The 72,089-nt window shown below is 36.4% G+C and overlaps 5 protein-coding genes and 1 long non-coding RNA gene across 8 annotated transcripts; 3 read left to right on the forward strand and 3 right to left on the reverse strand.

The window, feature by feature from the left end:
- Positions 1-2,285: 2,285 nt before the first annotated feature.
- LOC131610494 (uncharacterized) lies at positions 2,286-17,784 on the forward strand. Its single transcript, XM_058882453.1, has 21 exons — positions 2,286-2,853; positions 2,928-3,012; positions 3,896-3,935; positions 4,021-4,263; positions 6,143-6,242; positions 6,309-6,383; positions 6,756-6,854; positions 7,161-7,277; positions 7,371-7,486; positions 7,605-7,704; positions 8,061-8,419; positions 8,922-9,246; positions 9,846-10,060; positions 12,039-12,257; positions 13,242-13,428; positions 14,071-14,318; positions 15,247-15,339; positions 15,426-15,527; positions 15,622-16,000; positions 16,470-16,607; positions 16,682-17,784. Exons 1-21 carry the CDS (start codon positions 2,722-2,724, stop codon positions 17,306-17,308), a joined length of 3,999 nt encoding a protein of 1,332 aa, XP_058738436.1. The 5' UTR covers positions 2,286-2,721; the 3' UTR covers positions 17,309-17,784.
- Positions 17,785-19,288: 1,504 nt separating this feature from the next.
- Positions 19,289-19,826, forward strand: LOC131614983 (pre-rRNA-processing protein ESF2-like). Its single transcript, XM_058886506.1, has 2 exons — positions 19,289-19,298; positions 19,351-19,826. Exons 1-2 carry the CDS (start codon positions 19,289-19,291, stop codon positions 19,824-19,826), a joined length of 486 nt encoding a protein of 161 aa, XP_058742489.1.
- Positions 19,827-19,884: 58 nt separating this feature from the next.
- Positions 19,885-20,933, forward strand: LOC131614984 (uncharacterized). The gene is made up of 4 exons (XM_058886507.1): positions 19,885-20,303; positions 20,420-20,639; positions 20,731-20,846; positions 20,921-20,933. The coding sequence occupies exons 1-4, from the start codon at positions 19,885-19,887 to the stop codon at positions 20,931-20,933; spliced, it is 768 nt and encodes a 255-aa protein (XP_058742490.1).
- Positions 20,934-25,716: 4,783 nt separating this feature from the next.
- Positions 25,717-28,285, reverse strand: LOC131612754 (uncharacterized). 2 transcript variants are annotated; one of them, XR_009287472.1, is made up of 3 exons: positions 28,262-28,285; positions 27,818-27,923; positions 25,717-26,074 (listed from the first exon to the last, which is right to left on the reverse strand). It is a non-coding gene; the product is annotated as an uncharacterized LOC131612754 (long non-coding RNA). The 2 variants fall into 2 exon arrangements; XR_009287471.1 differs by lacking the exon at positions 28,262-28,285 and adding an exon at positions 28,227-28,250.
- Positions 28,286-43,915: 15,630 nt separating this feature from the next.
- On the reverse strand, positions 43,916-45,933 carry LOC131612755 (pentatricopeptide repeat-containing protein At5g08305-like). Its single transcript, XM_058884505.1, has one exon. The coding sequence runs from the start codon at positions 45,695-45,697 to the stop codon at positions 44,414-44,416; it is 1,284 nt and encodes a 427-aa protein (XP_058740488.1). The 5' UTR covers positions 45,698-45,933; the 3' UTR covers positions 43,916-44,413.
- A 9,404-nt stretch (positions 45,934-55,337) lies between these two features.
- On the reverse strand, positions 55,338-60,839 carry LOC131610495 (DEAD-box ATP-dependent RNA helicase 3, chloroplastic-like). 2 transcript variants are annotated; one of them, XM_058882456.1, is made up of 11 exons: positions 60,332-60,839; positions 60,109-60,254; positions 59,486-59,891; positions 59,111-59,209; positions 58,397-58,621; positions 57,442-57,819; positions 56,743-56,886; positions 56,517-56,612; positions 56,175-56,349; positions 55,988-56,132; positions 55,338-55,866 (listed from the first exon to the last, which is right to left on the reverse strand). In XM_058882456.1, the coding sequence occupies exons 1-11, from the start codon at positions 60,749-60,751 to the stop codon at positions 55,782-55,784; spliced, it is 2,319 nt and encodes a 772-aa protein (XP_058738439.1). In that variant the 5' UTR covers positions 60,752-60,839; the 3' UTR covers positions 55,338-55,781. The 2 variants fall into 2 exon arrangements, with proteins under 2 accessions (XP_058738439.1, XP_058738438.1); XM_058882455.1 differs by having other exon boundaries at positions 55,988-56,349.
- Positions 60,840-72,089: the final 11,250 nt, after the last annotated feature.

The following is a 72,089-nucleotide window of genomic DNA, read 5'->3' on the forward strand; positions in this document are numbered from 1 at the left end:
ACTCACTCAAGTCAAACTTATTAAATTATTTGACCAATTTAAAATTATCACAAAACAAAATTAATAATAAAAATATTTTCTTATATTTGTCAATTAAAGATGAGATTAAATTATTTAAAACTTTTGAAATATATTCAAAATTTACAACATTTTCTTGGTCCTTCAACAAAATTTAACACATTTTGAAAGCCCAAGTAACACTGTCTTCTTTTTCACTTTCCAAAAATGTAAACCCAATCGAAAAAGTTTTTTCATAGAAGTAACACCTATAATTTCCAATAGTGGAAGTTTGTACTTGTTGGTTTTATATGTTAAATCAATAATGGGTACAATGAGAAATGTGTTGAATAACTTTAAAGAATCAAGATGACTCCAAAATATATCTCAAACATTTTCTCCATCCTCGCACATTCTGTACATAGATACATAATAATTTTCATCCAAAAGCTTCAATAATTATTGCATTTCAGTTATGTCACTTCTTATCGCCTTACTGTTTCGGGCATGAACATTTTATATGTGCTTGATATTTGAGATATTTTGAGGACTTTTCCGTTTCAAAGTTGCAAGTATATTTTTGGGTTGTACCATGTTCAATGCTATGAAAGAAACAATTTCCTTTTCTTTAACCTTAAGGTGACATATAATGGAATGATTGGCTAACTTGCGACATATGTCATGAGTATGTATTACCACAAATTACATTAAATCTCCATGCATTAGTCACCATAAGTTATCCATGCAATTTAAAAGGACACACATTTCCTTCAACAAGTGGCATTCCGTTTCAACTTTTGGATATGATTTGTGTACTTACCATTTCTTTTGCATATTAGTGTCACAAATGCATGTCTTTTATTTGAACCATTATTTGACCTTTTGATTATAACCTCGAACCCTAATTTGGCAGTCTTTGTACGGATCTACTAGAGCATATGACCACAAACAACACACTACTGGTCATTTGTACCATTTTGACATTCAAATACACAATAGGTTTAAGGACAACATTAGGATGCACCATTTATAAGGCCAATCATAGTAGAAAATATTAAAAAGTTGATCAAATTTAACTATGAACTAATCCGGAAATACAATTTTGTATAACATTCAAGAAAAAATCATAAATGTATTTTCGGATGCAACATTCTTTTTCCAGACACAAAACCAGATTAATGTAGGTAACGAGAAAGGAAATACATGTACATTACCTTAAATTCCAACTTTTTTTGCTCATTTTAATGTGAAAAAACAAACAAATGTTGTTTTGAAGTAGAAAAGTTGATTGAGCGTGAAAGAAGGTTTTAGTAGGGTTTAAAGGAGAAATGATGTTTTTTATCACGATCAATCTAAACATGCAAGATGATGTTTTATTAAATTTCTCGCTTGATATTTTCGAAAATCCACTTTCAAAATAGTCACCAAATTAAAAAATACATGCAAGATGGTTTTTTTTTTCTTTCAAATTTCCGTTTGACAAATCTGGAACGACATTTTTATATTTGTTATTGAGTTGATAAAATAACAAAATATTTGAAAAGGTTTGTCTGAAGATATAGTTCTAGATTAGTTTTTAGAAAAATAAGGTGTCTCACTTAAATATGTACTCCCGAATTTGGATTTGGGAGGGTTATAAAATCCAATTCCTCAATAGAAATATTTAGGGTTAAATATGTTTTGGTCCCTATAAATATTTTAACTTTCATTTTTAGTCTTTATTAAAAAAATAATATATTTTAATCCCTACAAAAATTTCATACATGCAGTTTTAGTCCTTACTATTTTCTAAAATTTTAAAAATGTTTAATTACTCTTAAACTTTCAAATTTTTGAATAACTTTTTTGCGATACGTTTAAAATACAATAAAATAATTCTTTATCAAATTTTAGAATTTTTTAAAATAAAAGAATTAAATATGAGTTTTTAAAATTTTAAATAATAATAATAAAAATAATGAAAACTTCGACTTAGAAATCAAATTTTGAGTTTTTTTTCAAAATTTTTTTTTATAACGTTTTAAACATGTCTTCAAAATATTCATTCAAAAATATACATTGATTTAACAAAATGGACTAAAATTACATGCATAACAATTTTGTAGAGACTAAAGTTTACTTTTTTAATAAAAACTTAAAATGAGATATTTATAGGTATAAAAAATACATTTAACCCAAATATTTAAAATGGGAGGTGTGTTAGAAAACAAAGGGTGCAAATAGTAACTCCACTTGTTTCATCATCTTCACTACACCCAAAAAAAAATTCGAAACAAAAAAAAAAACTGAAAAGAAAATGCAAGAAAAGAAGAAGAAAATGAAGGAAACATAATACAGAACAAAATCAAGGAAAAGCTTGAAGGCATCAAGCAAAAGCAGGGATCACCGTGTTGCTTCTCTACACAACCACAATTACTGAAATTACAATTCAAGCCTCCAAAGCTAACCACTCAGTCACCAGTTAGAAACCTTCTCATACATCACACGAAAATTTTCTGTTATTTCCGTTTCGTTTATCAGAAACCAAGATACAACTAAGGAGCATCGTTCTTGAAGACGGAACAAATTCATAACTCCGTGCCGTTGACGCACATTTCAAAATCTTCACGGAGTTTGAATTTTCACCAGATTTGAACAGAATCTGAAAACGCGATTCCGATCTCAACAACTTCTGGAAACAATTTTCTCCACAATCGCTTTTCTTAGCTACGCAAATAGAAGGAAATGCTGCGACTAAAAGCGTTTCGTCCTTCCACCGATAAAATCGTTAAGATCCAATTACATCCGACGCATCCATGGATGGTAACTGCCGATGATTCAGATCGAGTATCTGTTTGGAACTGGGAGCACCGTCAGGTAAAGTTGAATTTTCATTTTTCGTTTCATTTTTCCTTTTTCTGTTGTTGTGTGTTGATTGAAACGTTTTTCAGGTGATATATGAGTTGAAAGCTGGCGGAGTCGATGAACGACGGTTAGTTGGTGCAAAATTGGAGAAATTGGCTGAGGGAGAAACAGGTTTTACTCTACTGCTGTAACTTTTTCAAAAAATTTGAATGTAAATGAATGAATTCTCGAAAAGTAGCGTTCGTAATTGTTATAGACTTCAGGCATTTGCTGTCATTGGATTGATTTGGAAATATAAATCTCATTTTATGCAAACATTACAATGATACTAGTTTTCAGTAACATTCCTCCACAGGAATTTGTTTTCATTTTTAGCATTCTTATTGTAATTGTCATTTGTCAATGTTATTTTGAGGAATTGACTAGACACGATAAGATTTCTGATTAGAAATGACAATATGAAAGAAAGTGTTAGGGTAACACCTATTGTAGAATAGATTTGGGAAAATAGGCTTAGGTGGTTTGGGCATGTAGAGAGAAGACCGGTAGATTATGTGTAAAGAGAGTAAATCAGATGAAGAGAAAGATCTAGAAAACTATAAGAGAAGTTATTAAGAAAGATCTCGAGATTAACGATTTGGATAGAAGTATGGTCTTGAATAGAACATTATGGCAGAAGTTGATCCATGTAGCCGATCCCACTTAGTGGGATAAGGCTTGGTTGTTGTTGTTGTATTTTGAGGAATTGACTAGTTATCACTTATCTATGTTTGCCAATTTGTTTTATTGCTACCGGTGAGAAAACCCTCAAATCAGGTTAATTTCTTTGTGAGCTTGAATAGTATGATAACTTATTATCATAGGGCTTACTATTGTTCCTGTTTGGTTATGCTCTGACATTATTAGGATCAAGTAAACTATAACAAATGAGTTCCTTTTTATGCACCCAGAAAACAACAATTTCTTAAGCATGTTTTGCGACCTTTTAATATTTCTGCGTTGTTCTAGTTTCAGAACTTTGTAACTATATATTTTGTTTTGTTTTGTTTGGTAGAGTCTAAAGGGAAACCAACAGAAGCTATTCGTGGAGGAAGGTAGTATACCTTGCTTTGTGTTTTTATATCATTTTTTGACTTCCATGGTTCGTTTGCTTATAATGACTTTTTACCCGCCTTAAAGTGTTAAGCAGGTGAATTTTTATGATGACGACGTGCGCTTTTGGCAACTTTGGCATAATCGCTCTGCAGCGGCAGAGGCACCAACAGCTGTCCATACTTCAACTTTCAGTTCTCCCGCCCCATCAACAAAAGGGAGGCATTTTCTTGTTATATGTTGTTTAAACAAAGCTATATTTTTGGACTTGGTGACGATGCGTGGCCGCGATGTACCAAAGCAAGAGCTTGATAACAAGTCCCTACACTGGTAAGTTTTTATTATGCTATTGTTAAAATTGCTACACACTATCTATTAAGGTAAGACATGTTAACCATCCTATGGCTGTTTTCTTTTTGTTTTGTATTGATCCTTTTCCAAATCATCCTTTTTCCACTTTCTATTATGACTGTGTAGCTGTCATTTATATAATTTTGATGTTTTTCAACTCAAGCAATGCTTTTAAAGGGTGCTATGAAGCACCCACCATGTGACGTTCAGAAAAGGGTCGGACCCATTGTGAATCTATTACTTATCAGTCATACCTTGCAATTGCAAGAGATTAATTTCAGACTCGAACATGTGATCTATCTATTCACACATCAGCAACTTCAGCAATGCTTTTTTGTTATATATCAAACTGTGCCAATATTTACATATATGCATTTTCCCGGTTCATATGGCTGGAATCATTTCATGATTATATGTCTTTGAATTAAATAATAAGAGATTCCTGAAATTTGATCATTTTTAAACGTTGTTAGTTTTTCAGTAAACTAATATACTTATAAACTATAATTTATTCCTCTCTAAATGGTCTCTATTGTTTGGGCCTGTTACCTCTCTGTTGTAATGGCTATTGTCTGAAAAGTGGTCAAATGTTGTAGTAGAGCATAGCGGAGCGAGATGGGCGAGTTGATTTGTTATTTGTATTATAAATACATCATGTAACAGAGTTGTAACCCTAATTCAATTCTAAATAATACAAAGAGGCAGTCGTAGTACTCCCAGAGACGTAGGCACAGTTTACCCATCTTCGTTAAAAAGTCCTTGTTATTTACTTTTTAGTCTCTTACTCTGATTTAGATTTCGCATGTGAGTTACAACTCTTACCCACTCCCAAATTCCCCCCTTTCATTAACAAATACAAATACAACAACCAATAAACATGCATATTCAAATTGAATAGTGGTTGGGTGGGCATTTCAGCATTTGCAGTGATATATTGCCAAATTCCATACGGAGATCTTGCTTGACAATAGTTCATTTGCCATCTTATTTTTTGTTATTATGATTGGTTGAAATAGAGGAGTGCCTAAGGAGTTTTATGTGACACAAAAGTACCGTTCAAACTAAAGGGAAAATTTTACTGGACAACAATAAGGTATGCGAAGTTGTACGACAAAATAAAGTAAGTGTATCAGAAATGAGAATGTTGTGTTGGATAAAACCAACACAAGAATAAAATAAGTGTAGCTGAAATGAGAATGTTGCGTTGGATGTGTGGTAAGACTAGACGAGATAAGATTAAAAATGATATTATTAGAGAGAGTGTTAGGGTAGCCCCTATAGTAGAAAAGATGGTGGACAATAGGCTTAGGTGGTTTGGGCATATAAAGAGAGGACCTGTAGATTCTATTGTAAGGAGAGTAGATTAGATAGAGAAGAGTCAAACAACTAGAGGTAGAGAAACACCTAGAAAAGTTATAAGAAAAACTATTAAGAAATATCTCGAGATTAATGAATTGGAAAGAAACATGGTCTTTGATAAAACTTTATGGCGTAATTTGATCCATGTAGCTGACTCCACTTAGTGGGATAAGAATTGGTTGTTGTATTTGCTGTTGTTTTGGTTATTTCTACAGATTAAAGTCCTTGGTGTGAAAAATCACTACCTTGCAAAAAGAATGCACCAAACTTCTACTTTATTCTGTCTTATACAGTTATACTCATGGAAATTTGGTATAATTTGGTATCTCATATTATATTATTGATCCTTCGTGCTTCATATGCGATCTAGTATAGTCCTCAAATCATAAATTTATTGTCAAGAATGAATGTTTTTATAGTGAATGTTTGTATTTTTCTTTTGCAATCTTCATACATGTCACAAGTTGTTTCAAGTTTCCATTTTTTTCTGCTACTACAGCATGGAGTTTCTTTATAGATCTGGCGTTGGTGATGGTCCTCTTGTGGCTTTTGGTGCATCTGACGGAGTCATCAGAGTTCTCTCAATGATTACATGGAAGGTTGGTAACCAAAATAATAATCTAGTCTCAACTATTAGCATGTTATGATGCTCCTGTTCCATGCAGCTTGCGAGAAGATACACTGGAGGTCATAAAGGAACAATCTCTTGCTTGAGGTCCTTCATGGCAGCTTCAGGCGAGGTAGATCTTGATTACCCATGGATAAATTTATGCTACATAATTTTATTTTACTAGCATTGTTTTCAGGAACTTCATACTTTTACCTATGCTCTAACAAAGAATAATATTAACCCTCACACTTTTAATATATTCTGCATTTGTAGGCATTGGCTAAGACCTGTATTAGTTCCAATTCCAACTTTATTTGCAGAAACTTTCATTTTGTGACAGCTTAGTGTCCATCTAGACAATTCATTGAGAAATTACAATTGCTTGTTAATATGGGGAATGCATGTGCTGCTTTTGTACGCTTGGATGTTACTTTTATGTGTGGAATACTTGTGACACTTCATTCCATTTTTCTTTGTGGGTGGGGTTATGGGTTGATTTCAGGCTCTCCTGGTTTCGGGTGCTAGTGATGGATTGCTCATAATTTGGAGTGCTGATCATGGACAAGATTCACGTGAACTTGTACCCAAGCTGAGTTTAAAAGTACCATTCTTTTCCTTATGCTTACTCCACTTTGTTGATTAGTTCAATAATTGATGAAAGATGAAATGTGTATCGCTTGAAATGGCTTTGAAACATGGACAAGACATTGTTTATTGTTGCTAAATTTCAGTTGTTATTTCGTCTCTGTTCAAGTAAGTCCAGGCAAAAGGTGGAAGTGAAAACATAGATTGTGTTGAACAAAACTAACTTTTGATCTCTTCTCAATTTTATGTAGCTTATATTTCTTTTTGTTTGTCATTTTTCTACCCTATTATTCTTGTTTATGGAATCACATGATGCATCTAGGCTCATGATGGCGGGGTTGTGGCAGTTGAGCTGTCCAGAGTGATGGGAGGTGCTCCTCAACTAATTACAATTGGTGCAGATAAGACATTAGCTATATGGGACACAATCTCCTTTAAGGTATGTTTTTGGGGCTAGTGCCTTCACCTTAATTCTATGAAAATCCCCTTCACGACTAGAAAGACTTAGCATTAGCATGCTTTTATTTCTCAGGAGCTGCGGCGTATAAAGCCTGTTCCAAAATTGGCTTGCCACAGTGTGGCTTCTTGGTGCCACCCTCGAGCTCCAAACCTTGATATTTTAACCTGTGTCAAAGATTCTCACATATGGTATGCAGTTTTCTTTCTCTTGCGGTGGCTTTTAGTATCTTAATTTTTTACAAGATTGTGTGATGATGCACTGTATCCATTATAGATTTGAAGATTTCTTTGTTTGAACTTTTGCTAGGGCAATTGAACATCCCACATATTCTGCTCTCACTAGGCCATTGTGCGAATTGACAACAGTTATTCCTCCACATGCTCTTGCTCCTAATAAAAAACTGAGGGTATGTGGCTAACTAGTTACCATTTTGTTAATTTTGACTTGGTTTAGAATGTATTGTTCCTTATTTTATGGTTTGAAACTTCTAAAACACTCCAAGGATATGGATGACAAGACAAGAGGTTAGGATAAGATCAAGATTGAGTGTTATGGAGTCTGTTGAAAACTATATTTCAATGCTTCATAAGTTTTTGTACGCTTCAGAATATTGTTATCATGCCCCAGGGTAATAAATCCCTTTTTAATAGAAAATAAATTGGACTTAAAGCCCATATTACTTCCTGCTGAATCCACTGTTTTTTGTTGACTCTACATGGTAATGGATTTGGTCAAATTTTTCGCCGCTGATTTTTGCTGCAGGTGTATTGTATGGTTGCACATACGCTGCAGCCACACCTTGTTGCTATTGGAACCAATATTGGTGTTGTCATCTGCGAGTTTGATGCTAGATCTCTTCCACCTGTTGCTCCCCTACCCACCCCACCAGACAGCAGAGAGCATTCTGCTGTATTTGTAATTGAAAGGGAGCTAAAGCTATTAAATTTTCAACTGAACAACTCTGTAAATCCATCCCTCGGAAATAACAGCGCCTTGTCGGAAACAGGAAGATCTCAGGGAGATTCTTTTGAACCACTGTCTGTCAAGCAGGGGAAGAAGCACATTAGCACACCAGTTCCTCACGATTCATACTCTGTTCTTTCTGTGAGCAGTTCTGGAAAGTAAGTTACTTTTATTACCATCGATTGGATTTCTTCCCATAAAGTGTATCCGTAACTAAAAGCTAGCATTTTTTCTTAAACCTACCCTCGTCCCTATATAAAGCCCCTCTTTCATCAATTCACAAAGAATTAGGAAAATTATTTAATCTACTTATTTACATTAAATTTGTCAACAATGTATATTGATTTTTCAAAATTGCCCTTCAATTATTGGGACTCACATTTTTTCACTAAATTAATTATTGTCTCTAGTATTTCAGTCATTTGGTTTTTTTTTTAATAAAAAAAAATAGTTAATGCATCTAATAATTTGGAAAGAGACTTATTAAAGGGACATTGTTTTTTTTTTTGCCAAAGAAGTATATAATTTAAATGCGGATGTACAATGCAATGCATAGAATTATAACTTCTGGTATTCCTCTTATAGGTCACAGCTTGAGATTATTAACTTAACCATGTTTTTGTATGTTGTAGCCTTTCTTACTGTATCATATGTTTGCAGGTATTTAGCAATCGTATGGCCAGATATTCCTTATTTCTCTGTCTACAAGGTCAGTGATTGGTCAATTGTTGACTCTGGCAGTGCAAGGCTTCTCGCATGGGATACTTGTCGTGACAGATTTGCTATACTGGAATCAACATTACCTCCCCGAATTCCTATAATTCCCAAGGGTAGTTCATCGAAAAGAGCAAAAGAAGCTGCTGCAGCACAAGCAGCAGCAGCTGCAGCTGCTGCTGGTTCTTCAGCTTCTGTTCAAGTGCGAATTGTGTTAGATGACGGAACATCAAATATACTAATGAGGTCTGTTGGTGCACGCAGTGAACCAGTAAGATTCTTTCAGTCTCAAATATTGCCAGTAAATGTTATAATATAGGATTGGATGATTCCGGCTTTACCGGTGGCAATGCTTCTATCTTATAAATCAAACTTCTGCAAAATTTTAAAGTAAATGGCACCTTCTTAATAGCTACTAAATTATGTACTCTTTTCTTAGATTAATCAGGGCTCTGATAAATTATGATTATCAATTGATTGAATAACTAGCTCTAGATAGTCCATGTTTGGTATATATTGTTGCTATTGCTATGCAACTGCCAATTTGGTGCTATAGAAACTAATTTATCGGATAATTCGTCGGTGAATGTTTTTTTTTGTTTTACTGTTTCTTGTAAAATATTGTAGTGAATATATTTTCGAAATTGACAATGGTGGTGTTCCAAAATGTATTTAACATGTCTTAGATTTTAAAATTCTTTATAATAAATCCACTTCTATCCTGTTGCCAAGAGTCATAAATCTGTTTGTTTTTCTATGCGAAGATAGTATGACCTCTTTTGCATGTTATTTATCAAAGAGAGTATTATTGAAAACAGGAGCAACAATTTGAATGTTAGGGTACCTTTTGAATCAATGTATCTGTTTTAGGTCATTGGTTTGCATGGAGGGGCACTGCTTGGTGTTGCCTATCGGACATCTAGAAGAATCAGTCCTATTGCTGCTACTGCTATTTCGACAATCCAGTCTATGCCGTTATCAGGTTATGGAAGCAGTGGTCTTTCTTCTTTTTCCACTTACGATGATGGATTTTCTTCACATAGATCTCCATCTGAGGCAGCACCTCAAAACTTCCAGCTATACAGGTGAAATTTGTGATTGTTGTACAGTAAAAAAACTGTGATAAATTCAGAATTCCCTTTCTTCCCCACAGCTGACCTCTAAATAGAGTATTGCCTCTTTTAAGATTAGAATGCTCACATGTATAAGGGGGCTACTTTGAATCTAGTTTTGCTTTAGGATAGGTCTACATTTATCATTATATTTTGTACATTCACATGTCTGTTTCGAGGAAATTTCCTTTTTTGACATGCAGAGAGACAGGCAGCCCTGCTGCAATACATATATTTTAATGCCAAAATGTAAGTTGTATTTTGTTAGTGGTGGGAGTTGAACCTATATTTTCCTTATCACTCCAACTCCTATGTCATTCCTCCAAGCCACCTAATCACTCCCATTTTCTTTATATCCCCTTTTTTCATTTTTTTTATATCAAAGATGTTTTTATGTCCCACTATTTATACTTCCCCTGTTTTCCGTCTAATACTATTTCTCATGGTAAGGAAAAAAATAGTTAAAAAGTGGTTACTATTTCATGCCATGTTTTTACTAACATTATTTGAAGGACGGATACTCACAGGAGCAAATGAATGTTAGTTAGGTGGATTAGTGTGTCCAATTCATTACCACACACCCCTATTTCTCTATTAAATAGTGAACTTCAAACATGCATGTCTTTCAGACCTTGCTCTGCCTGCTTAAACTCTGCAATTCATGTTGCTTTAACTCTACTTGGCCCATTTCTCTTTCTGTCCCCTGCCTTCTTTAGCCTATACCCATTTATATGTTTTTTGCACATGTAAGTTTCCTACTGGATTTATTAGCTATATGCAGTTCTTTTCATGTGATCATTTCTCCAAATGGTCATGTGATAAGGATGTTTAATGAACTGTTGCACTCTGATTAGGTAGTCACTCTCATTTTTTGCGTCAAGCCCTGTATCTGCTTCAAACACTTTATTGTCTCTCCTCTCTAGTAATTCCACTTTTTGGTACTGATGTAAGATAAGTTGCTGACCTTGCTTAGCTAAACGGCTTTTTTATGGTTCTATTTTGATTATAGTAGAAAGACATATTGTTTTTGTGTAAATAAATTGAACCCAACCCAGCAGTAGTACATAACCTTTTTCTAGTTATTTATTTGAAACCCCACTGTTCAAAACTTCTATCCATGTCACTGATATAAATTTTATCACGATGTTATCAGATCGGGTCAATATCACAAAGGACAATATCTGAGCTATTAAATCAACAATTCATCTTCGAGAATTAAATAGTACTCCTACCGGTCTCATATGTAAGCAAAAATGCAAAAAAAAGCTCACCCTTAAAGAAAACAGTCAAAGTTCCTTTAAGTTACACAGTATTTACAATTTTACACTTACATTTAGCTTTGGAAGTTGCTGAAAGCAATAAAAACATTAGGAGTAAATTTTGAATAGTAACATTCAATGTTATAATATTAGGAGACTTTTGATTATATTAAGATCATTGATTTTTTTTTTTTTTGTTGCTTACATATGAGACCTGAGGGAGTATAACATAGGAAGAACTTTTATCCATACCAAATAAAAAAATTCCTCTATGAAAGGTTAAGGTTCAGCTCTATCAAAGGTGTTCTTCTTTAATAGTAGAATCGGGCAATCTTTTGCATACTCATACTCTTTGTAAGACTATCTGTACTGATGTTTCTTACATGTTAAGAGGCTGCGGCCATGTGCTTTTACACTTGCCACCTATAATAGGTGGTTTAATCACCTTGTTTGATGCATGCTTCTGGGCCACCTCACCCTCAAATATGAAATAAGGATTTTGCCTAAACTACATGGCGTTTTTTTCCCTCCCCTCCCAATTTTGTACAACCTGTTAACCCCCTGATTTGAATCGCATTCATATAAAGTTGAATGCCAGTATTTAATTTGTCTTAGTTATAATGAGGGTAAGAAGTTCACGATTTTCGTAACATTTAGATTTAACATTGCATTTAATTTTGTTTGTGATTCAGTTGGGAGACATTTCAGCCTGTGGGAGGTCTACTTCCTCAGCCCGAATGGACTGCTTGGGACCATACTGTCGAGTATTGTGCATTTGCATACCAACAATACATAGTCATATCTTCTCTGCGCCCACAATATAGATACCTGGGAGATGTTTCGATTCCATATGCTACCAGTGCTGTTTGGCACCGGAGACAACTGTTTGTGGCGACACCAACAACTATAGAGTAAGTGTCTACCATATTACTCGGTCCTTTCGTAAGTTTACTTTAGTTTAGAGAGTCGAAATGAGAAACTATAATTTACAATGTTAATTCCCTGGCCTTTTATGAAGAGACCAACTATATCATCTATTCATAAATGACCTATGAAAAATGGTGAGTTATGATTTAGAAAATTCTGACGAACATTTATCTAGTCAGGAAGTAAATAGTAATGGCTAAACCATGCCAGCGTTGAACATTGTTGGTGTAGCTGCAGTTCTACAAAAGTTTCATCCCTCATGTGTTTGGATATTATTGTGAAAATTGAATAGTATACTTCAAATATGAATAAATACAACCACTAATCTCATTACATGTATACTATTCTAACCTAATGAGTCTGACTAATGGGCTAAAGGCCCAAATACAAACTACTAACAATAGTAAAAATAACTACTGTGAAAAAAACTATTTACAACACACTCTCTCAAGCTACTGAATGAATATTTATCATTCCTAGGCTGGAAACAATATTTTCAAAGTTATTGTTGTTTAGCCCCTTAGTTAGCAGATCTGCAAGGTTTGTTGCCTTGGAAAGAAACTTATGGAGTGCAAATAAGACAACTATCTAATTTTTCTTTGATGAAGTGTCTATCAACTTTAATATGTTATGTTCTATCAGTGTTGCACTGGATTATGGGCTATGCTAATAGTAGACTTATTATCACAATAAAGTCTCATTGGTTCATCACTCATTATCTTAAAGTTTTCGAAGATCATTTTCAGCCATAATAGTTCGCATATCCCTGGTGCCATTGCCCTGAGCTCTGCTTCAGCACTAAATCCAGACACACTTTGTATTTTACTCTTCCAGTCACAAGATTTTCACTAAAGAATCTACAGAAGCACAGACAAAAGCAATATCAGATTAATTCTCTCTTTTTTTCAAGTATTAAATTGCAACAGCTAATATTTATAAGTTATTTAACGTATATGCTTTGGTTTCAGAGTTGTTTTTGTGGACGCTGGGGTTACACAAATCGACATTGAAACTAAGAAGATGAAAGATGAGCAGAAAATGAGAGAAGCACAGACAAGAGCAATATCAGAGCATGGAGAGTTAGCACTAATTACAGTTGAAGGTCCTCAATCTTCTACAGAAGAAAGAATACCATTGAGGCCACCAATGCTGCAGGTTAAAAATGTTTTCAATTTTTGTTATATGGACATGACTGCAGACATTCAGGGTCTATTTTCACTTTCATCATGATTTAATATTTTATTTTGAGATATGTTTGATATATGTTGCTTGAGTGAGTTGAAAGAATATTTTGTATGGAAGTTTGTGTAATTAGATTTCTTCTTTGAAACCAGCATTACTTTTCAAAACTATAGTACCTCTATTAAAGACATTGATATATTCTACATCTTTGATTAATTGTTAGTTTTCTTCAGTTTTAAAGGCTGAAAGAATATGAGCTTCACATCTGAGTTTTTGTGTTATTTTTGCATTGGAGATGATTAAATTTAATTCAAGTCTATGATTCTGGTTTTATATTGTACTATTCACTAAAAGTTACGTCTTGTGAGAAATTTGAGAGCAGAGAATATTGCTCTCGAATTGGTTACATCCAGTGTTTGCTTTATCTCCTTGTTTTAAATATTGAAATTTTTGTTTTCGATCCTCATGTTGTAGTTTACACAAACACACCACTAGTTACTTTGTCATCTCATCGAATAAGAACAAACATATATTGCTGGTTTCCTTGGAGGGTGTCTTATCCTTTGATCTTGTAATTTTTCATACATATGAAGATGTTTCTTGTTCCTATTCTAGGTGGTTCGACTGGCTTCATTTCAGCATGCTCCTTCAGTGCCACCTTTTCTATCGTTACCAAAACAGTCTAGAGTTGATGGTGATGACTCTTGGACAAAAGAAGCAGAGGAGAGGAGGACAAGTGAAGTAGCAGTTGGTGGCGGGGGTGTGTCTGTGGCAGTTACTCGTTTTCCGACAGAGCAAAAACGTCCAGTTGGGCCTCTTGTTGTAGTGGGTGTCAAGGATGGAGTTCTTTGGCTAATTGACAGGTAGTTTGGGCTTCCCACTTTCAATTGGACGTTTTAGTTGGGGCATCTTACTTTCAATTGGACGTTTTAAAACAAGAAAATAGCCTAAGAAAATAAATTTGAGTTAAGTGCATATAAATTTTTTGTTAGAAAATAAATATAAGGACAATTGGTTTTGACAATTTTCTATGATCCTAAATTTCCAATACTACATATAATCTTATTGATTTTTATTTCCAGCAGTAAATATTTAATGGTCCTATTACTTCAAATACTATTTCCAAGATAACCCCTATTACGTGAGAGCTCGCGACATATATTTTTTCCTGGATTTTCTGTTCTATCTTTTGCTATAGTGCATGAAACAAATGTGATGGCTTTCACATCAGGCTATTATATGATTATCTCCCTCTAGGTTAATTCCCTTAAAATTTCAAAAATTATTTATTTTTTACTAGACAAACTAACACCTTTTGTGTATCTATACTCTTTCTATACCGATTTAAATGTAAAGGAGAGTAAATGTCTAACACTGGAGGGGGGATCAATGTGTTATTTTGATGTCACTTCGTTAGGAATGAATGTTGTGCTGGATGAGCAGTCAGCAGAAATTCAAGAAACCATGTGATTAGGAACAATTGTATTTGAAACAGAGTTCGAGTAGCACTTATAAAGGGATGTGAGGTGCACTTAATGTGTTTAGTTGAGTGTTGACTTTAAGGAGTGGTAAGCTGACTTGATGTTGGTGGTTTGGGAGAGGAACATAGGGGTTGGAGTGATAAGGAAGTCATCAGTTTAATTTCTCCCTCTAACCAAGTAACAACTAACATGAAAAAAAATTTAGCTAACACGTGCATGTTGTATTTATAAATGGAATTCATATTTAAGGTTTTTCATTTTTTTAGATACTGGTTTCAAGAATGATCTACTGATTCCTGGCTTGTGGTAGGTACATGCGAGCTCACGCCTTATCCTTGAGTCATCCCGGTATTCGTTGCCGATGTCTTGCTGCATATGGTGATGCTGTTAGTGCAGTAAAATGGTGTTGATTTCCTTCTCTCTTTTCATATTTACTGCTCACTAGTTCAGATTATATATGGATATCTCACATTATACTTTTTCAAACAGGGCAAGTAGGCTTGGGAGAGAACACCATGATGATTTAGCACAATTTATGCTAGGAATGGGATATGCTACTGAAGCACTTCATTTACCTGGATTGTCAAAGAGGTGTGTTGTATGCTTATAGTTAAGAGCTTGCAATTTTAGTTGACATTTGGGTGACATTTCTTTACTCCTTATGGTTGTTGTTTACGTTTTGCAGGTTGGAGTTTGATTTGGCAATGAAGAGTAGTGATTTGAAGAGAGCTCTTCATTGTCTTCTTACCATGAGTAACAGCCGGGATATAGGACATGATGGTACTGGACTTGGTTTGAATGACATTCTTAATTTAACAGATAAAAAACAAGATGCAACAGATAAAAAACAAGATGTAGTTGAAGGTGTTCAGGGCATAGTAAAATTCGCAAAAGAGTTCTTGGAACTTATTGATGCTGCAGATGCTACAGCACAGGGTGAAATTGCTCGTGAAGCTTTGAAGAGGTTAGCTGCCGCTGGATCAGTGAAAGGTGCTTTACAAGGTCATGAGTTGAGGGGATTAGCATTGCGCCTTGCAAATCATGGAGAGTTGACTCGGCTAAGTGTAAGCAACCTTTCCTAATATTTGCTCTTCCAACCCACTGATTTCTGTCTGTTTGGTGCATGTTGACAATTTGGCATAACAATCTAATGGAGCTGGATCATAATTAATAAATTAGAATTTTATTCAAGTAAAGCCCAATCCCGAGAACTAAGATCGAAATGGTAAATACAAGAAACAAAAAACAACACCCTGGAATTATAGAAGTGTTCATTCTTATCGTTATAGACTTCGAGAAGTGTGTGCATGTAAACATCCGTTTGTGTGAGCCTGTGAGAGAGAGAGAAGAGTTTGTGATTATTTAGATTAAAGAATTTATTTTTTAAAACTTAATACACTATTTTTTAAATAAAATGATTGTTTGATAGTGTCTTATAATATACTTCCTTTTGAGATCAGTTATTCTTCTTTAGCTTTTCAATTTTGAAGTTTTTGTTTTAATTAAAACAAAGAATTATGTTATGCACCACAGGGTCTGATAAACAACCTAATCACGCTCGGCCTGGGACGGGAAGCTGCATTTTCTGCTGCTGTTTTGGGTGACAATGCTCTAATGGAGAAAGCATGGCAGGATACTGGAATGCTGGCAGAGGCTGTTCTTCATGCTCATGTATGATCAGTTAGTTATGTACAACTAGTTTCCCACTCTATTTAGCATTTCTAGTCTGATCTTGTTGTTTTCAGGCACATGGACGTCCAACTCTGAAGAATTTGGTTCAGGCCTGGAACCAAGTTCTACAGAGAGAGGTTGAGCCTACTCCGTCACAAAAAACCGATGCTACAGCTGCATTTTTAGCTTCTCTTGAGGAGCCTAAGCTTACGAGTTTGGCAGATGCAGGGAAGAAACCACCTATTGAAATCCTACCTCCGGGGATGATGTCACTTAACGCACCTATCTCCCTTCAGAAAAAACCAGCTTCTGCTGCTCAGAATTCCCAACCACAACCAGGCAAGCCATTGGCACTGGAAGCACCTCCTACAACCACAGCAGCGCCGGACAGTTCCGCGCCGCAGCCCGAGTCTGCATCTGCACCTGCACCTGCACCTGTTAGTGATCCACCTCCATCAGACTCCACGCCAACTCCTGAGGCTGCTCCACCTGAATCAACTTCCGGGGAAACCTCTGTAGATAATGGAGTTCCTGCCCCAACATCAGTGAGTGACGAAAATCCAAATAATGGGGAAACTGTTCAGGCAGAGCCTACAAGCGATCCAGCACCTCCTGAGGCCCCGTCACCAGTAGCAGAGGTTTCAGAGACTAATACTCCAAATCCAACTACAGTGCCTGCAAGTGGCGACCCGTTCATATGATTGGTATACCTCCGCACTGTTGACGTAAATGAATTTATTTACAATTCAAGATTTATTTACATTTGTAAAGAAATCAATTTAGATATAAAGGAAATCTAGTATATTAGTTAGTAACAAGTGTAACTCTGGTACAATAGTACCTAGCAGATGTGTTTTCCTATTTTTTTTCTCAATTTTCCAAGGTGATGTCTTTTCTCATATTGTTGTGATTGTGTAATATCCGGACACATGAGTGCGGCTTTTTTTAATTCCTACTCAATTGTTTTTGGCTGTATAAATTTTCTGATTCTCTAAAACTGTACAAGTTAAAGGCCAGTCTCTAATTTGTAAAGAGTTTGTGGTTGCATATACAATTATACCTAGCTGCAATCTTTTCTTGTCGTGTTCTTTTTAGCCATTCATAGCTGGACATGAGAGCTGGTTTCTTTATTTGAGAGATCAAGTGATATTTGGATATCTCCTATTCTCCTGGCTAATGGCTTTCTTCTGTATTTGTATTGATGGCTCTGATGTATATCTATCTCCACCATATATTTACGGGGAATTTCTCAATGCAACTTATATATTATTAAAACACCTCGTAAAAATATAATAGTCCCTAGGTTTTGGAGATGACGCACCAAAAACAGATATAATTCATTTATTTTTAAGATACGTCCTAAATTTATGATTAAATTTATTTCGAAAATGCATTTTCAAAATTTTTTCAGAAATGTATTTCTAAAACTATTGAAAATAATACATTTGGTTAATAAGTAGTACAACCTGATTTTTCTCAAACAAAAAAAAAAGATAAGTATCCAACAAGAAAATTACTCTATGCCTATAAATATAAAATTGATTATAGGAAGCAACTAAACAAGCATTATATTGTAAAATAAATCTATTTTAGTTAGTAGTGACTATAGTAACAGCGAAGAAAATGACCACTTAATCACCGTCTCCTGCCGGTAGTCTTGGCCACTTTTTTTTTTATTCATTCAGCAGATTTTTGAAATTATTAAAAAAAAATATTATAGATGGTTATTTCTGTCCATAAATATTGGAGTTACAACTCATTATATTTTTAAGGGTTAAATATACGATTCCCCTATGTCATTAGCGCGACTTTTGGTTTTTCCCGAAGTATTTTTTTTGTGATTCATTCCTTATAAAACAAAGATTCTATCTTCAGTGACCCCTATTCCTGGTATAAAATCTTAAAAAACTTAAGGCTTAATAACACTTTTCGTCCTCGTATTTTGATCAACTCACGAATCTGGTCCTTCATTTTTAAAACAAAACAAAGTAGTCGTTGTACTTGCCTAAAGTATGTAAAACTGATCCTAACCCCCATTTCCACTAAAAAAGCTGATGTGGTCAGATGTTTAATGAAGTGGCATTGCATATGTGGAAATTTAAATTATTAATTCATTAAAATAATTGATTGTAATTAATTTATTAATTCACAAGTAAAATATCAACCCTAATCTCCTCAAATAGAATCAGTGTGCTAGTGTTCCTCGTCTGACCCTTCTTGTTCCCAGTCTCTCTTGTTCTCGTCTCTGTGCTTATTCCATCTTCCATCAAGGACAACAATGGCTGCGAAAGGAAATGCAAAGTACTGTTTCAGGTATGTGTAGGGTTTTTCTTGTTTGTGCTATGTGTTTAGGGTTTTTCTTGTTCGTATTTTGTGCTTAGGTTTTTTTTGTTTTGTTTGTGATATGCGTAGGCCAAGTGAACCCCAGAGGTTGAGGCTACGTATCAACCATGGGGGTAGATTTATCTTCTTCCCTGTCAAATTGAATGTTGAGGGTCTAGTTTATGAGATGGATGAAGCGTTTGATGTTGATTTTACGAACTATAAAGACTTTAGAGCAGGAGTGCTACATCTTGGATATGCCAACTTCAAGTGTTTGTGGTACCAGCATCAAAAGCTATCATTTCAGACTGGACTTAAGCCTATAAACACTGATGGTGATATCTTAGAGTTAATTCCAGATGCAAAAGGGTATAATGAGTAGACATTTTTGTTGAACATGTAGTTGATATTCCTGATATAGTTGAAGTTGGTGATGAAGGACCGTTGGGGGATGAGATTAGGGATGAAGAAGTTGAAGAAGTTGTTATGGAGGAGGTTAGGACTGAAGGTGTCAGGGATGAAGGGGTTAGGGATGAAGGGGTTAGGGATGAAGCTGATAATGAGGGGGTTAGGGATAAAGCTGATAATGAGGGGGTTAGGGATGATGCTGATAATGAGGGGGTTAGGGATGATGCTGATAATCAGGATGGTTATGTTAGTGAAGAAGATGAGGACTATGTTGCAAGTGATGAAGAAAGTGAAGATGACTCTTATATAGGTGTTGATGGAGCAGAATGGGATTGGACAAGTGAAATACCTGTTGGGGGTGGAAGCATGAATGAAACACAAACTATTGATGAAGAGTCTGACCAAGATGAAAGTAACTTACACACTCCTGTTGAGAGTGATGATGAAATTGTTCAGAAAAAGGAATTTTCTTACTTTCAAAGTTCCTGAAAATGATGAAGCTGTTAGGTTTGAGATTGGTATGCAGTTTACTTCAAAGGAAAAAGTCATGGATGCTGTCAGGGATCATGCTATGGAAACAAAGACAAATTTATGGTTCTACAAAAATGATGCTATTAGGGTTATTGTGAAATGTCAAACAAAATGTCTATATCATATGTTGGTTGCTAAAAGGAGTGCAAGTAAGTACTGGCAAATCACAAGTTTGACTAAGGATCATGAGTGTGTTAGATCAGCTGGGAATAAACAAGCTAAAACTAAGTGGCTAGCAAAGAAGTTCATACCTTTGATTAGGCACACCCCTCAAATCAAATCTAGTGGATTGGTTGATGAGGCATTTCAGGGGTGGAAGGTTAAGCTCAATCATTTTCAAGCATATAGGGAAAAGAATAGAGCATTAGAGTTGATAGAAGGTGCTAGTAGTGAGCAATATGCACACTTAAGGAGCTATGCTGAAGAGTTGAGAAGGTCAAATCCTAACAGCACAGTCATAATCAAATGTCGGACATCTGAAATAGGTCTTGTCTTTGAAAGGATTTATATTTTCCTAGAGGCTTGTAAGGTTGCTTTTGCTCAACTTGTAGACCATTAATTGGATTAGATGCTTGCTTTTTGAAAGGAGAACATGGTGGTCAGCTAATAGCAGCTGTAGGTAAGGATGGAAACAACCAAATGACACCTATTGCCTATGCTGTGATGGAATCTGAAACAAGAGATTCTTGGAAGTGGTTTGTTGAACTATTATTGGAAGATCTTAATCAACTTATCCCTAGACAACATTCATTTACTTTTGACCATCAAAAGGTATGTATTTCTTGTCTTCATATTTTTGTATGTAACTAAAAGTATGTATTTCAATACTTAACTGTTTGTATGTATATGTTTGTTATGTCAGGGACTTGTGGAGGTAATTAAAGGGCTAGGTGATAATGTGGAACATAGGTTGTGTGTGAAGCATCTCTATGGTAATTGGAATAAAAGATTCCCAGGAGCTGATATGAAGGAACTATTGTGGACAACTGCAAGAGCAACAACTGTACCAGATTGGAACCATGCTATGAAGAGAATAAAAATCAAAAATGCAGATGCTTACACTGAAATGGCTAAGGTTCAACCACAACAATGGACAAGATCAACTTTTAGCACTTACACTCAATGTGATCTGCAGGTCAACAATATGTGTAAAGCATTCAACAGGGCAATTCTTGAAATTAGGGAAAAACCAATAATTTCTTTACTTGAAGGTATTAAGCATTATATAACTGTTAGGATTGTGAAGCAAAGGAAAATGCTGGAAAGGCACAATGGTGATATCTATCCTAATGTTCAAAGAAGAATCGAAGGATACAAAAGGAAGGCAGGGGGTGGAAGGCAACATGGCATGGTGATGAGCAAATGGCTAAGTTCAGTGTATCTAATGAGAGAGAGATACATATGTTGTGGATCTGACAGCAAAGACTTGTGCTTGTCGTAAGTGGGGCTTAACTGGTATACCATGTGAACATTCTATTGTCTGCATTTGGTATAATGGTTTGCAAGTTGAAACTTTTGTGTCAACCTATTATAGGTACATTCTTTTGTCTGCATTCTATATGTATCCATAAGCTGAATCATAAAGTGAAAACTGTCTGTATCCATAATTTGTGTGTCTTGTGTTTGCAGGAAGACACAATGTCTGGCCACTTACTCCCACATTGTGCTACCCTCAAATGGACCAAGACTATGGCCAGTGACAAATACTGAGTACATCAATCCACCACTAATGAGAAGGGCACCAGGAAGGTCAAAAAAGTTAAGGAACGGATCCAATGATGAGCAAAGAAAACCTGGTGTGCTGCCAAGACAATTGAAGACAGTCAAATGCAAAAAATGTCACAAGTATGGACATAACACAAGGACATGTAAGGGCAAAAGTGTTGCTGACAGGCAGATTCCTAAGGGAGGAAACAAGCAGAAGACAACAGGCAAGGCTAGCTCTAGTGGACAGCAGAAAAACAAGAAACAAAAAACAACTGCTAATGAAGTTGAGGTTGTTTTTTATCAGGGATCACAGGCTCCACAACCATCTCAAAATTACATGATACTTAGGCCTTTTATTTTGGTGTTTTGACTGTTAAATCTAATATTTTGCTGTAATGAAAATTAGTCCATATTTTGGTGTAGTAATGACAAGTAGATCACAATCAAGTTATGTTTTGGTGTAATGATAATTCAGCATATATTGTTGTCATGACAATTATGTTTTGCTATATAATGGTTGTTTATGTAATGACAATTATCCTTCTTTATCTGTTATGGTTTAAATTTTGAAAATTAACACTATTCTTTTGCTGTAATGACAACTAATGGTGTAATCAACAACTAATTCATTGGAACAACTTAATTCAACAACTTACATTTGAAAAGTACAACATACATCACTTAATTCAGCTTCTAATCATCTAATTCAGCTGCTACAACAATTAACAACTAATTAAAACAACTTAATTCAGCTTCTTGACAACTAATTCAACACTTCTTCAACATAATATTACATATCAATCCCATAATGAGCACTACAACTAAAATAACTAATCCTTGGCAGAACCTCAGCTTCTTTTTCAAATTGTCATCTTGTTTCATCTTCAAATTATCCTTCTTCTTGTCTTCATCAATTCTCTTCATTAGTGACAAAATCACCTCCTTAGCACGAACCGGAATTTCTTCATCGTACCAGTTGAAGAAATTACACCCCTTTCGTCCCTGCAACTGAAATTCATACAAAAGCAGCCATTAAACGAGTATACATAATCAGGTCCTTCAGCTTCTCAAATTCGTACAAGAATAAAATTCAACCATTTAGATACGAAATGGTGTTTACCTTGTATAAACCACAACCATTAAACCTCCGCCCAGGGTTCTCCTTCGTCCACGAGGTAGTGAGCGGCGAATCAAGGTCACAGAAGCAGCGAACCTGTCTTCTTCGTAACACGCAACTGTTGCTGGATACGACATAAGAATTAGCTGACATGGAAGTGATAAAGGTAGAACTAAGAATGGATGAATGAACGATATAAGTGAAGAGAAGATTCAGAGAAACAACAGAGATGAAGAGGCACGAAGAGATGCAGAGAAAATTGAGATAGACGAAAGAGATGAAGATACGATTGGGATTTAGGGTTACTGAATTTAAAAAGATTTTTTTTAATTTGATTTCTTTATTTTCTGAAATGTTAATTCTAATATTATTAATGACATGTAAGTGCCTAGTCAACCACTTAATCTGGCCACATCAGCTTTTTTGGAGTGGAAATGGGGGTTAGGATCAGTTTCACATACTTTAGGCAAGTACAGGGACTGCTTTTGTTCTGTTTTAAAAATGAAGGACCAGATTCGTGAGTTGATCAAAATACAAGGACGAAAAGTGTTATTAATCCAAAACTTAACTCCTATGAAATTCGAACCCAGGAGTATTATTGGCAATGAGGTCAAGCACCCAACTGCTAGACTAGCAGTTTTTGTTTGTTTATACTTGCATTGAAAATTCTTTTATTAATTGATTATTCTTGAGTTTTATTTTTTTAGATTTGCATTGATCTTTCTTTTGAAACCAACATCCTCTCTTTCGTCTTCTCCGTTCTACCTTTTCTCCATGGCCATTTTACAAACATAAAAAATCAACAGAAAATGCAAACGCAAGATATGGTTCAACTCATTTTTCCAACCTCAACATAACTTTAATCCTCAAATTCGTTGAAACCTCCACAATCCTTTTTAATTTTAAGTTTTCTTCTCAAACCCTAAAGCTTAAACGTCAAATTAAATGGTGTATATGGAACAATTCAAACAAATAACATGGGGTTATTACTCAATGAAGCATGGCAAACAAACCGATATAAAAAATTCATGAAAAAGAAGGGCGCTTGGTGCCGGTGGTGATGTTTCGTGCGGTGGTTACGGGTTGTTCAAGGGCTTGGTACGGCGGCTGGATTCGTGGATTCTTGTTTTTGTAACATCGAATTTTGGTAATGTTTCCAAATGAAGAAGAAAAGAAGAACAAGAACAGTGTTGATTATACTCACTTTGCGGATGAATCTGAACAAGAACTGCATTATCACGTAAATGAATATGCATCTGAAGTAATCAAGAATATGAACTTTGCGGATGAGAAAGCCATTAAGATTCAGAATAAGCAGTTTCTTCTTCTAATCGATTTGACGAGATCTTGTGATTCTGGATGAAGCATATTTGTTTAGGTTTTTCTCTTACAGGTTTGGTAATTTTGAGCATAATAATGGTTTTGAGATTTGTTTTGTGAGAGATGAATAGTGAATATTAACAAACAAGAGTGGTTAATCAAGTGGTTGGGCGTTTGGCATTTGATTGCATGTTCCTGTGTTCGATTCCTCTTAGAATTAATTTTTAAGATATATTTTCATATGAAGCTAAATAATATTGACATGTCATTATTTAAATAAAGGAAGATTAATACACAGTCAGCAAAATTAATGTCATGTAGGAAGATTCCAATCGCCCAGGGTCAGCAAAATGAATGCCATGTAGGGGGGAATCTTTGTTTTATAAGGGAGAATCACAAAAAAAATACTTCAAGAGGGGAAAACCAAAAGTCGATTCCAATCGCCCAGGGGAATCTTTGTTTTATAAGGGGAAATCACAAAAAAAAAATACTTCAAGGGGAGAAAATCAAAAGTCGCCCTAATGACAGCAGGAAAATTCGTATATTTAACCCGCATTTTTAAGTAAACTTTTGGACAATTTCATTTCTAAAAAAATAATTAAAAAACGTGGGAAATGAAAACTATCACCAATTTTTATTGCTAGTGCATCCGAGAGCCTGCTGAATCTATTGACGACTATGAATGCGAGACCAATTTTAGACCTTGAGTAATAACTTAGATGACAGCTGATAATAATGCAAATTTGATCATCAAAACAAAGGTATTATCCAAATTCCAAACTCATGTAATTCCATACTCTTAAGCATATGTATCTTTTTAAATTCTTTTAATAAATCTCATACCTAGTCATAATTAAGATGGAAGTATGCTTTTATATGTACTTCACCTATTAGCAGAGCTAGAAAAACCAAAGCAGAATATAGTATTTTTTTTATAATTCAGAATGAAAATTTTCTTGTGAAAACATATAAAAGCATTTTCACAAAATTACCAAACCTTAAAATTATCTTTTTGATTTGCTTGAAAGAAATTGGAGTGTAGAAAATAAATACTTGCATCAACTATTATAATAGGTGAAAGAAATTAGACCCAAACATACACTGATTAATTTGATTTTAAATAATCTAATGAAGTTCACAAATTGAGACTTCTACAAGGTGAGTGAATAAGGATGAAATATTGTAAACACCAAGTGTTGACGGGTGATATATGTAATGATAGTTTTGAAATTTAAAAACTAGCCATCCTATTTTATTTTATTTTTAAGCAAAAAGTAGCATTTATTTGTTACTCCCTCCGTCTCATAATAAGTGTCATATTTGAGTTTTGCGCGGTTCTTAAGAAAATGATTGGATGTGTTGGTTTTAATGATAAAATTAATATCATTTACTAAAATACCCTTATTTCTTATCGGTAGTAGAGTAGTTGAAAAACGTGAAAGTTAATAAATAGGGGTATAGTAGTGAAAAAAATTAATAAATGTTGCATTGGTTTTCTAAAGGGACATTTATTTTGAGACATAAAAAAAGTGCAAATGAGACACTTATTATGAGACGGAAGGAGTACTAAGATAACCAATCAAAAGAGGTGATTCTTCAAAATTTGTTTTGTTATAATTTTGTAATAAATAAATACTGCTAGTATTTTTCTTTAAAATAATAACTAGTCAAAGATCCGTGCGTCCGCACAGGTAAGTTCTATAATTATATTATTTAAACTCCATCTCCTTCCTTTCATTACTCACACTATAAACATTAGTAACAAAATCTATTACAGATTTGACATGCACGACAGTAAATCGATCATTACGCATATGTTGCCTTTAGAATGTAAAGCACAAATATAAAAAGAGTACATTTAAGACAGCAAACAACCAGAAATGAACCCGAAATTCTTGATATCTATCACATACATAGAAAGGTGCCTAGTCCTGTAACTGGAAGCAATATCATCTACTTACTGCTAAGCATGATACATTGGCACTAGTTAATTGAAACTTCTACTCTTGGCCATGGGCAAGATCGTGCCAAACTTCCCCGTTAACTTGCTGCGCTTCCTGATCTGATCAACAGTAAAGCACATGGTGTTAGAAACTCAACAAGAAAACCAGAAACAATCCTCCAACAAAAGACCCATCACACAAACAATAATCTATCCAGTAACATAAGTTACATAGCATTGACACTTAATACTGAAGATTTGTAGTATCCAACATGTACTAATACCTGATACCCACATAAATGAACACTTCAATCACTTCAATTTTCTTAGATTATTACCGGTACATGTTAGCTATGAAGCACGGACTCTGACACGGACACGACACGACACGGACACTTCGACACCGCTAATGTAAAAAACACAAGACACCGACACCGCTACATATATGATAATATTTAAAATTCATTTATCCATTTATTATCAAAAGAGTTAAAAATATCCTAATCAAAGTTGTTGTCTTTAATTTTTCATTGATAACATTGCTTCAAATACATGTTTATACAAATTCTTTTTTAAACATTTGTCTAAATTGTCCGACACGTGTTGTATGAGTGTCAAACGGGTGTCGAATACCGATTTAAAGAGTGTCGAAGCAAAGAAAATAAATCATTTATTTGAGGACACCTGTCTGACTTTTCCGACACTTCACTAACTTTTCGACACGTGTCGTACGGGTGTCATACAAGTGTCGGACACCGACGCGTGTCCGACACCGCGACACGCCTACTCCTATAGGTGTCCGTGTTTCATAGCATGTTAGTGTCAGCAATACGTTTAATGACGGTGTTTGTGCTTCATAAATTATAAGAGTACAGATGTACATCCAAACACACATTTACTTTTACACAACACAACCATGTTTTCAGTGAAGCAAATCTACTAAATTGCAACTTCTCAATCTCAGGTAATATTAAGTTTTAATCAACAAGTGTGGAGCTAGTTCACAACTTCATTGAAGCGATACTTAAATAAAGTAAGCTTCAGATAGATATTATCCACAAATCTAATTGATTTTGTAAGTGAATTGAGACACATACTTGAGTCCTCAGTATCATCCGTCCGAACAACCAGTGTTGGAGGTAGTGGAAGATCTGTAAAAACAGCACATCAGATTAACACATGGATATCAAGTTAAAAATTTATATATCACCAATTTTGTCCCTAAACATGCATTCTCTTCATGCTTCGTCCATCACATAAACCACACCAGTGCTATGTTGTACTTGTTGATTTAGTCACAAACATTCTGTCCCATCGATTTAGGGCAAGATAAATGACTCTCATTGGATGTCAATATAAAACTAATTTATATTGATAGTGTATGCCTCTTAATCTCATAGAACAAAAGATTCTCAATATATAGTTCAACTTCTTATTTGTTTATTTTTTCAATATAAACAAAATGCAAAAAAAAAAACATCTTGAACATATTCACAACAAGAACAACATCAATTGAAAGGCTTGATTGTTATTTTGTTTATACTTACAACTTACAACAAAAACAACAACCAAGACTTATCCCACTAAGAGGGGACGACTACATTAATCAACTTATGCCATACCGTTTAATCTCGAGATCTTTCTTTATAATTGTATTTATAATTTTTTTAGGTCTTCCTCGACCACTAACTATTTGACTCATTTCTATCTGATTTGCTCTCCTTACCGAAGAATTTAGCTTTCTTCTTTCTACTTGAACAAAATGCATAAAAGATTCATCTTGAAAATTAAACTACCGCTAAAACCTATCTACACAAATAAAATAAATTAAAACAAAACAAAAAATGTAAAGAAAAAAAATACCATCAGCAGGGAGAGTGTCTCTCATCCAATCCTCATCAACAATATCAATTAGAACTCCCAAACTCAGATCTGCCATTTGTTAACTTTGCCACCACACTTAATTTTCCTATTCAGTGTTAACATTTAACATAAACAATGCAATTCTAAGAACAAATTGATACTAAATAAATCAAAATTCTTATTCTAATTCTTATTCAAACATCCACACGAAACAAAAAGAAAGGTTATTATAGATTTGTTAGGAGTTTGTAATATCTCATAGATTTGTGAATTTATCGGAGAAGATGCGAAAATTAGGTTTCTCGAGAACTAACGGTTGAAAATAATAAGAATTGCAGAAATGCTGTGTGAGGTGGTAAGGAATGAAAGAAAATCATTTTGGAGAATAGAGAGAAGCGAATGAGGGAACCTGACTGAGACTGAGAGAATCGAATCGATGCTAACCTTGTCACTGCAACTGCCACTGTGTTGGATACTTTATTTTTTTATTTTAAATTTTTAAAAAATAATACAATTGAATGGTGATGATGCAGTGATGGTGTAAAACATTTTACACCGACTGTGCATAATAATTAAACTCATGAAATAAATGAAAATTGATTAAAATATATTTTGATAAAACAATATTCGTCAGTTTCTCAACCTCATTCCACCAATTTTATAATTACGCAGTAAAGATTAATTTTTCAAAAACTTTCCAAAAATATATTTTTGTAATAAATTTAGACGTAAAATAGGGCCTACGAAAACGAGTGAATTGTATGTGTGTGGGGTGCGTTTGAAAATTCATATAAAAAATAGAGAGGCGCTTTCGAATTTCCATAGGGTTCTTTTCCACCACATAGAGTGGATTAAGAAATTTCCTATTAAGAGATTTGTTAAAATGCTAAAATCAATTACAGTACTCTATCTGTCTCATAAAAATTGTTTTATTTGAACAATATGCAATTCTTAAAATAATGATTAGATGTATTTATTTTAATGATAAAATTAATATCATTTACTAAATTATTTCTTTTAATCATAGGTAATAGAGCAGCTGAATAAAGTGAATGTTAATAAATAAGGATATAATAGTAAAAAAATAATAATAAATGCTACATTAATGATCTTACCTGATCAGATGGATCTTCAAGGCCTGCAAGGAACTGGGTTTTCGGTAAACTGGGGGGTGTACCTGCAAGGTACTCCGATGCCAAAGTAAGAATACGAGCAATCAGAGTGCAAGCACAAGCTAAAAGTTAGAAGAGAATGAATACCTGACCCACTAATGAAAGAATGTATTTATAGCCCCCAGCGCTGGGCCAAGATCTCGCTACTAGACTGGATACCCAGGCCCAGTTAGGAGACTGCCAGGATTCTTAAGCGGAAATATCGGAGGTGCGTGAGTGCTCTCCGTCCTGGTCAACCACGCCAAAGTTTAAGGGAGACGCGGTCTTGTAGGGTCTACGTGGACTCCGTATTATTCGGAGGGGTTGGATGTGAAGGAACCATACGAGGAAAATGGTCCCCGACATAGGGCCAAGAGGAGAAGGGTCCTCGGTGGAGGGAACGCTCGCTGGGAGCGCGCTTGACATGCTTGGGTCTAGACGAGGAGATAGATCTTCGTCAGGTGGGATGCTCGTGGGGAGCACCTTATGCCGAGCACTGGATGCAGTGCATTAATGTCGTTGGGTCTCGAAGGAGCCGAGCACTGTTTGCTCCTTATGGACTTAGAGATGATTTGGGCCTCTAAGTCCAATTGGACCGAAAGTAGATTGGGCCGAATCTTGGTCCAGTCCAGAACAATTAATATTATAAAAAAAATAATTATTTTGATTCAGAGAAAAAATACAAATGAGACTTTAGGTTGAAAATAAAGAAATAAAAAAAATAAAAAAAAAGAGTATATAGACTTTAGGTTGAAAATAAAGAAATAAAAAATAGAATTAAATCAAATTTTTTCGCATTGGCCAAAGGTTCCTTATTTATCGGCAGCAAAGACTAAAGTAAGAATTAAAGGTAATATGATTAACTCAAGAAAGGTTATGGTAGTTCTAACATAAATTATCCTCTTAATTAGAGAAAAAAGATGTCAAATTAATGACGTTAAACAAATGCTTAAAAAAGACACATCAAAGCTAGGTAGTATCGTTTTAATTGTATTTTAAGGGTTAGAACCAATAAATAGATTTAGTTTGAGGGTTGGAATGTTAATTTCATAGAGCAATGGCTAAAAATTTAAACTTTTGAAAAAATTTATACATTTATGCGAAAAAAAATTTAAATAACCAGGTTTAATAAAAAAAATACAGAAAAAACCAAGTTTTCGGGGTATTTACCAAACTGTCTAGGTTTGGGACACCGGAAAGGTGTATGCGCCAAATGAAATGGCGCATGCATAGGTTACAAGCCAAACCATTTGGCGCAAACCCTTAAAAATTAGGGCAAAAATGTGTGAGCCATTTGATTTGGCGCATTAGGCCAAGCTTTAACACATAGGCGCCATTTCATTTGGCTCCTATGTGTTGTGCCTTTTTTTTTCAAAATTAACCCGTTTCGGGTATTTTCGCGCACCGTTTTTTATTCTGGTCTTTTATTTTCGTAAAAACGTCTGATAAATCGAGTTCGTAAAATTCTCACTAACCCTAAATAATGTTTGCGTTGTCGATATCGGTTTTTCACTAAAGCACAATTTATTGATGAAAGACCGATGAACGGTTACAAGAGGTGGTAAGCGAAACTGATACATTGTCGTAAAAAAAATACAGATTATATTAAACTTGCGACGAGGTCGAGCCACGATTAGGGCATCTTTTTCTATTGTGCCCCACCTGACGACAAATGCTGCATTTTCGTTCCATTTTGTCGTGGACGTCCATTTCGGTTCTAATCCGTGTACTATTGGGACGACCCTTTTTCTTTCGCCGCATTGCGTCGTTATGCCAAACTACCTCTCCATCATACTCAGGCCAGTAATCTTCCTTGGCTACCACTGGAAACGCAGCACTGTAAACTCTGAGCAATGTCTGAGTCTTGTAAATCGGAGACAGTAGTGATTTAGCGTCGCGGTGCGCATACGCACATGCAGCTATGACGTGCGAGCAAGGCATACGAAAAGCTTGAAACCTTCCACAGTCGCACCAATCTTCGTCCAGAAGAACCCTATATTGTTGTCTTGGCAATCCCTCATTGTGGTCAATTGTCTCGCGCACACTGAACGTGCGATTGAATCGGTCGAAAGAAGTTACTTGATGAGTGTTTGCTTTTGCCGATTGCTGTTGCATAAATTTCATGCAACTATCACTTAATAGTTGACCAGATTGCCTAACATCACCCCATTTCCTGCCTCTCGTTGAGAAGAGTGAAGCCATCCTAAAGTAGGTAGCCTCCACTAGTGCTGTGATTGGAAGGTTACGAATGCCTTTGAAAACGCCATTCATGGATTCCATGAGATTTGTCGTCATATGGCCCCATCGCACGCCCTTGTCGTAAGCCCTTGTCCATTTCTCCCTAGAAAGGTTATCTACCCAACTACCTGCCTCTGGATTTGTCATTACAATCTCACTCCGATAATGCTGGAATGTGGGTTGGGTCAATGCATAACCAGCATTGACCAGGGCCTTTCTTAGATGTTTGTCCTTGATCTCCCGCATGAAGTTCTGGGCGATGTGGCGAATACAATAGACGTGTTATGAAGGGGGGTCATGCCATCCGTTTGCTGGATTATTATAAGCACTCTCTATGGAAGCGTGCCTATCAGAGATTAAACAGATGTCAGACTGAGGAGCAACATGTTCTCGGAGGTTCCTTAGAAAGAAACTCAAAGCCGCCGCAGTTTCACCTTCGACGATTGCAAACGCCATTGGAAATATGTTGTTGTTCCCGTCTTGTGCAACCGCCATGAGCATGGTTCCTTTGTATTTGCCGTATAACCATGTCCCATCAATTTGAAGTATGGGTTTACAATGTGCAAACCCTCGTACGCAAGGTTTGAACGCCCAAAAAAGCCGATGGAATATTCCGTTTCCTTGGACAGGGTTTCCATCCGGGGCATACGCGGGCAGTGTCTCTAGAATAGTAACAGTGCCAGGTGCGTAACTATGCAGCGCATTGAGGTATCGGGGAAGAATTTTGTATGACTCCTCCCAGTTGCCGTAGACTGTCTCAATTGCCTTTGTTTTTGCAACCCACGCCTTTCTGTAAGATGGAGTGTAGTTGAAGGTTGTAACGATATGCGAGATAATATTTTTGACCTTCAGAGACGGATCAGAGCTTATTAGAGGCAAGATCTCCTGACATATGAGATCGGCACTGAGTTTCGTATGATCCTGGGAAGTGTTAGGGTTGACACACGTGTGTTGCTGAGTTTCGTATGGATGTGTTGACATGTCCAGCATGCAGCTTGTTACCGTTTTTGCCTCATGAGTATATAAACCACTTAGGACTCTGCACATTTCGCACCACTTTCACTCATCTACTCTCACAACAATCCTTTTGCAATCAAATTCCAAATTTTCATCCTTCAACCATGTCTCTCCTAACAATGGGTGATACACACAGAGGAACCCCCGAGAACATCGCTACCTTTGTAAGTATTTTAGTATTACGTTAATAACATGCAACTGACTGTGATTAAATAACTGAATTTTTTTTGCATACATAATTATTTTCAGAACGCTCAACGTTTCCGGACTCGTAGTCACTCGACCATCTCTCCGGACGACCGCATAAGACCCTACTTGGACGTTGCTGGTTTCGGACCGATTAGCACCATCACTGAGTCTTCTATTGAGCACAAATTTGTTCTTGCGTTGCTAGAACGCTGGAGGCCGGAGACACACACCTTCCATCTTCCAACAGGGGAGTGCACCATCACCCTGGAGGATGTTCATATGTTACTAGGCCTTCCAATTGACGGTAAGGCAATTAATGATCGTGTAATGCAGGCAAATTCCTTATGCTTTCAGGAAATTGGCATAGACTTGATAGAGGGACAAGTTGGTGCTAGGGGACAAGGTATTAACCTTAAGAGGTTAAGGCTTTATTATGATCAGTTTCGGTTGGATGATGCGTCTCCCCAAGAGACCATACTTCAGAAAACTAGGTGCTACCTACTCTTGCTAATTGGAAACGTTTTGTTCCCAGATAGCACTGGTAACACTGTTAATTTTATGTATCTTCGTTTATTAATGAATTTTACTAGATTTGGTCTATATAGCTGGGGGTCTGCAGTGCTGGCTACGGTGTACCAATCCCTGTGCAAGAACTCAAAAGTTGATTCTTGCACATTCTATGGATGCGCTCTGTTGGTGCAGGTGTGGGGGTGGTGGAGGATGCCCATACTGACCCCGGTTAACAATGGCAGTTGGACCTTTCCGTATGCACTGAGGTAAGTTTTTAGTATACCATATTTTTCATACACAATTAGTGGATTATGATCTACTCCACTCTAACTAAATCATTATATTTACGTTGTAGATTTTGCGTGAAAAAAATGGACTTCACACTAAATCCGCGGTCAAATATCACAATGTACCGCACGTTGATTGATCACCTAGGACCCCATCAAGTATTATCTCTAATCTTTTTCTTTTTTATTAGAGTATTTTTTATAAATATTTTTTCCCGAAATAATGTATAACTCTTATGCATGCAGTTCATATGGCGACCGTATCTCGAATGCGAGTATGAGCCTAGAGCTCAGGATGCAGAAATTTGGACCACAAAGTGTTGCCTGATCCGGTACAATGTAACACCCTTCTAAACCCCGCGGAAATTAACATTAAAATCAGAGTAAAACATGAAGAAGAGTATTACAACGCCAACAAAATAAACAACATTCATGTCATGCCATAAAGGAACGATAAACCAAAAATTATTCAGGTAGCATGTTAACACAGCGGAATCTTCTTAACAACTGAATAATCAAACATCTGGAGTCGAAGACTCATAAATGCAACCATAAACCATAAACAAAACAGAAGTTTATCAGCCAATTCTAAAATAACGTTCCCGGTGTTACACGACCAGAGCATGACACTGACCCAACCGACTCTAACGAACTACTTGACGAGCTAATCCTCACCAAGTACACAAGCTACTCCTCAATCTGAAAAATAACAACAGTAAGGGTGAGTTTCGTTCGCATTAACAAATGTTATAGGTATATAAACAATACAACTTCATCCATACATTATTCACCCAAATCAATTATATTCAGATAATATAGCAACATACATACCAAAATACACACAAATCATAACATTGGACAACTTCCATTCATGTTACAATTATACACAACAACCTAATGCAATGCAACTAAATGCATGTGGTACCAGACATGGGATAACCCATCTCACCGATCCACCACCATAAAGATTCGGCTACTTCTCTCACCAATTCCACACAATGGGAATTAGCTACCGCTGTCCCACCACCATAAGGGATACAGCCCACAACATGATTATGAAATGCATGCATCACATACCGCATGCTAATCATCAACACCAAACAACTGAACAGTCATAATCATCAACCAATGCAATAACAATATAATCCACCACAACCAATTAAATCAAGTGTTTAAATTAAATTCGAGTCACAACTCAAACACTGTTTTATTGCATATCTCACTGAATTAGTCTCACTAGGTTCGAACGGCACATCAAACAGACTAACAGTTAAAAAGTTATACATCGTTAAACTTTAACAAAAAAAAGAGTCCAAACAGCACAGCACGCGGCGCCAACATCTACACGCGGCGCGAAACGAGGAAAAGTTACGCCTTCGCGGCGCCAACACCTACACGCGGCGCGACGCGAGGAAAAGTTACGCCTTCGCGGCGCCAACACAGGTACGCGGCGCGACCTGTGCGTATCAAAACATCTTGCCAATCAGTCCACCTGTTCGCGGCGCCACCCTGTGCACGCGGCGCGAACCGGTGATTTCAGAAATCCCAACCTGCAGAAAACAGCATTCTATGCCTCCCAAATACTCTCAAATCATACCAGTACGAATTTCAGCAGAATAAACCACACATACGACATAAAATGCACGTTTACACATACTTCTAATCAGGTTTAACATCATTGTTCATCACCAATCATCATTCACAACCTAAATTGAATCAAAGTTCTATAAACCCCAAAACCCCAAACCCGACATATAATCCAATTCGAAATCCTAACATACAAATTCCATCGAATCATTCATACATCCCATAATAGAGGTTAATGAGAAGAATCCCCCCCTTACCTCGATGTCGAATTCTTGAATTCTCTTCCTCTTCGCACTTGCTCTTCTCCCAATTTCACGTTCAATCTCCTCTGCTCCCTTTTGGTTCTTTTCTTTTTCACAAAAATACTCCTCTTTTCTATTTTTATGAAAATATAACTTTATTTTAGAAAAAGGGCTTTGCAACTGATACACCCCCCAACTGCTACTTACAACACTGGCCCATTAGCCTTATTTCATCCCTATTCCCAAATAATTCCACTTAATTCTAATATTTAATAAAAAAAAATTAATTAAATTAAATAAAGAATTTTATGGGGTGTTACAACCCTCCCCCACTAGAAAAGTTTTCGTCCTCGAAAACATACCTTAGGCAAAGAGTTCTGGGTAGGAGTCCTTCATTTGGCTCTCCAATTCCCAGGTAACATTTCCACCGGCTGGTCCTCCCCAAGCTACTCTGACCAACGCTATCTCCTTGCCACGCAGTTGTTTCACCTTCCGATCTTCAATCCTCGTAGGTAAAGCTTCAACTGTCAGATTATCCTTTACCTGTACATCATCTACTTGGATAACATGTGACGGATCAGCAATGTATTTCCTCAACTGCGACACATGGAATACATCATGCAGATTCGCAAGTGTCGGTGGTAACGCAATGCGATACGCCACCTCTCCCACTCTTTCTGAAATCTGAAACGGACCAATAAAACGCGGAGTTAATTTCCTTGACTTTAGAGCTCGTCCGATACCAGTCATAGGTGTAACTCTCATAAACACGTGATCTCCTTCTTGAAACTCAAGAGTTCTCCGTCTCTTGTCATGATAACTCTTCTGACGACTCTGAGAAGCCTTCATCTTCTCCTGAATCATCTTAATCTTTTCTGTTGTTTCTTGAACAATCTCTGGTCCAATCATCGCACTTTCGCCAGATTCATACCAACATAAAGGCGTTCTACATCTCCGACCATACAAAGCTTCAAACGGAGCCATACCAATGCTCGAGTGAAAACTATTATTGTAGGTAAATTCGATCAAGGGTAGATAACTATCCCAAGTACCACTCCTTTCCAACACACAAGCACGCAATAAATCCTCTAGCGATTGGATAGTTCTTTCTGTCTGTCCGTCCGTCTGCGGATGATAAGCAGAACTCAATCTCAGCTTAGTACCCAAAGCCTTCTGCAAACCTTCCCAGAATTTGGATGTAAACCTTGGATCTCTATCTGACACGATACTCGAAGGAATACCATGTAAACTCACTATCTTCTCAATGTACAATTGAGCCAGCTTCTCCATCGAGTAATCCATTCTCATTGGTATAAAGTGAGCAGACTTAGTCAACCTATCCACTATGACCCAAATGGCTTCATAGTTCTTCACCGTTCTCGGCAATCCAGAAACAAAATCCATAGATATACTATCCCACTTCCATTCCGGAATAAATAACGGTTGCATAGCTCCATATGGTTTCTGATGCTCAACCTTCGACTTCTGACAAGTTAAACAAGCATAGACGAATTCAGCTATTTCTTTCTTCATTCCAGGCCACCAAAACAGCTTCTTCAAATCATGATACATCTTGGTCGCACCAGGATGTATACTCAATCCACTACGATGTCCTTCTTCGAGAATACTCTTCCTCAATTCAGAAACATTAGGAACACAAACACGATTACCAAACCTTATAATACCATTCTCGTCGATTCTGAATTCACCTCCCTTGCCTTGGTTAATTAGAGTCAATTTATCCACTAACTCTACATCAACTTTCTGACCTTCTCGAATCTCTTCCAGAATGCCACTAGTCAACTTCAGCATGCCCAACTTAACACTGACAGGAGTGTCTTCGCATACTAAACTCAAATCTCGGAATTGTTCAATTAAATCCAATTCTCTCGCCATAAGCATAGACATATGCAAGGACTTCCTACTCAAAGCATCGGCAACAACATTTGCTTTACCCGGATGGTAATTCAGTTCAAAATCATAATCCTTGAGAAATTCTAACCATCTCCTTTGTCTCATATTCAACTCTTTTTGATCAAAGAGGTACTTCAGGCTCTTGTGGTCACTAAACACTTCAAACCTCGAACCATACAGATAGTGTCTCCACAATTTCAACACAAATACCACTGCTGCCAACTCTAAGTCATGAGTCGGATAGTTTCTCTCATGTAATTTGAGTTGCCTCGACGCATACGCGACTACCTGTTGATTCTGCATTAGTACACCTCCTAATCCCAACAATGAAGCATCGCAATATACCACAAAAGATTCCGCCGGATTCGGCAAAATCAAGATCGGTGCACTAGTCAATCTCCTTTTCAATTCTTGAAATCCTTCTTCACATTTCGAATCCCAGATGAATGCTTGACCCTTCCTAGTCAACTTAGTTAACGGTAACGCTAACTTCGAGAAACCTTCAATGAACTTCCTATAGTAGCCCGCAAGACCAAGGAAACTACGGATTTCGGAAACTGACTTCGGAGCTTCCCATTGAGACACTGCTTCTACTTTCGTTGGGTCAACGGCAATACCATCTTTAGAAATTACATGCCCAAGAAAACTTACTTCACTTAGCCAGAACTCACACTTTGACAGTTTCGCATAAAGTTTCTTTTCCTTCAGTAGTTCTAATACCACTCTCAGATGTTCTGCATGTTCTTCTTCACTCTTAGAATATATTAGAATGTCATCGATAAATACCACCACAAACTGATCCAAATAAGGATGGAAGATCCTATTCATATATTCCATGAAAACCCCCGGCGCATTAGTTACTCCAAATGGCATCACTGTATACTCGTAATGACCATACCTCGTTCTAAATGCTGTTTTCTGAATATCGTCCGTCTTCACCCGAATCTGATGATATCCCGACCTCAAGTCAATTTTGCTAAACACACTCGCACCAACCAGTTGATCCATTAAATCATCAATCCTCGGTAATGGATACCGATTCTTGATAGTAACTTTATTCAGCTGTCTATAATCCACACACAGTCTCATAGAGCCTTCTTTCTTCTTTACCAACAACACCGGCGCACCCCACGGCGACACACTAGGACGAATGAATTCTTTTTCCAGTAACTCTTCCAGTTGACTCTTCAATTCTGCTAATTCAGATGCCGACATACGATACGGCGCCATCGACACAGGACTAGTACCAGGGACTAACTCAATAGCAAATTCTACCTCCCTCTCTGGCGGTAACTCTCTTACATCTTCTGGAAAAACTTCTGGAAATTCGCCTACTACTGGTAAATCACTACTCACCGCTTTCTTCTTCACTTCCATGGATGCAATCAACATAAACACGGCGGCCCCGCCCTTCATGGCTTCATCCACTTGTCTAGCAGTCATTGCTAAATCCTCGACTCGGACATCTTCAGGAAAAATAACTGTCTTCGTGAAACAGTTGATATGAACCCGATTAAATTGCAACCAATTCATACCCAGGATGACATCAAGTTGTTCCAACGGAAGGCATACTAAGTCCATTCCGAACTCTCTACCAAAAATATCAATTGGACAGTTCAAACAGGCAAACGAAGTAGTCACTGAACCCGACGCAGGAGTGTCAATGATCATACTTCCATGAATATCAGATATTTCCAAGTTCAGACGTTTAGCACAATCCAATGAAATAAACGAGTGAGTTGCTCCAGTATCTATTATTGCAATTAAAGGAGTGCCATGGATAAAACACGTACCTTTAATCAATCGATCCTCCGGAGTAGTCTCTGAACCTGATAAAGCGAAAACTTTACCCCCAGTTTGATTCTTCTTTGGCTTAGGACACTGTGGACTGATATGGCCCTCTTCACCACAGTTATAACAAGTCACAGTCCTTCCCTTGCAGTCAGCAGCAATGTGGCCTGCTTTACCACACCGGTAGCACTTCTTCTCTTCACTTTTGCACTCGTGAACACGATGTCCAGGTTCCCCACACTTAAAGCACTTAACAGGAGCACTAGAGTCTCCCCCACTAGGCTTCTTCCAACTTCCAGCTTTATAATTACCTCTACCATATGGTTTACCACGGTCCATAGGCTTCTTCCCTTTCTTGTCAACTAACTCACGGGAGTGAGATGACTTCAGCTTCAGGTTGTCCTCTTCGTAGATTCTACTACAATCTACCAAATCAGCAAACCGACGAATCCTTTGGTACCTGATTCCCTGCTTAATTTCATCACGAAGACCATTCTCGAACTTAACACACTTCGAAAATTCGCTCGCTTCATCATTGTTGTAGTGAACATAATACTTTGCTAGCTCCACAAACTTGGACGCATACTCTGGCACAGTCATGTTACCTTGTGTCAGCTCCAAAAATTCAATCTCTTTCCTGCCTCTAACATCCTCAGGAAAGTACCTCCGCAAGAATTCTCTCTTGAACACAGCCCAAGTGATCGCTACACCTGCAGATTCAAGTTCATCTCTACTAGCCATCCACCAATCATCAGCTTCTTCAGACAGCATGTGAGTCCCGTACCTCACCTTCAGATTTTCAGCACAATCGATCACCCTGAAGATCCTTTATATTTCCTTCAGCCACTTCTGAGCGCCTTCGGGATCGTGCGTGCCTTTGAACAAAGGAGGATTGTTCCTCTGAAAGCTATTCAGCTGCCTGTCAGCACCAATACCAGCTCCATTGGCATTCCCTCCCAACACACCAGCAATCATGCCCAGAGCCTCAGCGATCGCGTCGTCATTTCTTCCCCCTCTTCCGGCCATTGTTCTGCTAAATATCAGACAATATTCATTAGAACAAGAAGTATCGACAGTGTCAACTTTACACTAGTCGTATACGAAGGATTAACCGACACTAAGACTCTGACTCAAACGACCGACTATGCTCTGATACCACTATTGTAACACCCTTCTAAACCCCGCGGAAATTAACATTAAAATCAGAGTAAAACATGAAGAAGAGTATTACAACGCCAACAAAATAAACAACATTCATGTCATGCCATAAAGGAACGATAAACCAAAAATTATTCAGGTAGCATGTTAACACAGCGGAATCTTCTTAACAACTGAATAATCAAACATCTGGAGTCGAAGACTCATAAATGCAACCATAAACCATAAACAAAACAGAAGTTTATCAGCCAATTCTAAAATAACGTTCCCGGTGTTACACGACCAGAGCATGACACTGACCCAACCGACTCTAACGAACTACTTGACGAGCTAATCCTCACCAAGTACACAAGCTACTCCTCAATCTGAAAAATAACAACAGTAAGGGTGAGTTTCGTTCGCATTAACAAATGTTATAGGTATATAAACAATACAACTTCATCCATACATTATTCACCCAAATCAATTATATTCAGATAATATAGCAACATACATACCAAAATACACACAAATCATAACATTGGACAACTTCCATTCATGTTACAATTATACACAACAACCTAATGCAATGCAACTAAATGCATGTGGTACCAGACATGGGATAACCCATCTCACCGATCCACCACCATAAAGATTCGGCTACTTCTCTCACCAATTCCACACAATGGGAATTAGCTACCGCTGTCCCACCACCATAAGGGATACAGCCCACAACATGATTATGAAATGCATGCATCACATACCGCATGCTAATCATCAACACCAAACAACTGAACAGTCATAATCATCAACCAATGCAATAACAATATAATCCACCACAACCAATTAAATCAAGTGTTTAAATTAAATTCGAGTCACAACTCAAACACTGTTTTATTGCATATCTCACTGAATTAGTCTCACTAAGTTCGAACGGCACATCAAACAGACTAACAGTTAAAAAGTTATACATCGTTAAACTTTAACAAAAAAAAGAGTCCAAACAGCACAGCACGCGGCGCCAACATCTACACGCGGCGCGAAACGAGGAAAAGTTACGCCTTCGCGGCGCCAACACCTACACGCGGCGCGACGCGAGGAAAAGTTACGCCTTCGCGGCGCCAACACAGGTACGCGGCGCGACCTGTGCGTATCAAAACATCTTGCCAATCAGTCCACCTGTTCGCGGCGCCACCCTGTGCACGCGGCGCGAACCGGTGATTTCAGAAATCCCAACCTGCAGAAAACAGCATTCTATGCCTCCCAAATACTCTCAAATCATACCAGTACGAATTTCAGCAGAATAAACCACACATACGACATAAAATGCACGTTTACACATACTTCTAATCAGGTTTAACATCATTGTTCATCACCAATCATCATTCACAACCTAAATTGAATCAAAGTTCTATAAACCCCAAAACCCCAAACCCGACATATAATCCAATTCGAAATCCTAACATACAAATTCCATCGAATCATTCATACATCCCATAATAGAGGTTAATGAGAAGAATCCCCCCTTACCTCGATGTCGAATTCTTGAATTCTCTTCCTCTTCGCACTTGCTCTTCTCCCAATTTCACGTTCAATCTCCTCTGCTCCCTTTTGGTTCTTTTCTTTTTCACAAAAATACTCCTCTTTTCTATTTTTATGAAAATATAACTTTATTTTAGAAAAAGGGCTTTGCAACTGATACACCCCCCAACTGCTACTTACAACACTGGCCCATTAGCCTTATTTCATCCCTATTCCCAAATAATTCCACTTAATTCTAATATTTAATAAAAAAAATTAATTAAATTAAATAAAGAATTTTATGGGGTGTTACATACAACATCATCGAAATGCATCATAGTGACCGGGTCATGCTACAGTTCGGAATGCATCAACGTATACCCGACCCTCCAGTTGACTTGGGAGTGTGGCACCTCAGACGAGTTAACCATCAATGGACACACCAAAACTGGAAGGATTTTGCACCCGATCACCGCCAGATGTGGAAGGACTGTCGCCAATATGTCCTCAACTTCCCCGTTAGTGACCATGAGATGAAACCGTCCGCCGAGTACATGAGTTGGTATCGTACAGTTACATCCCCTAACTTGTTTATTGCAGCTCCGTTTTATTTAATTGATCCCCGTGCTCACAACTACATCTTACCCCAACAACAACCTGAAGAGGAACAACAACAACTACGACAACAAAAACGACAACAACAACGCCTACAACAACGCCAACAACTACAGCAACAACAACTACAACAACAACTACAACAACAACAACTGCAACAGCAACAATAAAATCTTTTCAGTACTCCATCCCGTTCCACCCGCAACTACCGACAACCAAATATGTTCCAATCACAGTCTCAACCATTACAAGAATCTGAAGACCACCATCATTCCGCGGGCCAATATAAGACCCAATCACAACCATTTGGATTTGCAGCGTTTGCAGGGTCCACGAGGTCTTTCGGCCAAAACCTTACGCCCGGTTCGTCAAGCCTACATCTAAGTCCCGACGATGGTCCTCATGGTGAATCCTCTCACCGTGGCACCCCCTCCGGCTATGCAACACCGTCGAACCAATTCGGCTTTAATCAAGGTAGTTCTAGTGCTGCTGGATGCTACGAACCTGAAGTCTTTTCCCAACCCACTCCACCACCACGACTTAACACGTTTGAGGGGATGGGTAACCGACTTTACAACAGCCGTTTTCAAGAAAATTATGGGGGCGTGGACGAATTCATAGACAGCGACCCACGAGACATCCCACTTCCAGGCCCGGTGACACAGACCCAGCAAGAAGCACAAAGGGGCAGGGGTAGGGGTAGAGCTAGGGAAAGGGGTGGTGCCAATCTTCGCGGCGGGATCAACGATCGCGGTAAATGTGTGATAACAAGACCAGGGTGCGGAACGGATGGCTATCCTGGTGATGGACGCCATTGAGCATTTTGTTGTGTTTTCTTTAATCAATTGTGTCGATGTATCGTTTCTCTAATCATTTGTAATCGATGTTTAGTTTCTTTAATCTATTGTAACCGATGTTTCGTTTTCGATTATCAAATGTCAATTTACGTTTTGTGCACTACATTTTTAAGACTAAAAAAATATTTTGAAAATTTATATATATATATATATATATATATATATATATATATATATATATATATATATATATATATATATATATATATATATATATATATATATATATATATATATATATATATATATATATATATATATATATATATATATATAACTTAACTAATAAAAAAATTGGAATTTTACAAATATATATATTAACATAACTTAACTAAAAAAAAATGAAAAAAAAAAAAAAGGAAAGAGCCCTAATGCGCCAAATGGTTTGGCTATTAGGGCAAAAATGCTAGCCTAATGCCCCATTCCATTTGGCGCAAACACACCCTAATTTAGTGTGTGCCAAATGGTTTGGCGCATTCACTTAATTCTAACACTCTTACGCCAAATGGTTTAGCGCATTCACTTCCAGTCGGTCCGAAACCTAGACAGTTTGGTAAATACACCAAAAACTTGGTTTTTTCTGTATTTTTTTTATTAAACATGGTTATTTTAATTTTTTTTCCATTTATGCTATGTTTATAAGTTCTGAAGCGAAAAGAATGGAAGAGATAATTTGGAGAAAAATAGAAAATATTTAATATTTTTCATGACTGTGTTTTTGTATAAAACAATAAAAAATATTCATCATTAATATATTTTTAATTTTCCAAATCATATACATATTCAAAATATTTATTTAAACCCTATAAAATATTTCCCATGACAATTTTTTAATTCCTTTAAATTAGAAAGATTTTATATTATGAATAAAAACGAATATCTTAAAATCCTTTTCATTCAAATCTCTTAATTTTTTCTACTCAATCATTTCTCTTTTCTTTAAAGTCTTTTCCTCTCTTCCCATTCAAACTCCCAAACAAAGGTTAATGGTGTAAAAATGCGAAACCCCTTTTATTCATCAATTATTCTTAGCACAACATATTGCTCTGAGTCCAGTTGTCTCGACTTGAATTAGTCAAGGTAGAATATAACTCTGGTAATTTATACCCAAAAAAAGTATACAAAAATTAAATGCTAAAATCAAGCTTGGTAATTTAATGTCTACCATAGTCACAAATTCAGGTGTGTAACATCCTAATCACCTAAGAGACCAAGTGATAATCATACAAATGCTGCTCTAGTAAAAATTGGAACACAGCAGTTGTTTGAACTCATAATGATGCAGTGTCACTGCCAGCCCTCAGATTTGTCATACACTTCTGGACCAAAACTTATTGAACATTGATAGAGTTTGGTTGTCTAATCTCAACACTTTCTAATATTCCTTCCATCTAAATGATTGTAAATGAAAGAATTATAACATACAAGCAGAAGAAGAATAGGCTTAGAACAGAACTTTCCCTACCTCCAAAGACGGTGTCAACATCAATAAAAGAACCATGATTTGTAAATGAAAGAATACAAATACTATATGATAAGATTATCTAAATACATTTCTGTCAAAATTTAACCCCTTTGCTTGTCTCACATGCTCATTAACCATTGATTTCTTCAACCTTTCAGCCTCTTCCAATTTCTCACCAATGACATACAAATCAGCAATAAGGTTATAAAGCCCTCTATCATTTTCTGGATTTGCCATCTTCAGGACCTGCTCAATCACCCTCTCAGCAATCTCATATTGCTTTTGATCCTTACAAGCCGACAAGAAAGAACCCAAAACAACAACATTTGGTTCCACTTTCATTGTTTTGATAATCTCATAAGCTTCCTCTAGATTCCCACTTTTCCCAATCAAATAAACCAAACATGCATAATGTTGAACTCTTGGCTCCAAACCACATTCTTCAATCATCTTGAAATACCTTCTTCCCTCCTCAACAAATCCACCACGAGCACAAGCATTAAGCACCCCAGTGAAAGTCAATTCATTCGGTTCAATTCCAACCATTTGCATCTTCTCAAACACAACCAATGCTTCTTTATTAAACCCACATCGTGCAACTCCGCAAATCATCACTGTCCAAGCCATAACATCCCTTTCATCTATCAACTCAAAAACCATAGCAGCATTTCTCAAAACCCCACCTTTAGCATACATGTTAACCAAAGCAGTACCTATCTCAACATTCAAATCCCACCCATTTTTCACTATGAAACCATGAACAGATCTTCCACCTAACAATCCAAAAGACCCCATGTGAGCACAACCAGATAAAACCGCACCACAAGTCACCTGATCCGGCTTCGTTCCTTCCACAAACAACATCCGTCTAAAAAGACACAAACTTTGCATATAACTTCCAACTTTTGTAAAACCCGAAATCACAGAAGACCATGAAACACTATCTCTCTGCGGCATATCTTCAAACAACTCACGTGCTTTACTCATATCACCCAATCTCGAATACCCCAAAATCATCGTGTTCCACGTGACAGTATGCCTCTGCGGCATTTCATCGAACAGGACACATGCATCAATGAAAGATAGAAGAACGTAACCATTTAAAAGACAATTTGCAACATGGATTTGAGAGATGAAACCGAGTTTAATGATATGTGTATGAAGTTGATGAAGGATGGGTAAGCTATGTAAATGGGTGGAAGATTTTAAGGTGAAGAGAATGCAGAAAGAGTCAAAAGGAACACCATTTCTATGCATTTTGGAGTAGAGATGCAAAGCTTTTGTTGGTGATGATGAAGAGGCTTTTTTAATAGATAAAGCCCATGAACTCCATCTTCTAACAAATTGTAGATGTTTCATTTCATATCATATATCATAGGTTTTGGAATTAAACTTTGATTCAAAATGTAAATGGGTTTTAATGTGATGATAATACTAGAGGTAATTCAAAAGAGAGATATAAGGGAAAAAGATGGAGTGTATAATTATTTGTATGTGTGGGGATGATGTAAAGAACGTAAACGAGTTTATGTTCACATCGTTTTGCCTTCGGTCATTTTCTCAATCTTTTGACCAATTTGACATTTTTTGGTTTGAAATTGTTAAGTTGGTAGGAAAGAAGATGTTATTAACTTCACGAATCTGTATTGCCGAAAAGGTAAGGAATTGAGGTTTTTTCTTTACCCACCTCTCTATGGGGATCACCCCAGTGAAAATCTCATTTTACCCCATGCTTCGAAAATGCATTTCTGAAATATTTTTTTTTTTAAATTTTTTCTGACTTCGGAAGTGCATTTCCGAAAAAATCCCAAAAATTGGGATTTCCGAAAAAACAAAAAAAACTAAAAATTCTAAAAATTAATTTTAGGATATGAATTAATTTATATATTATAAATTTGATATAATTTATGAGTAATAAATAATAATAATTATATATTTTGATATAATTTAATAGTTATGAATAATAATTATTATATATTTCTATTCTGATTCATATTTTAAAATTTAAAATAATTTTAATTAAAAAAATTAAAATAATTTCACTTACAAAATGAGTTATAATTTTTTATTTATATATTTATAATAACCATTATGTATTTAAAAAAAATTAAAAAAATGAGTGTTTTAATTTATATATTTATATAATAATTATAATAATTATTATATATTTATAAAAATTATTATATATTTATATATTTATATAATAATTATTATATATTAATTATAAATATATTTATATATTTATATAATAATTATAAAAATTAAAAAAATGAGTGTTTTAATTTATAATAATTATTATATATTTATATATTTATATATTAATTATTATATATTTATATATTATATATTTATATATTTCACTTACAAAATTAATAATTATTATTATATATTTATATATTTCTATTCTGATTCATAATTAAAAATGAGATAATTTTTTATTTAGTTTAAAAAATTAAAAAAAAGATTTTGTCTTAATTTTATTTAATGAATAAATTTTATATTTAATTCTATATAATTCAAAATTTACTTATGGAATTAAAATGTTTTTGATTTATATAAGTTAGTAAAATAATTTATAACTTTCAAATAGTTTAGGATGTTTTGATTCACCTTAATTTTATTGATTCACCTTCATTTTATTGATTCACCTTGATTTTATACCTATTAATTGTATTGATTCACCTTGATTTTAATTTTTTTAATAATTATTAATTATTTCGGAAGTGTATATCCGAAACATTCCAAGACCAATTTGGTCTTGGAATATTTCGGAAGTTCATTTCCGAATTTCTCCAAGGGGGGTGCGTTCGGAGATGAACTTCCGAAAACACCACATTTTCTGAAAAGTAACTTTATTTCGGAGATGCATCTCCGAAATCAATATTTTATATTAAAAAAAACACGTTTTCGGAGATACATTTCCTAAAACACCTTTTTTAACAAAAAAAGTACCTTTTCGGAAATGAACTTCCGAAACAAGGGATAGTGTGATAAATTCACCAAGGGTGGGCAAGAAGGTTAGGAGGTGGGTGAAGAAATTTTCAGAATTGATATATTAAAATGCAATGGTCCGGTGACTATTAGAACAATCAATACCAAAAGAAAAATAAATAAAAATGTAAATTATAAATAATAGAAAATATTTGTTTATGATATTCAAAGTATATATAACAAAGCAGCTTCATTTCTATTTGAGAATTTTTTACTAGACTCCTCAAAAATATTTCGTAGATGCACATACGGAGCACACCGTAAGTACACCAGCAGAATAAATCCAAAATCAACAAAACAACGGAAAAGAAACATTCGTTGATTAAAATTGGCATTTCATCGAAATTTCAAACAGAAAATTAAATATTACATCTAGGAAATTACAACAGTCAAAACAATTTCATCTGATCCATGCATCACATGAATGACATCAATGTCGTTTTCCACTTCATCCCACCAACGTTCTATTTCTCCGGTCTCAAGTGAGATCTTTGTTCTAAGCCTCTGAATCATTTGATGACTTCGCCAGGTTTGTACTTCCACTCTAACCAAGACATCAGAGCCCTTTTTAGTTGGTCCAAAAAAAGTGTGTCAAAATTTCATCTAGATCGGGAGTTTGAGAGGAGAAAAAACAACATGTCCGTCCCTTTTGAAAATAATTTGTTTGGGAGCGGGTCGCTTGTGTAACACCCCTCTAATAACCCGCGGCAGTTAAATAATTATTAATCAGAGTAAACATGCAAGAGGTGTCACAATTCATAAAATGAAGAAAACACACGTCGGTACATATCATGCATCCACTGAAAACATTTGTAATTATAACTCATTAAGCAAAACATGTTTACACAGCGGAATTAATTCATCAAGTCAACATTCATCAATAATGTATCAGACTTCAAACATCATAAACAAATACAAATAGAGTTATAATCAGAACTCTAAAAACAAAGCGTCCCCAGTGTTACATCTATCAGAGCATGACACCGACACAATACTAAAAACCGACTTATGAGCTAATCCTCACCAAGTCACGCCGCTATCCTCAATCTGAAAAATGACAACAAGTAAAGGTGAGTCTCATCACAGTTAACCAATGTTATTGCATCATAAATAATAACATTTCATAGTTATATCATTCACCCAATTGTTTCATATCCAGACAAAACGTCATTCACACATCCACAGATAAACAGACAAGTCATCATATAACATATATCATCATGCTATAAACAAATCATGCACGTGTATGAAACTGACACTATGCATGTGGTACCAAATCATCACCAGTGGAAATCATCCACCGACCGATCTATCGTCATCCAGATACGGCCCTGCCAGCACAAATTCCACACAATGGGAATTCTGCCATTCACTGAAATCCTCTCATCATCTAGGATTCAGTCCTCATCAATGTTTATGAATGCATGTAACATATATATAACATACTTTCATCATCATACTATGAGTAGCATCATCTATACTCATTTCATCATCATCATTATTAAGCATGTTCATATATACATTCACATCATTCAAATACAATTAAACCATCAGTAAACCAAACTATCACACTATAAGGTTCACTCATCCTCAAACGGCACACAAAACAGGCCTACAGATCGAAAGTTATGCGTCATTAAACTTTCCAGAAAAATCACAACACAGGAATTTGCACTCACAACGACCATACGTGTATCATAATGCCCATACGCGTATCACTATGTTCCATACGCGTATCATACGCATTTCAACAGACCAGGTTTTGCCCAAAAGCAACCTCATACGCGTATCAGTCTTGCCATACGCGTATCACCAGAATAATTTTCCTCTTTCAAAATTTCCATACGCGTATGAGCATCCTCATACGCAAATCACCAGCACAGGGTGTTTGGGACAGGGCAGCTGCGTATCATATGCGTATAGCCCCTTGGGAGTGTCCCCCATACGCGTATGACCTCATCCCATACGCGTATGGCACTGTTTCATACGCGAAACACCAGAAAATGCCCAGCACCTGCAACTTCGTAACAGTCCAAAACCCACTCGTTTCTACTCATACCAGTCCATGATTTTGAGTCTAAAAACCAGAAAATTCACATCTAAACAGCATACGAATTCATCCACAACCACAGTATATAATTCCATAATCAATTTCATTCATCATTCCCTAAATCTATCAGTTATTAGGGATTAACAGTCCAAAATTCAATGATGAACACAGATGAAAATTCAGAATATAGAATCAATGGATCCAATCATACTCCTAATCCATACTATCACCTATAATACGATCAGGCCCGGCCCTGTGCCTGTGCAGCCTGTGCCACAGCACAGGGCCTCACAACTTTTGGGGCCTCACAATTTTAAATATTACCCAATACAGATTATATATACACATATTATTTGACAATAATCCAGCAGTAGGTATCTATTTTATACTATGTTTATCTTAATTGATTTGTCTTTTGCAAGATATCCTTTTGATAAATTTTACCACGTTAATCAATTGTAAAGAAAAACTACATTGATATTGGTGCTTCTCAATTTTAAAATATTTTAAGTGAAATATACACAATTATAAAAATATTTTTTTTAATGTATTAATGTTTTTATTTATAGAATAACATGTTAAATAGTAAATTAGTTTATTTTTAATTAAATAGTTATGATTAAATTGATAATAAATTGAAATTAAATTATTATACACCCGTTTTGATCTAATTTAATATAGTGTTTATAATATTTCTTATTAATTAAATATTTTTCATGCCTAGAACCTAATAGAATCTTTATGTATATTTTCATGTATTTCTTATTAATTTATAATATTTTATAATATTTCATGTGTAGCTCCTAATAAAATCTCATGTATATTTTTAAGAAATATATTAATATATATTTTGTATAAAAAAGTCATATTTGTAAATTGTACATACAATTTATTTAAGTTGGTTTAGCACGTTGAATCTAAATTTTGATGATTTTATTAATGTAATAATATTTTTAAAATTTAAATTTGTAAAGGTTTAATTTTTTTATAAATTTGAATTGAAACATAATTAGAATAATTTAAATTTGTAAATGATCTAGAAAAAAACTGTATAATTAGAAAAATTATTCTGGCAAAAAAATACATAAATTGTATTTATATGAATTAAACTTTTACAAAAGTATTTTTAAATATTTTTTAATTTTTAATTTTATTTATAATCAAATATATAATGATTTTTTAAACAAAATATAATTTTTTGTAGAGGGCCTATTTTAAAAACTAGAACCGGGTCCCTAATTTGTTTGGGCCGGCCCTGAATACGATAAAAGAGATTAAACGGAGAGTCTCCCCTTACCTCAGATAAAAGTCTTGGTTCTTGGTCTCTCCCTCTACAGTTCTCCTTCACGTTCCTTGTTCCCAATTCTGTTCTTTCACGTTCTTTCTTTCTTTCCCCAATTCCCAATTCTGATTATTTTATGAAAAATAATATTAAATTAGTAAGGGCTTTACTACACCACACCCCCTTCTTCTTACTAATCTCACACATGGTCCAAATGCCATCAACCATCATTTTCCCATTATTTTAATAAAATCCATAATAATAATTATTAATCTAATATTCAAATTAAATTAAAAAATTAAAATTATACGGGTGTTACAGCTTGGATGATGAGTGCTGCCATGATGATGGCCTAGGAGATGCCATGAACTAATTCTCTTGAGAAATTTTTGTGTTTGTGTGTAATACAACACTAGAAACCCTACCTTTATAGAAAATCTTGGTGAATATGGACTACACATTCTCTGTCACACAATGTTCCGTAGGTATATCCACGGAAGTATCTTAGATATTTTACTTCTGTATGTGTACCTACGGAAAAAATCCATAATTTTCAAAATTAGAGCCTTCTGTAGATACATCTATGGAAGTTTCCTTGCTATTTTTTTAACAGAACAGAATAATCCCGCAGTAGCAGAAAGAAAAACACATAAACACATAAACTAATACTTGACAAAATATGATTATATTGCAATGTTAAAAGCGTGCATATATTACACTTTGAAACTAGAAAATACATCAAAAGAACTGTCGCCGGCTAAATCTATTGGTGGTTCCAATTTGACTTTTCCTTATTCGCTTCCTTCTCGATGTTGTTCAATCTTTCGAATTCATGCATCCTATTAACAAAAAGATCTAGCCACGTCTCGGCATCTTTGGTATGATGAAGATCTCATTTCGGTGACATAGGTGGTATGGGGCATCCCGGTTTCAAGTAAACTTGCACAAAGTAATTCGCTTTTCAAAGCCATCTAATACACATGATGCAAGCATTTGAATTTGTAAGCGGTGCGGTGCGGAGAAACATGCTTTCCCGATCATCATGCTCTTGCTTGTTATTAAAGTCACCGCCGACATCTACCGCCTTTACGACTACCCCTTCAACATTCGGAGAAACATCGAGTGAAGGAACTAATTCTCTTGAGATATTATCGTGGTGCACCATACCTATTCGTAACCAATAACAAAAATAACACAAAATTACAAGACTGTTGCAAAAAAAAACAACACAGACATCTTCTATAGATGCACCTACGGAACGTGTTCATCTTCAACACGTTCCGTAGATGTACTACCTATGGAAGCAACGTAAATTTTTTTGCATAAAAGTCATGCGTAATGTGGCCAATGCAATGGATAAATGTGACTATTTACCTGAAATTGAGTCTTCTTGCTCCCTTTGATTTGTTGCACCAAAAAGTTGGAGCTTTGGACTGGAAAATAATGAAGTAGGATTTTTTCGGGTGGTGAGAGTGAGTGTTGAAGAAGAAATGTGACAATGAGGGAGTAATCATGTTGGTTCAAACTATATCAGATGCTTCCGTAGGTACATCTACGAAATATTCTGGCGCTACGTCATTTCGTAGATGTACCTACGGAACAATCTCTGAACTGAATTTATTTGGAAAATTTCTTTGGCCACCTCCCTATGGGGGTCACCCCCAGCGAAAATACCAAAATACCCCTGCTTCGGAAATGAACTTCCGAAGCGCTTTTTTTTTGAAAAAATTGACTTATTTCGGAAGTTCATTTCCGAAGCAGGGGTTTCGGAAGTGAACTTCCGAAATACTGCGATTTTTGCAGATTTATCAAAACACTCCCCCTCCCCCAATCATTTACCCTAAATCAAAACAAAAAGTGGCAAAGGCGGAAATTTGTGCAAACAGAATTCCAAAGCTGCATCAAGGCTCCAATCACACTGCTAAACAACATTCAAAAGCCCTCAATCCTAACACTTTGTAAGTTTTGAAATTTTTAGATCTATTATTCAAATGCATGTTATTTAGGGTTTTAATTGCATAAATGATATATGGTTAGGTTGTTAGTAGTATTTAGGTTGTTTAGAAGCATTTTGATTTGGTTTGAAGTTTGGTTTAGGGGTCTGCCATGGAAGTTGCAGAAAAGTTCATCGCAGGGGTGTTTCGGAAGTTCATTTCCGAAAACACCTCCCTCCCAGTTTTCGGAAATGAACTTCCGAATTGTATCAGAAGTTCAAATTTTTTTGTTTTTTATTTTGTCTCGCATATTAATCGATTTCAACTGTTTACAGGAACATGTCAGGCAACCAACAAGCACGCAGGACTGCGTCTTCTAAAGAGGGCGCTAAGGGAAGAAAGGGTTCTTCAAAGAAGGAGGTGAAAGAGGTGAAGGAGGTGAAGGAGGTGAAGGTGGTGAAGGAGAAGAAGAAGCTTTTGACTGGTTCTGCTTCTCGTCCCCTGGGAGTCCATGGCTCGGACGCGCAGGCTCAGCCTTCAGGCGTGATCAACGCTGATGGTTCTGATACTGAGTGGGATGAAGATTGGTATAATTATCTTCATTCGGAGGAGTTCGCTCGTCGAGAAGAATAACGTGTTTTTATTTTGTTTGATGTGTATTTTGTAACGCCCGTCGGGCAGAATAACATGTTTTTGTTTTGTTTGACGTGTTTTGTTTTGTTTTGTTCGGATTTCGGATTGTATCGCACAGTGTTTTTGTATTGAATTTATCATGTTAATAAAAATACGTACTACTGTAAGTAACAAATGACGGAGGAGGTGTAACCGGGGCCGGAACATATGACGGAGGAGGTGGATGTCCGGAGGAAGAAGAACCGGAGGTACGTCCACCGCGAGACAAAGGAGCCAATCATTGTAAGCTATAGTTTATCATTATCGTCTGGGGACGTCATTTCTAAAAAATCAAGATTAAAAATAATAAGATTTTTTCCCAATTTTTTGTAATGACGTCCCCTGATGATAATGATAAATTATAGCTTACATTGATTGGCTCCTTTGTCTCGCGGTGGACGTACCTCTGGTTCTTCTTCCTCCGGACATCCACCTCCTCCGTCATATGTTCCGGCCCCGGTTACACCTCCTCCGTCATTTGTTACTTACAGTAGTACACCTTTTGAAATTTGGAAGCCTTTTTTTCTCCCCACCACTCTCTTATCCCCACCTACCCGTGTTCAACAATATGTAACTTTAATTTTATGTATTATTATCGTTGTAATCTTCACCCGATTAAATAAAGCGAATTGTTGTTGTTTTTCATTTTATTCTGTCCAGACATATTTTCGGAGGTTCATTTCCGAATTCTCCAAGGGGGGTGCGTTCGGAGATGAACTTCCGAAACACCACATTTTCTGAAAATGTAACTTTATTTCGGAGATGCATCTCCGAAACCAATATTTTATATTAAAAAAAACACGTTTTCGGAAGTTCATTTTCGAAAACACCTTTTTTTCAAAAAAAGTACCGTTTCGGAAATGAACTTCCGAAACAAGGGGTAATGTTGTAAATTCACCAGGGGTGGGCAAGAAGGTTAGGAGGTGGGTTAAGAAAAAACCTTTATTTGTAGTTTTTGCCAACAAACACTAGTTCAAAATGCTTATGTAGATGCACCTACATAAAAAAGTAAATTTTTTGAAAAATAAAATGTGCTACCGGATGTATATCTACGGAAGCTGGAGATATAATTGGAATTCCGTCAGGTGACTAAGAGATTCAAAGTTTGGATGAAAAATTCTCTTTCTACTCTCATATGTAACATTGAAAAATCCCATTTTCCTAATGTGATTTTAAAAATGATTTAATTTGTATACATTAATTGTAGATTTTTTAATGGATCAATCAAGTCTTAACATATAGTTATTTGTAGAGATATTTTAAAAATTAATTTATAAGAACTAAATTTTCAAATTATTTAGTTAAATACATGTATTAAAATAAAAAGGTTAATAGTTATTTATCCCTTACAATATAGCCGTGTTTTGATGTATCCCTTTTAAATTAATTTTTTTTAAATACCCCCTGTAATTTTATGGTTCCTCCTAAGTGTATAAAAATCAGGGTGGTAAATCAAAAAAAAAAAATTATAGAGGAGTAATTTTTCCATCAGGAGAGTTTGACTTAGAATTTTAATATTTCAAAAAAATTTTAAAAAAAAAATTAAAAAGAGATAAATCAAAACATGCCTACATTAATATTAACCCTAATAACAATTACTCTCTTACTCATACCCAAATACACATTTACTGAATATGGCTATTTGCAATTTAAGAGTTTAAAAAAATCAACACCGACACTTTATAATTTGGTGTAACTTTTGAAAAGTTAAATTGTCCTAATGTGATTTTAGAAATGATTTGATTTGTCATTTAATGATTAAAACCTTGCAAACTCTTTATAAAAATATGATGACATCATTATTGAAGATTGATTTAATTTTGTAAACATAACATATTAAATGGAGTCGGGATGGAGGCGGACTGCTATAATAATCAAAGAATCAGATTGATAAAATCAAATAATTATACTCAAGCAGTTAATAAATTTTACTTATATTCCAACTAAACTCGAGCCAAATGGTTAAGACAAAAAAGTTTGAAATAGAATAAAACCAAAAGCATGATGTTTTATAGTAACACTAAGAAAGAAAGAAATATTAGCATAAATAAGAACCGTACACCATGGATGTGAAACTAATAAGAATTACAACTTTGCATTCATTTAAAGATATTACTGTCTATCTGTCTCTAAATAGCTAAGATTGAAAATAAATTAGATAGCATTGTTAAGTAGATTACACGACCATACAAGTATACAACCCCCTCCCTCCCCTTCTTCCTTTCCGAAAAAGAATACAAAACCATGACTTTAACTGTTCTCATACAACACTACTAATTCTATATCAAGACTGAAAAACACAGGGACTGAAAAAGGAGAGTGCGAGGATATTCCGCTAACACGAGAGATGCAGATAAATATCAGTTGTTATAATTTGGGATGCATCTTTGAATTTTTCTTTACCCTAATAGGCTAACAGCAGTGACCTCAGCTCACACACCATTGGACAAAGCAGTGACCTCAGCTCACACATCATTGGACAAAGCAGTGCCCAAAAATAAATTGACAAGGGGATTAAAAAGAACCGCCTAGCCTGTTTGGACAGTCCGACGCTCGATGCCCAGATTCCCCACAACTAAAACAGGCCCCTTCAAAGCTTCTGCAATGCAGATTCAAATGTTGTGTCGGTTAAACATGGAACATCAAATTAAGTAGATAAGGCTCATTATGTAACTAGAATAGGTAGAGAATTAACAGTTATTATTATTATTTAATATAACCTGTTGGATGATGGAGACCTGCTTGATTGTCTGCCTCCAATTAGCCAATCATCCCGGCTGCTTCTTTCAGGTTTGGACCAGCTGTTGCCAGATTTAAAACTACTTCTGCCACCCCTCCTTGAGTCACCAAAGTCATCATTAGAGCCTCTGCCACCCCTCCTTGAGTCACCAAAGTCATCATTAGAGCCTCTGCCACCCCTCCTTGAGCCGCCAAAGTCGTCACTAGAGCCTCGGCCTCCATCCCATCCCCTTGAGGATCTAAAACCTCTACCATCCCTTGAACCTCTTCGGCTACTTCGTTCTCTATCGGAAAACTTCCCGTAGAAATCACTTGGAGGTCCATCATCTTGCAAAGGAGGTAACTGCCAATTCAAAGTAACATGTGTAACGCATTTTAGTATAATCAGTAATGCAATGAATTGATGCCAAATTGAGACATTTTGGTTGGGGAAGAAAACAGTTATGACACAAGCAATCCATAAAGGTTTACAAAATAAAATATTAGCAAATGTTGTAAATTGTAATTCACCTTAGCGACTTTGGAAAGAGTGTTTCCAGATGGTATGTCCTTCTCAAGTAACTCTTTAGCAATGTCGTCTGGAAGATCAAAAACAGCTCCTTGAACCTGATATTAGGCATTGGCAATGTAAAAAAACTGTCAAACAATTTGTGAACAGTGTAGATGGATTCCCGAAAGCACTTAAGTTCCAAGAAAGACATGCACAAAAATGAATTTTACTCGGATAGATACAAACCATTTCATCTGCAATTAAATGTATTTTTCCAACATTGTCAGCAGCTTTGGAATATACATCGGAAAGAAACCCGGTGACTGCTCTTGCTGAAAAATATCTTTGAGAATTTTCTGAATCTCGGGTTAATTGCAATGTAACCCATCCCTGCAATACCAGATAGTTTTAATTAGGTTTACACCAACGCACATGCATTAACTAAAACAAAGAAAATCTAGAGAAAAACAAAACGGACACACATGAAAGGAGAAAAAACAGTGGATAATAGGAGAGAGACAAAGAGAGACTAAAGAAAGGAGGCATGTTTCCAGCGAGAGATTGGCGCATGAAAAGGCTGCAGGAAAATGGCCTTTGAGCTGTGCACTTGGAATGGAGGAAAATGTTTGAATATTAGAATTTCATCGAGGGCCTAAACAGAAAGGTAACTCCTCCTTTTCAAACTTATATTCTCTCTCATCTATCCCAAGTGATTTTTGTGAGAAGCTACTCAAAGTAGCTACCCATTTTAATCAGTTTTACAATCTATCTTTTTAAAAGCTGTACTAAACAAATGAAAACATTTAAAAATTCTTTTTATTTTTAAAAGTAATTCTATCATTACAAAATCTGTAACAGACATCCCCTAATTCAGCTAAGACAGAGGCAACAGATAGAAAAAAATTTAGACTGGATAACTTTAATTAGAAATGCAAGCTTCCATACCTGTTCATGGGTGATGAGAGACCGGGAAGACGGAGGTTTGGAGAATCCACTCAGCTGTGCCAGTGCAGCTGCAAGGGCATCTGTTCCTTTTTCTTCGATCAGTTTCTGTGCAGTAGGGGTGAAAAATGCAATAGACTCGGGATGGACTCCATTAAGTGTGACAACAACTTGATCGGCAGATGCCTCCAAAACATCCTCCATAGACGGTGCGTTAACAAATTCAAATTTGCATCCTACATCACGCTCAAGGGATCTAACTGTTCTTCTCTGGTTACCCGTATACATCAGAATGGCAGAACCTAGCTTTCCCGCACGGCCAGTACGGCCAGAGCGATGTACAAAAGTCTCAGGATCATTGGGAAGCTCGTAATGGATAATCTGAAGGAAACATGTAAGACCAATAAGTTCATCACAGATTGCATTTGCATTTCAATGCTTGACCAAGGCATAAATAAGACTCTTACGAGTCAAATATAATCTTGAATAACAATATCAAGACAAAACAATGACCTTAAAATTCACATATATTTATGTGCACAGTTCACAATTTATTGAAATATAAAATCCAAACTTTCATGTCAAATGAGACAATGTACACCGAAAATAAATTGAAGAAAATGTTGAATTGAGTAGAAAACATCTGCTCAATAAAACAGGCAGCCTCAATTCTACTAGGACAAGCAACCTAAACTCTCAAAAGCCGACAAATCATATCTTAGAGTAGACAATAAAGTCCTAACTCAATCGAGGATAAGATGACCAGAAAAATTCAAACTATAAAACCCTAAAATAATTTAAGTTAGATATGGAATCCCCAACTAATAACCCCATTCTCCAAGTGGTTCACTCTATTAACTCAGCACTGGGATAAAACTGAATGGACATATATAGAACCAACACTAGGAATGGAGTCGTAGATTATGGAATATCAAGCTAAAGTAACCTATGAACGTACCAAATCAACATTGGGGATATCAAGTCCACGAGATGCCACATCAGTGGCAACAAGCACTGTAAACTTTCCTTGTCTGAAACCATTCAATGTTCTCTCTCTTTGATGCTGAGATATATCGCCATGCAGTGCTTCAGAAGTGATACTATTTGTTAATGCCAATGATACTTCATCAGCATCTCTTTTTGTCTGTGTAAAAACTATAGTCTTCCCGCCCTTTGCATAAACCTAAAAGACATGGCAGCATAACATTAAATAAAATTAGTGAGCTCAGTACCTTAAAGCAAATAGAGCAACCTGACAGAAAATAATAGCTTGAAACATATTTATAAAACTAATTGATTTAATATATTCATGATTTCCAACAGTTGTGAGTTGTAGCAGAATACACAACCATAAGCTTGTATGTATGAAGGAATGGCTATGTGTGTGTGTAAAATACATAAGTTTAGAGAACTAGACGATTACTTCAGAATGCATTATATAATTTTAAAATAAACACAAGATGAAAACGAAATATTTAATTAGTGTCAACAAAAATAAATTAGATCAGTTATGTAAATAAACATACTCTACAGTAACATTGAATCTTAATTGACATAAAGTTTAATTGTTAACAGTATATTAAACTTTTCGTCACGAGAACTAGTAACTAGTAAAAAAAAGTAATGCAATAATACTCAATATAACGACTAAGCAAAATTAATGGCAACTTACCGTAATAAGATCAGAAAGAATTGTTCTCTTAGAAGTGGAAGTTGCTGATATAGCGTACAGTTTTATCCCTTCAGCAAGCTTTTCTTCTTCATCACCAACCTTTTCAAAAGAAAAAGGAAAGTATCATAATTATAATCGATTGCTTTTGGTTAAAAATGCATCATAATTATGACTCAACTTTTATTCTAAAATTCCATTAAATGTAATGCACAATTATGGCACAGATAATTTGATGATAGGGTCGTGAATTCTACAAGTTATTAAGGCTACCTAGAAAAAAGGGAGGTGCATCTACCAACAAACAGTTATCAATTTGCTATATTCTATGTATATTTAGAGGATAAAAAACTGAACCCTGAAGTAAGAACAACATACCAAATCAATTGTCAACGGATTGTCCAAATATTTTCTGGCCAATTTCTTCACCCAACTAGGCATGGTTGCAGAAAAAAGCATGCTCTGTCTCTTAGCTGGAAGCTTTTCCAAAATGACTTCCACAGCCTCCTCAAACCCAACAGCAAGCATTTGATCAGCTTCATCAAGCACCAAATACTCAACTTCGCTCAACTTAAGTGTGTTCCCGTTGATGAGATCAATCAGTCTACCGGGCGTTCCAACAACTACATCAACCCCACGTGAAAGTGCACCCTGCTGAGAAGTATAAGAAACACCTCCATAAATACAAACTGTTTTGAGATAAGGTGCAGATTCTTTTATCTCCTTCTCCACTTGCTTCGCTAACTCCCTGGTAGGTGCAAGTACCAAAGCTCTAGGAAGTCGCCTATCAATAAAGAAACAAACACATACATATAATCAAAACTAGTAGAATAGTATCGCTAGTAAATGTACATGACATAAAATTAATATTAATTAGGGCTGTTCAGATTGACTTATTTGAACTTCTCTACTCTAAAGTACAAACACCACGACACATCAACACCACTAATAATTTGGAAAAGAAAATGAACAAATTAAATATAATCACAAGTGTCGATTACCTGTTACTGTAACGACCTGAATCCTCACCCTCACCATCATCGAGACCATTAATAATAGGAATTCCAAAAGCCAATGTCTTCCCTGTTCCAGTCTTTGCACGAGCAATGATATCTCTACCTTGAAGTGCAGGAACTAACACCGCTCTCTAATTACACAACAAATAAAAAATCAGTAACGAGAACAATATTAGGCAAATTAGCATGCTAGGTTTCAGTGACGCACCTGAATAGGAAAAAGCTGCGTAATCCCCCTCTCACGGAGCGAACCAACAAGTTGCGAAGGCAAATCAAGTTTCGAAATGTCAAGTTCATCAGCGTTAAGCGAAGCAGTTCGAGAAGGAAAATCCTCATCTTCATCACCTTCGAAATCAGAGCCTAATCCTTGAAATGCTTCGTCGCTGAGAAGCGAAGAGGAGGAGGAATTCGGAGTCGCGACGGCGGAGGGAAGAAACCTATCGGAGGAACTGAAATTGGCGAGACGGTTGTGTCTAAGGAGGAGGTTGTTGGTGACGTGGCGGGATTTGTTACTGTCGAAAGAGTGGAGTTTAACTGTGGAAATGGAAGTTAGTTTATACTTTTTGTAGAGTTCGAGAGAGGGGAGTTTGCATGTGGAGGAAGCGCCAATTACAGTTATGGAAGCCATTTTTTTTTTTTGTTTCTTCTTCTGCTGAGAGAAGAAGAGTGAAGAAAAAAAGATAAAGATAAGGGGGAAAGGGAAGGAGAGGAATGAATGAATAAATGGCCTTTTAAACCTCCAACTCGCCCTATAGTGTGATTATGGATGAACCCGATGGTAAATTAGATATTTTGATTCGGGTCGGGTTTAATGTACCCGGACTATTACGATGTTGGATCTTTTAGATTGTTATCTTAGTTTGTAGATAGAGTGAATTCATACTAGATCGTGAAAATTTATAAGGAGCAATAGTTTCGTGAGACATTAATTAGTTTAGGACTCCGAAAGTACACAACCACATCCACAACACACACTATGGACAAATTATCCTAAGCGGGTTTTTAACGGGTCTTTCTATCCTTAGGTCTTATATCACTCAGCTAACAAAAAAAATTTTATATTTTTAATTTGAAGGAATGCAACTCTGGAGACATTTATTTTTAGCATTTTTTAGACCAAATTGAAGAGATATTTTTTCACGTTAAAATTTAATTCGGAGATACAATCTCGTATGTGTTAAAAGTATGTCTGAATATGCATCACCATAAACATCATTTATTCAAATAGTTGTGGATAGTTGTGGATGGTTTGGAAGTGTATCTCCAAACACTTTTGATACATATCTTGCGTGAGACCTTTTCCTCTTCCTCATTCATTTTTTAAAAAGTTCTAAAAAAATTCATTTAAGCTCTACAACGATTTTACATCAGCATTCATTCAATCAAACTTATATCATTAGAACTCTTTCCAACATCTCATAACATTCAAGCTTGTCCTTCTCATCAATCAATATCATTTGGTAAGTTTTTCAAAATTTTGTTTCTTTTTTAGTTTTTATTTATATTTAGTTTTTAAGTTGCATTAGCTGTTTTAGGTACATTAGGTAGTAGTGTAAATGAAATAGGCTGGCTAGAAGAACATGCATTAAGCTTTTTTCGGAATAGTAGAGCAGAAAATGGGTTTATGCCGGAGAATAATTGCAGTTTTGTCCAGAGATGCATCTTCCAATTTACTCTACATTGTTTTTGGAGATACATCTCCAGATTATACTCACGAAAAAATTGGATATTTTTGTAGAAATTGTGAATATCTCTGGACATGTTGTTTATATATGCCTCTATTTCTAACGCATGTGCAATGGTTGATAACAATGTTGGTCGAATTAGGCTTGGGTGTGTGTTTTAAAAGGCGTCGGTACGACGAGAGAGTGTTGCGGCGAGGACCAATAGGCCACAAGTTACTGATAACTCATTTGATGGTGCATCTACTTGGCAGCCCCAACCGTCTGATTCTCGTATTCGGCCCTATCAAGCATCTCAAGCATATGATGCAGCAGAATCTGAGATTCATAAAGCCCGTAAAGCTTAGGAGGAAGTCATTGTCGATCCGGATGCCCCATTAGAGAGTTACCCACGAGGACCATTTGACACCTCTTTGTTTCATCATTGTGCAGAGCATGCTGCTAAACATGTCTGGTATGGAGAGGTATGTTTCTTTTCTTTTGCAATACATATGTTGTCAATTAATTAAATCCATAATGATGGTATTTTCTTTTTATAGGAGTGTGATTGTTTGAAAATGATTGACCACAACAAGAAGATTTTGGAGCTAATACAATTTAGTGTTGCTTGGTTCGTTGAAATTATTCATTATTTCGGTCTTGCCGATTTATATGTTGTTGCATTCATGACCATAAATCACGACATGCAGACGACTTTTCCAAAGAGGTGGTACTCAAATATGTCATATTTCCACCTATCTATAGGCGAGATGACCATCGCCTTGGATGACGTCTCTTGCCTCGTACATCTTTCAATCAAGGGGAGATTACTGGACCTTAAGAGGATCAGTCGAAAGGAATGTGCCAACTTGATGGTCACCCAATTGGGGGTTGAACCAACTGAGGTGGCACAGGAGACGCATAACACTAGAGGTACTCATTCTAGGTTTAAATTTCTGGTAAAGCTTTATAGAAACCATGTGCATTGGGCCTTGGATGTCGTAGGCGAGATGTACGGGTTGAGTACCACTTGCATTACGCATTAACGTGTTACATCTTGTTCCTGGTTGACACGTTCATGTTTGTGGACAAAAGTGAAATCTATGTCGATGTGATCTACCTTAAGTACTTCACCGACCTGACTACGATTCACGAATACAACTGAGGGGCCGCATGTTTGGTCTACCTACACTCGAAGCTGAGCGAGAATTGTCTTTGCAAGACAAAACAGATGATATGGAGTTGCACGGTGCTTACAGTAATTTATTATTACTAATACTTTCATAATTCATTTCTTACCATTGTTATTATTATTGAATCTGAACCATATCAGAGATGGATCATCTTCCACTTCCCTCGCATCACCGGGTGGGAAGTTGAGCCACACTACGATAAGGGCTGACCACGTGCAACCATATTTGTTCCGTATAGAGGGAATGGCGTTGACGAGCCATTTAGAGTCTATCTTGATTATATATAGAGCCCTCTCATGTACACTGAGCTTATGTTAAGGTCTACATGACATGGTTCTATAGGGTGTCACACTTTATCATGACATCAAACGCTCCTGGAGGACCACCTAGATAGGGATGTAAATGAATATCCATGAAGATGGATAGTATGATATTTTTGTCCGTCCCATTGGATATATATGATATTCATATTCGCCCCATATCTGAGCGGATATCCGCTAAACGGGTCACCCGCGGGTTTTAAGGTATCCGCAGATATTTATGGTTAACACTATTTTTCTAAAACTATGTTTTGAAAAAATTATTTCCAGCTTCTTTTTAAGACACAGGATGTTATTATTACATAACATTCATACAAACCTCTCTTATTTTAATAACAAAATTTTATCACATTAATTTTCTTCATTTTCACGAAAGCATAATATTCATACATTTTATTTTTAACAAAAAAAATAAAGAATGATCTTATGACTGTGAGTTATGGTGGAGGAGTGGATGATGGGGGAGTAAAATAGATGATACTAGTTGGACGGGAAAAAAGCGATGCTGGTTGGTTGGACGGTGAAATTATTGGAATGAGATATGAAGTATATAAGAAGGTTAAATATGAAATGGCCGATAAGATTTGTATGGAATATAAAGATTTGTAGGGGACTGTTTTTTTAGTTTTTTAGAAGATGAAAGGGTTAATAGTAGTTCACCCCCTGTAATGTTAGCGAATTTTGCTTTTCACCCCTCCCAACCTTTTGGCAACGGTTTTTTCAAAAAAATTGTTGTCAAAACCTGCTTTTGGCAACGGTGGGGGGTAAACCGTAACACGCTCATATTACAGTGGGGTAAACTACTATTAACCCAAGATGAAAAGATATAGTATAATAAACTTGTCATACCCCAAAATTTACCCGATGTGATTCTCATTTCAATTTATTAAGGGCGTTAAAAATTAGGAGCCATAGGGTTTAACATACCTATTATTAAACTCGCTCTCTTATGAAATGCCTGTATGAATTGGTGGAGGTGTGAATGTCAAGTATTTGGGCCCAATTCATTTTTGGCCCATTTATTTCTCATCATTTACTCATTTTTTTTCATTTCTCTATTAAACAATATTCTTATTATTAATAATTATTTGGATTATTAATTAATAGGATTATTGTATAATTTTGTTTCTAAAAAATAGAAGTTCAGCTATAATAGGATTAATCATTTACACTTTGGTTCTTAATTTTTTTCGTGATTTAAATAATTAGTTAATTAGTTTATTATTACTAATTGATTAATTAACTAATCTGAAAAAATTAATTAAGTTTATTGGATATTGGTTCTTTTTTGTTGTTGCTTTTGGACCACAAAAATAGTAAAAAAAAACGTTGGGCCCATCACGCTGGGCCAGATACGGTCATGGAGTGGACCGGGTCAAACCCAACCCGGCCACTATTCATCGTCCTCCCCAATCCTTCTGCGCAGCCACCAAACCCTAGCTTCACCCATCATCAGCGGCCGCCGCCCCCTTCAAACCACCCAAACCCTAATTCTGCCCAGGCCCATAGGGGATGAATCAAAACGCAAATCATAACATCATTTCACGAAATCAAATCCCAATCAATAACAAAATCAAGCCTTAACATAATCAATATTATTTTTATTAAAGATCTGAATCAATTTACAAACGAATCAAATCTTGCAAGAAAACCTAATTGAATCTAATATAATCTTCCCTAAAATAATCTAACCCTAGGTCTATAAATCACAAGAAAGAAATCAGAAGAGGGGGGGGGGAATTGGAAAGAACTTTGGAGCCGCCGCAAGCATAAACCCTTCGCCGCCGCTCGATCTTCAGCTTGATACCTGCGAAAGGACGAAAGAGAAGGGGATTAGCGAAAGGAGCTTACACGTTCCTGAATTCAAGACAAAAGGTACCGATCGATCCAAACTTAGCTTAGGGAATAATTGGTTGCATGTTTGTGCTTTATCTTGTTTGAATCTGGGTTTGCCTAAGGTTAGAGTTCTTCAGATGTATGCGAGAGTTCATAGGGTAGGATTGGTATTGTTAGATTTCTGGGTTTTTGTATGAGTATGGGGGTCGGAAGAGATGAAGATCGTGGAGATCTTCATCCTTCTGGGAAGATCTGGGTTGGGGGGATGAAGGTATAAGTTTCACGGTTGAAACTCAATCGGAAACTGGGGATAAGGGTGATTCACGGTGGCCGGAGGTAGTTTGGAGGGTGGTTTTTTGGGTTTACGGTGAGAAGAGAGAAGAGATAGAGAGAGAGGCTCTGAGTTTAGAGAGAGAAACAGAAGAGAAAAATGGAAAGGGAAAGGAGAGACGCTGGGTGATAGCCTCATCTCTGTCTCGGCTAGCGGCGGACACGTGGCCTCATCATGGCCACTTGTCAGCGTCGTTGAACGTGATTCAACGCGCAACCTCTTACCATGCACCCCATTGAGACCACATGCAGGCCATTGATGGTGGCCTGAACTGAATCAAACGGATCCTGGCCTTACACGCCCTTAGACGTATACCACACCCCATGTGCGTGCGCACACCGAATCAAATGGATCCCAAACCTAATGGGCTCAGCCCGTCTGCTATTAACACACCCTATTTCCTATCCTAAAGAGAAAATGCACCCCCCTGTGTATAAACAAAAGTAAGATTTAATTAAACATTTTTTGATTTTGTTTAATAGTTCATTAGTAACTAATTAACTAAAATTTGTTAATTTTTATTCTAATAATTCATTATTTAAATTTTCTAAATTTTGTTAATGATAATTAATTAATTAAATAAACTTCTGAAATATGTTTGATTATTTATTTTATTTTATTTTTTTTACAACTTAATTTCTCCTCAAACCGACTAAACTTATTAGTCGTATTAGACGAGAAATAAAACTGTTCTGATTAATGTATAACTTACTTACTTTCATTAATTCTCTCCTCGACCCGATTGAAACCATCAGTCGCTTTAGACGAGAGATAAAAATACAAATTAAAATACATTTAATTTGCTGCCCGCGACGATCAACCTATCGATCTGAGTAACCAGCAATGCCCCGTAATCCGTTAGCTATACTGACCAAACCTATTGGTCACCGCATCTAACGGTGCCATATTAAATCAGGGTTGTGCGCCCAAAATACTCAAAACACTTTCATCTTTCAAATTACAACTCAAAACTACGATAGGCCATTCAAAAAGCCTCCAAACCACAAAATTCAATCCTAAGGCGTACAACCCTGTGCCCGAACTACGTTGACTCTGATCCTCCATAAGGAGGTACGTAGGCACTTGGTAACAAGGCGAGTCTCCCCCCTAAAAATATCAATCCACCTTTAAATTGTGTTATTTACCCTTTTCGCTTTTTGCCATAAACCTTTATCTTTAAATGTTAGCCTTTAGGAAAGGGTTGAGGGTGCCTAACACCTTCCCTCAACCTGATTATAATAACTTACCCTGAATCTCATATCTGCGTAGGGTTTCCTATTCGCCCTTCAGAATAGGTGGCGACTCTAAAACCTTCAATTTTAGGGCAGGTTGCTCAGCTGGCGACTCTGCTGGGGAAACACATTATAGGTTAATTATTATGCTCCTAAGGTTTGAGAGGGTTTAGGTTTGTGGTTTGTGGTTTAGGGTTTTTGGCGCATTTTAGGGTTTGGCAAACTTGCCACGTTTAGGGTTTGGGGGAAAGTTCATCTTTTAATAATAAATGCTTAATTATTTATTTATTTATTTATTGTTTTTTATTAAATGTTTATTTGCCATATTTGCATTAAATGTTTAATTATTTTATAATTTGCACTGTTGGGTTATATATTACTGTTGTTAAGCCTAAGCGTGGGAATTATAATAATGACCAGAGGGGAATTACATCGCCTACGAGTCTTATTATAATTCCACTCAGAGTGGGTTAAATATTCGGAAAGTTCTGATACGAGGCTCGACCTTGTTGAGGGGTGGACTGGGTATTTAGCTGATCTCTCTGGGAACCAACCCCTAAAATTCGAACCTCATGGACCAATGAGTTGTTCTAAAATCCAAAGAGACAAAAAGTCTCGGCGGCTACGAATGATCCCATGAGACCTTCTAGAACTTTCCCATGGGAAGGGTAGGCTCCCGAGCCGTTACGTCGAACCTATGAACTTAGGGCCTATGTGATTATATGCTGAATATGTGCTTATTATTATTATAATATTGTGTTTTTTGTATAATTATTTGCATGCATCATACATCATATGCATATTTTTATCATGTCTTATCCACAGGTGAAAAAAAATAGAGGAGAAAAAAAAGAAGAATAAAAAATAATAATAATTCTTTTTGGTGAAAATTCAGGAAAAATGAATGCTAAGAAGCCTATTGTCCACCTCACCGTCTCAGTGCCTGACATCAAGAAATTGAGAAATATAAGGGATAAGATGTCATCAACTGCTTTGAACAGGTTTGAAGGCCGTTATGGAGATATTTTGGACTTGCTCAAGGTTAAGGTTCAAGAAGAAGCAATCACCGCTTTGATCCAGTTTTATGATCCGCCGCTCAGATGTTTCACTTTTCAGGATTTTCAGTTGACTCCTACTTTGGAGGAGATGGATGCTATGCTTGGGTTTTCAAGAATTAAAAAAGTATTTTATACAGGTGCTGGAAAAAGGGCTGAAATGTCTGATTTAGCCAAAACTTTGGAAGTGCCCGTTGCGGATTTAGAAGCTAATCACAAAACCGATGGAGGAATACAAGGAATTAAAAGAACTTATTTGGAAGCTCAAGCTATGTCTTATGCTCAAAAGAAACAATGGGACATTTGCGGACATTTTTTGGCTCTTTTAATTTTTGGTATTGTTCTACTGCCTAATAAGGCAGAATATGTTGATGATGCTGCTATTCATGTCTTCACCTCCTTCAGAAATTCAAATGAGGATCCAACTCCTACTATTCTTGCTAATATTTACTATACTATCCATGATCGGTATGAAAAGAAAAGGGGAGCGATATCTTATTGTCTTCATTTACTGTACTCTTGGTTGACTTCTCACCTTTACAAGGCTAGTTATTTAATCAAAGATTTGACTAGGCATGAATGGTCTTAAAAGCTAAGAGCTCTTAATGCGGATTCTATCTTCTGGTTTGCAAGGAAATTAAATTCTGAAAGAATTATTTATAAATGTGGAGAATTTAATAATGTACCTTTAATGGGAACTTTGGGTTGTATTAATTATAATCCCGTGCTTGCATTGCGCCAATTGGGTCATTCTATGGATTGTGGGCCTTCCGATCAACAAGTGGAAGGACTAATTTTGCATGATAATGGGAAAGGAGAACCAAGGACATTAAAGAAAATAATTCAAGCTTGGAAGCATGTTCAAACAAAGAATTATGGACCGAAGAATATTGTTGCTAAGGAACCTTACACTAGATGGGTTCAAGAGAGAGTTGGAAAGATTTTGCTACCTTTTGTTGTGGATCCCGCATACAAGCCCGATTCTCCTAATCCTATTTCTCTATCCATCGAAGAGATAGAAGGAATCAAGGCTGCCCTAGAGGCGTCCCGTAAGGAAAAGGAAAAATTAGAGCTTGACATACATCGACTTTCCAACGAAAAAAGTCAACTACGCTTCGATCTTAAGGAGAAAAGCCAAGAGCTTCAAGCCGCTAAGGAAGAGAATGATAGACAAAGGAATAAAAGGAAGCGAGCAACCGAAGGAGTTCTAAGTGCTAACTTTGATTTAATTGCACACAATGAAAGGTTGGAACAAGCGGACATAGAAATTGCAAGGTGGAGAAGGCGCTATGAGAAAGCTTCCCATGACAAAGCTGAATCTGAGAAAAATCTAGAAGCTGTGGTCTTTGAATTAACTGATAGGACTAAAGATCAAGAGGAGGAAATAAGGAACCTCAAATATGATCTTCAAGAAGCTCGCAATTCTGGACAACAAGAGCGCGCAAGGAGATTAACCACAGAAGAAGCACTTTTACAGCGCACTGATGAGTACAATAGAGCATTCCAAGCCATGGTATCACTTAGGGAAATATTCACAAGACAAATAGAGGTACACGAGGCAACCCTGAACGAAAGAGACCATTGGAAAAGACAATACACAATTGTTTCTACGGCAAATGAGCATGTGAGCATGGTTCCCAAGATGCTTGAAGAATATGAGAAGTGTCGTGAGAATTATGACAAGCTAGTCTACTTGTGCAATGATTTAATTCTAGACATTCCGAAGGGTTTAGAAAAAGCGGAGTCTTCTCCCATCATCCTTCCCAAAGAAGTGAAGGAGTTCTTGGAGCTTTGTAGGGGCATGGTGGACAACTTCAAGGAGGACATTCATAGGCGTTCTTAGTCATTTATAGTTTTTATTTTTTTTATTATTTAGAAGTTTTATTTCTATGGGTGTTTATTTCCTTTCACAATGTTGAACAATTTAAATTGTACTTTCTTTCAAGTTTTTTGAATTAATAAAGTGTGTTTATTTCCGCATTATTCAATTTCTTCGCAATTATTCACCAAAAAGAATTATTCAAAAAAAGAGAAAGAAAAGGTTCCTACTACAAAAAAAAAAAAAAACAACACAAAAAGAAATAATATATATATATATATATATATATATATATATATATATATATATATATATATATATATGTATAGACATATATGCTAATATATAAATATATATATAAATATATTATAATAACAATGTGGATAAGACATGAGCATAGCATTTGCATATCATTCATAGCACACATATCATTGCATTTCTTTTCAAAACATTAAAAGGAAAACTGTCTTCATCTCCAGTCACGCCATTGCAACCCGATCACTCATCCAGACCAGAGCTCAGAAGAAGAAAGCAATGGAACAACTAGAGCAGAACCAAGCCGCCCTTCGCGAAGAAATGACCCAATTGAAAGGCACCGTTGAGGACCTCAAGGGAGGAATGACTCAAATGCTGAGTTTCATGAAGGACCTCAAGGATAAACAAGACAAAGCTAAGGAGGTTCAGGAGCAGTATGAAGAGATGCCAAATGATGGCAACCCATTGTTGGGATATGTTCGAGGCCATGACCCTCACAAAACAAATGCTCACTCCTCAAAAAGGGTCACCACGACCCATGAAGAGGGAGAATCCTCTCAAGAAGGGTTCATTCCTGCTGCTCAGAAGGAAGGGACGTCTCGCACAGTTCGCATTCCTGTCAACAATCCTCTTAGGGATGAGGACTACCTGGATCTGCAATATGGGGACACTAATGACACAGATCAAGTCCCTCAACCAAAGCTGACCTCTACTAATTCTGGGGAGGATTCTAAGGAGAGTGGGCAAATCAAGGCATTGGAAGAGAGACTGAAAGCTGTAGAAGGATATGATGCTTTCGACGTGGACACTTTTGAAATGAGTTTAGTCCCGGACCTGACAATTCCACACAAGTTCAAAGTTCCCAACTTTGAAAAGTACAAGGGACTCACTTGTCCGAGGAATCACTTGCGCATGTATGTGCGAAAAATGGCTGCTTATGCTCATGATCAAAAGCTGATGATGCATTTTTTCCAAGATAGCTTGAGTGGAGCATCGGTTGACTGGTATATGCAATTAGAGAAGTCTCATATCCGAAGTTGGACCGACCTTGCTAATACATTCCTGAAGCAATATAAATACAATTTGGACATGGCACCCGATCGGATGCAACTCCAAAATTTGTCACAAAAGAAAGAGGAATCGTTCAAAGAGTATGCACAGAGGTGGAGGGAAATGGCTTCCTGAGTCCAACCTCCCCTGTTGGAGAAAGAACTCGTAAACATGTTTATGGCTACATTACAAGGGCCATACTACGATAAAATGGTAGGAAGTGTGTCCTCAGGGTTTTCAGATTTAGTGGTTATTGGTGAAAGGATAGAAGACGGGATTAAGAATGGGAAGATACAAGGGGCATCCCCAGGATCTTATCAGTCAAAGAGGCCCGCTCCTACCTTCACAAAGAAGAAGGAAGGAGAGACTAATGCTGTGGGACATCAAGAAACTAGACCTTCCATGTCGTTTCCACCACAACAGAACCGGTTCCAGGGAGGTCAAAGGAGATTCGATCCGCTACCTACTTCCAAGAAGGAGATACTGAGATATTTGATAAACGAGTCCTTGGTAGAAATTAAACCATTGACACCTCTTCCCCCAGGCAAGATCACACCCAATTACAAACCAAATGAGAGGTGTGAATACCATGCCAATTCGCCCGGGCATACCTTGGAGAAATGTTGGGCTTTCAGGCACATCGTTCAGGATCTGATTGAATCTGGGGCAATCGCCTTTGACAAACCCAATGTGAAAACAAACCCGATGCCACACCACGATGGCGCAGTCAATGCGATAGAAGTTGTCACCGAGCAAGATTTGGTTCAACAAAGGAATTCCCCTGTAGATGCCCTTAAGAGGTATCTTCTTATGAAGGGGTTTATCCTAGAACATAACGAAGCTTTCAAAGACACTTTGCAGAGACTCATGGATCAAGGTTTGATCCAACTTGAGGAACACCCTGAAGAAGAGTATGTGGCTATGGTGGAAAGAAACGAGCCTTTAATGATACCCGCGCAAGGGGCAAGAAAGCCACTAATCATCCCATGCTTGAGATCACCATTGAGGATACCTGCACAAGAGCATACTAGGATCATCCCGGTTACAGATCCATATCCTCTAGATAAAATGAAAGCAGTACCCTGGGAGTACAATTCTGGCACTAATCCCGATGTATCAAGCATTGTGGGACCTGGGGGCATGACCCGTAGTGGACGCATATTCAAAACTGCGCAAACACAACCAACGGCTAATGAAAACTTGACACAACCTGG

Source organism: Vicia villosa, linkage group LG6 (assembly GCF_029867415.1).
Source record: "Vicia villosa cultivar HV-30 ecotype Madison, WI linkage group LG6, Vvil1.0, whole genome shotgun sequence".
Taxonomy (NCBI): domain Eukaryota; kingdom Viridiplantae; phylum Streptophyta; class Magnoliopsida; order Fabales; family Fabaceae; genus Vicia; species Vicia villosa.

Excerpts from the sequence above, each read along its gene's own strand:
- LOC131610494 (XM_058882453.1), top strand. The coding sequence starts at position 2,722 with ATGCTGCGACTAAAAGCGTTTCGTCCTTCCACCGATAAAATCGTTAAG. Across the intron at positions 6,855-7,160 it reads TACCCAAGCTGAGTTTAAAA|GCTCATGATGGCGGGGTTGT; the intron begins GTACCATTCTTT and ends TGATGCATCTAG. Across the intron at positions 14,319-15,246 it reads GTTCTTTGGCTAATTGACAG|GTACATGCGAGCTCACGCCT; the intron begins GTAGTTTGGGCT and ends GGCTTGTGGTAG.
- LOC131614984 (XM_058886507.1), top strand. The coding sequence starts at position 19,885 with ATGGATGCTGTCAGGGATCATGCTATGGAAACAAAGACAAATTTATGG. Across the intron at positions 20,304-20,419 it reads TATGCTGAAGAGTTGAGAAG|ACCATTAATTGGATTAGATG; the intron begins GTCAAATCCTAA and ends CTCAACTTGTAG. Across the intron at positions 20,640-20,730 it reads TTACTTTTGACCATCAAAAG|GGACTTGTGGAGGTAATTAA; the intron begins GTATGTATTTCT and ends TTGTTATGTCAG.
- LOC131612755 (XM_058884505.1), bottom strand. The coding sequence starts at position 45,697 with ATGAAACATCTACAATTTGTTAGAAGATGGAGTTCATGGGCTTTATCT.
- LOC131610495 (XM_058882455.1), bottom strand. The coding sequence starts at position 60,751 with ATGGCTTCCATAACTGTAATTGGCGCTTCCTCCACATGCAAACTCCCC. Across the intron at positions 57,820-58,396 it reads ATATCCCCAATGTTGATTTG|ATTATCCATTACGAGCTTCC; the intron begins GTACGTTCATAG and ends TGTTTCCTTCAG. Across the intron at positions 55,867-55,987 it reads AGGTCTCCATCATCCAACAG|AAGCTTTGAAGGGGCCTGTT; the intron begins GTTATATTAAAT and ends TCTGCATTGCAG.